Source organism: Armigeres subalbatus, chromosome 1 (genome assembly GCF_024139115.2).
Source record: "Armigeres subalbatus isolate Guangzhou_Male chromosome 1, GZ_Asu_2, whole genome shotgun sequence".
Classification (NCBI taxonomy): Eukaryota; Metazoa; Arthropoda; class Insecta; order Diptera; family Culicidae; genus Armigeres; species Armigeres subalbatus.
In genome coordinates, this window is record NC_085139.1 from 302,975,045 (window position 1) to 303,046,031 (window position 70,987).

The following is a 70,987-nucleotide window of genomic DNA, read 5'->3' on the forward strand; positions in this document are numbered from 1 at the left end:
GTATCCAAAAGGTGAGAGGTTTTACTGGCTCGTAGCATGTTGTTTCTCGAGGTGGAATGCTTCCATATGAAGATAATAACGAGGCAGGTTAAATTAATTTTCGACAAACGTTTGTGGTGTCTTGTCCACCAGAAGCAGCCGCAGCAGCAGCCTTACAGCCGGTAGTGATGATAGCTTGGTTATTGTTTAGAAAAATCTAATTCAGCGATAGGATCTACGGTATCCAAAACTTGGCAGCATTTTTCGTCTTCATTTCTTCTCGTTCCTCGGAACTCATTTTCATAATTTTGTCATAAGTCACATTGAAGTTTTCTCGCTTTTTGTTTACCTTTCGACTCGAATGTTGTCACGAGAATATAGGCTGACACGCGTTTCGAAATTGGTCTTTTGAATAAATTTGGTGCGGGCAGTAAGGTTGCTGTTGGACCGATAATTGGTTCTCATAAAAGAATACGTTTCCTAATAAGAAAAAGAAGACCCTACTGGACAAATGGTTGATTTATCCCAGGGGATTAAAGAGTAGGCTAATACGCCTACCCACCATTCATTCAATATGGCGTACAATGTTTTTGTTTTAATTTCGTTTAATTCATGAAAACAAAACTTCGGAAGTATCGACAAGCTATTTTTCGACATAAAGAAGCCATACAAACACAAAAGGCTTGAAGTACCACAACTAATTGCAAGTTTTCGCCAGGAGAAGTTAATTGCCGATAATTAGCACTAACTGCGTACGAACCAATCACCCAAAATGAGCGCTGAATTCGGGTATACTACCCAGAAACTGGGTACCAAAACAGAAGTACCAAAAACGATGTTGGGTAGAGTGCCATTGTATACCGCGGATGGCAAGCGTTTCACCCTCCTGATTTCTCGCTTAACTTTTCAGTCCCAAGTAACATTTTTTCATGAATTAATTTGAGTCTTCTTCTTCATTGGCATTACATCCCCCACTGGGACATTGCCGCCTCGCAGCTTAGTGTTCAATCAGCACTTGCACAGTTATTAACTGCGAGGTTTCTAAGCCAAGTTACCATTTCTGCATTCGTATATCATGAGGCTAACACGATGATACGTTTATGCCCAGGGAAGTCGAGACAATCCGAAAATTGTCTAGACCGGCACCGGGAATCGAACCCAGCCACCCTCAGCATGGTCTTGCTTTGTAGCCGCGCATCTTACCGCACGGCTAAGGAGGGCCCGATTAAATTAATTTGAGTACTGCAATCAAAAGCTTTCATGTTGTTCTGTTGATTGCGCTATTCGAATTAATTCACGAAAAAAATGTTACTTAGGTCCTTTCTAAAAGTTAAGCGAGATTTATCCACACACTAATATTTTATCACCAGGACATCAGCAAATTTTAATAACTTTCACCGAGATTCGCACAAAATTATTTTTGCTGCCTACTGACTACTACTGAAATCTGACTATTTTATACGCAGAGTGTAAAATGATCGTATTTTTGGGTAAATTCCACCTCCCTTCACTTGTCAGCTCACTTTCAGACGCATTCATAGTCGGCTCTGGACTGTCAATATTCGATTGAATATAAGTCATTGAATATTTATGCACATTCTACAAATTGATAAATTATCTGAAATCTGAACACATTTTAAATGTGTGAAGTAATTTATCACATAGAACTGAATCCGATTTGCATCCGTGAGGCACTTTCAATGGTAAACATCAATATAAACAATGCTAATTATGTTTTTTTCTGCGCACAGTAAGCACACTCAGTGACAGTCGAATGAATGAGTTCGTGGAGTAGTCGTCTGACTTTTTCATTCTATGTTTTGAATAATCATGCGATGTTTGTCAAAATTCGGACTGAAGTTGTTTCATGAAGATGAATATTTTAGACTCTGGTTATACGTGAAGCAGAATGTGGGTGCAGCATATGGTTTCTCGCTCAACTTTTGAAAAGGACCTAAGTAACATTTTTTTCAGGAATTTATTTGAATAGCACAATCAACAGAACAACATAAAAGCTATTGATTGTAGTATTCAAATTAATGAAAAAAAAAATGTTATTTAGGTCCTTTGAAAAGTTAAGCGAGATGTATTCACTGAAATGCGGGCTCAATACGCTCGACAAGGCTACCGGAAGTTGTTCATGCAAACATCGAACAGGTAGATTGGTGCTATCTTCAATTCAATCGATCTAAGTTGTCATAATGCTTTACCACACATTCAGAGCAGCCCACGAAGAATTAGGCTTGAATGATCAAAGTAGAAAATGTAGATTTTTCGACTGGTCGAGAGAATTTACATTGGAGTATTTAAAACAGTTGATAGTGAAGTGGTGCTTAATGGTGAAAAATTTGGAGTTGTTGAAGAAATTGTGAACCTTGGAACTCTAGTGACGTTCGATAAGGATGCAAGAGGCTCGGAAGCCTCCTTTCAAGTGGCTTGGAAGCCTCCTTACAAGAGGCTTGGAAGTCTACTTTCAAGAGACTCGGAAACCTCCTTTCAAAAGGCTCGGAAGCCTCCTTTCAAAAAGCTCGGAAGCTTCCTTTCAAGAGGCTCGGAAGCCTCCTTTCAAGAGGCTCGGGAGCCTCCTTTTAAAAGATTCGAAAGCCTACTTTTGAAAGACTCGGAAATAAACTTTCAAGAGGCTCGGAAGCCTCCTTTCAAGAGGCTCGGGAGCCTCCTTTCAAGAGGCTGGGGAGCCTCCTTCCAAGAGGATCGGGAGCCTCCTTTCAAGAGGCTCGGGAGCCTCCTTTTTAAGAGGCTCGGGAGCCTTCTTTCAAGAGGCTCGGAAGCCTCATTTCAAGAGGCTCCGAAGCCTCCTTTCAAGCGGCTCGGAAGCCTCCTTTCAAGAAGCTCAGAAGCCTCCTTCAAGAGGCTCGGAAGCCTCCTTTCAAGAGGCTCGGAAGCCTCCTTTCAAATGGCTCAAAAACCTTCTATCAAGAGGCTTGAAAATCTCCTTTCAAGAAGCTAGGAAACCTCCTTTCAAAAGGCTCGAAAATATTCTTTCAAGAGGATCGAAGCTGCCTTTCAAGAGGCTTGGAAGCCTTTTTTCAAGACGCTTGGAAGCCTCCTTCCAAGAGGTTCGGAAGCCTCATTTCAAGAGGCTCGGAAGCCTCCTTTCAAGAGGCTCGTAAGCCTCCTTTCAAGAGACTCCGAATCCTCCTTCAAGAGGCCTGGAAGCCTCCTTTCAAGAGGCTCAGAAGCCTCCTTTCAAGAGGCCTGAAAGCCTCCTTTCACGAGACTCGGAAGCCTCCTTCAAGAGGTTCTGAAGCCTACTTTCAAGAGGCTCGGAAGCCTCCTTTCAAGAGGCTCGGAAGCATTATTTCAAGAGACTCGGAAGACTCCTTTCAAGAAGCTAGGAAGCCTCCTTTCAAGAGGCTCGGAAGCCTCCTTTCAAGAGGCTCGGAAGCCTCCTTTCAAAAGGCTCAGAAGTCCTTTTTCAAGAGGATCGAAGATGCGTTTCAAGAGGCTTGGAAGCCTTTTTTCAAGAGGCTCGGAAGCCTCCTTCCAAAAGGGTTTGAGCCTTCTTTCAAGAAGCTCGGAAGCTTGGAAGCCTCTCTCAAGAGGCTCGAAAGCATTCTTTCAAGAGGCTTGGAAGCCTCCTTTTAAGAGGCTCGGAAGCCTCCTTTTAAGAGGCTCGGAAGCCTCCTTTTAAGAGGCTCGGAAGCCTCCTTTTAAGAGGCTCGGAAGCCTCCTTTCAAGAGGCTCGGAAGCCTCCTTTCAAGAGGCTCGGAAGCCTCCTTTCAAGAGGCCTGGAAGCCTCCCTTCAAGAGGCTCAGAAGCCTCCTTTCAAGAGGCCTGGAAGCCTCCTTTCAAGAGGCCTCAGGCCTCCTTTCAAGAGGCTCAGAAGCCTCCTTTCAAGAGGCCTGGAAGCCTCCTTTCAAGAGGTGCGGAAGCCTCCTTTCAAGAGGCTCAGGAAGCCTCCTTTCAAGAGGCTCAAGCCTCCTTTCAAGAGGCCTCAGAGTCTCCTTTCAAGAGGCCTCAAGCCTCCTTTCAAGAGGCCTCAGAAGCCTCCTTTCAAAAGCTCAAGCCTCCTTTCAAAGGCTTGAAGCCTCCTTTCAAGAGGCTCAGAAGCCTCCTTTCAAAAGGCTTGGGAGCATCCTTTCAAGAGACTCAGAAGCCTCCTTTCAAGAGGCCTGGAAGCCTCCTTTCAAGAGGCTCGGAAGCCTCCTTTCAAGAGGCTCGGAAGCCTCCTTTCAAGAGGCTCGGAAGCCTCCTTTCAAGAGGCTCGGAAGCCTTCTTTCAAGAGGCTCGGAAGCCTCCTTTCAAGAGGCTCGACAGCCTTCTTTCAAGTGGCTCGAAAACCTTCTTTCAAGAGGCTCGGAAGCCTTATTTTAAAATACTCGGAAGCCTCCTTTCAAGAGGCTCGGAAGACTCCTTCCAAGATACTTGGAAGCCTCCTTTCAAGAGGCTCGGAAGCCTCCTTTCAAAAGGCTTGGAAGACTCCTTTCAAGAGGCTCGGAAGCCTCCTTTCAAAAGGCTTGGAAGCATCCTTTCAAGAGACTCGGAAGCCTCCTTTCAAGAGGCTCGAAAGCCTCCTTTCACGAGACTCGGAAGCCTCCTTCAAGAGGTTCGGAAGCCTACTTTCAAGAGGCCTGGAAGCCTCCTTTCAAGAGGCTCGGAAGCTTTCTATATAGAGGCTCGCAAGCCTCCTTTCAAGAAGCTCGGAAGCCTCCTTTCAAGAGGCTCGGAAGCCTCCTTTCAAGAAGCTCGGAAGCCTCCTTAAAAAGTCTTGGAATCCTCCTTTAAAGAGGCTCAAGCCTCCTTTCAAAAGGCTTGGGAGCATCCTTTCAAGAAACTCAGAAGCCTCCTTTCAAAAGGCTTGGGAGCATCCTTTCACGAGACTCAGAAGCCTCCTTCAAGAGGTTCAGGCTTACTTTCAAGAGGCTCGCAAGCCTATTCCCAAGAGGCATGGAAGCATATTTTCAAGAGGCTCGGAAGACTCCTTTCAAGAAGCTAGGAAGCCTCCTTTCAAGAGGCCTGGAAGCCTCCTTTCAAGAGGCTCAGGAAGCCCTCCTTTCAAGAGGCCTGACAGCCTTCTTTCAAGTGGCTCTCAAAACCTTCTTTTAAGAGGCCTGGAAGCCTTATTTTAAAGACTCGGAAGCCTCCTTTCAAGAGGCTCGGAAGCCTCCTTTCAAGCGGCTCTGGAAGGCTCCTTTCAAGAGGCTCAGCCTCCTTTCAAGAGGCTCAGAAGCCTCCTATCAAGAGGCCTGGAAGGCTCCTTTCAAGAGGCTCTCAAGGCTCCTTTCAAGAGGCCTGAAAGCCTCCTTTCAAGAGGCCTGGAAGCCTACTTTAGAGGCCTGGAAGCCTCATTTCAAGAAGCTCGTAAGCATCCTTTCAAGAGGCTCGAAGCCTCCTTTCAAGAGGCCTGGAAGCCTCCTTTCTAGAGGGTCGAAAGCCTCCTTTCAAGAGGCTCGACAGCCTTCTTTCATGTGGCTCGAAAACCTTCTTTCAAGAGGCTCGGAAGCCTTATTTTAAAAGACTTGGAAGCCTCCTTTCAAGAGGCTCGGAAGCCTCCTTCCAAGAGACTCGGAAGCCTCCTTCCAAGAGACTCGGAAGCCTCCTTCCAAGAGACTCGGAAGCCTCCTTTCAAGAGGCTCGGAAGCCTCCTTTCAAGAGGCTCGGAAGCCTCCTTTCAAGAGGCTCGGAAGCCTCCTTTCAAGAGGCTCGGAAGCCTCCTTTCAAGAGGCTCGGAAGCCTCCTTTCAAGAGAGGCGCAAGCCTCCTTTCAAGAGGCTCAGAAGCCCTATTTTCAAGAGGCCTCAAGCCTATTTTCAAGAGGCTCAGCCTATTTCAAGAGGCTCAGAAACCTCCTTTCAAGAGGCTCAGAGCCTCCTTTCAAGAGGCTCAAGCCTCCTTTCAAGAGGCTCAAGCCTCCTTTCAAGAGGCTCAGAAGCCTCCTTTCAAGAGGCCTCAAGCCTCCTTTCAAGAGGCCTGGAAGCCTCCTTTCAAGAGGCCTGAAGCCTCCTTTCAAGAGGCCTGGAAGCCTCCTTTCAAGAGGCTCAGAGCCTCCTTTCAAGAGGCCTGGAAGCCTCCTTTCAAGAGGCTCAGAAGCCTCCTTTCAAGAGGCCTGGAAGCCTCCTTTCAAGAGGCCTGGAAGCCTCCTTTCAAGAGGCTCAAGCCTCCTTTCAAGAGGCCTGGAAGCCTCCTTTCAAGAGGCCTCAAGCCTCCTTTCAAGAGGCTCAGAAGCCTCCTTTCAAGAGGCCTCAAGCCTCCTTTCAAGAGGCTCAGAAGACTCCTTTCAAGAGGCTCAAACCTCCTTTCAAGAGGCCTCAGCCTTCTTTCAAAAGGCTCTGAAACCCCCTTCAAGAGGCTCTCAAGCCTCCTTTGAAGAGGCCTCAAGCCTTCTTTCAATAGACTCAGAAGGCTCCTTTCAAGAGGCCTGAAAGCCTCCTTTCAAGAGGCTCAAGCCTCCTTTCAAGAGGCTCGGAAGCCCTATTTTCAAGAGGCCTGGAAGCCTATTTTCAAGAGGCTCAAGCCTCCTTTCAAGAGGCCTGGAAGCCTCCTTTCAAGAGGCTCAGAAGCCTCCTTTCAAGAGGCTCCAGCCTCCTTTCAAGAGGCTCAGAAGCCTCCTTTCAAGAGGCTCAAGCCTCCTTTCAAGAGGCTCAGAAGCCTCCTTTCAAGAGGCTCAGAAGCCTTCTTTCAAGAGGCTCAGAAGCCTCCTTTCAAGAGGCTCTGGAAGACTCCTTTCAAGAGGCTCTGGAAGACTCCTTCAAGAGGCCTGAAGCCTCCTTTCAAGAGGCCTGGAAACCTCCTTTCAAGAGGCTCTGGAAACCTCCTTTCAAGAGGCTCTGAAACCTCCTTTCAAGAGGCCTGAAAGCCTTCTTTCAAAGCTCAGAAGCCCCTTCAAGGGGCCTCAAGCCCCTTCAAGAGGCTCAAGCCTCCTTTCAAGAGGCCTCGAGCCTCCTTTCAAAAGGCCTCAAGCCTCCTTTCAAAGGCCTCAAGCCTCCTTTCAAGAGGCTCGGAAGCCTCCTTTCAAATGGCTCGGAAACCTCTTTTCAAAATGCTTGGAAGTCTTCTTTCAAGAGGATCGAAACTGCCTTTCAAGATGCTCGGAAGCCTCCTTTCAAGAGGCTCGGAAGCCTCCTTTCAAGAGGCTCGGAAGCCTCCTTTCAAGAGGCTCGGAAGCCTCCTTTCAAGAGGTTCGGAAGCCCCCTTTCAAGAGGCTCGGAATTATCTCTCAACAGGCTCGGAAACCTCTTTTCAAAAGGCTCGAAAGTCTTTTTTCAAGAGGATCGAAGTTACCTTTCTTTCAAGAGGCTTGGAAGTCTCCTTTCAAGAAGCTCGGAGACCTCCTTTCAAAAGGCTTGAAAGTCTTCTTTCAAGAGGATCGAAGCTGCCTTTCAAGAGGCTCGGAAGCCTCCTTTCAAGAGACTCGGAAGCCTCCTTTCAAGAGGCTCGGAAGCCTCCTTTCAAGAGGCTCGGAAACCTCCTTTCAAGAGGCTCGGAAGCCTCCTTTCAAGAGGCTCGGAAGACTCCTTTCAAGAGGCTCGGGAGACTCCTTTCAAGAGGCTCGGAAGCCTCCTTTCAAGAGGCTCGGAAACCTCCTTTCAAGAGGCTCGGAAACCTCCTTTCAAGAGGCTCTGGAAACCTCCTTTCAAGAGGCTCGGAAACTGCCTTTCAAGATGCTCAAAGCCTCCTTTCAAATGGCTCGGAAACCTCTTTTCAAAATGCTTGGAAGTCTTCTTTCAAGAGGATCGAAACTGCCTCTCAAGATGCTCGGAAGCCTCCTTTCAAGAGGCTCGGAAGCCTCCTTTCAAAAGGCTCGGAAGCCTCCTTTCAAAAGGCTCGGAAGCCTCATTTCAAGAGGCTCGGAAGCCTCCTTTCAAAAGGCTCGGAAACCTCATTTCAAAATGCTTGGAAGTCTTCTTTCAAGAGGATCGAAACTGCCTTTCAAGATGCTCGGAAGCCTCCTTTCAAGAGGCTCAGAAGCCTCCTTTCAAGAGGCCTCAGAAGCCTCCTTTCAAAAGGCTCAGCCTCCTTTCAAAAGGCTCAGAAGCCTCATTTCAAGAGGCCTGGAAGCCTCCTTTCAAATGGCTCAAACCTCTTTCAAAATGCTTGGAAGTCTTCTTTCAAGATGATCGAAACTGCCTTTCAAGATGCTCGGAAGCCTCCTTTCAAGAGGCTCATTTCAAGAGGTTCAGAAGCCTCCTTTCAAGAGGCTCGAAGCCTCCTTTCAAGAGGCCTCCAGCCTCCTTTCAAGAGGTTCAGAAGCCCCTTTCAAGAGGCCTGGAATTCTCTCTCAACAGGTTCAAAACCTCTTTTCAAAAGGCCTGAAAGTCTTTTTCAAGAGGATCAGTTACCTTTCGTTCAAGAGGCTTGGAAGTCTCCTTTCAAGAAGCTCAGAGACCTCCTTTCAAAAGGCCTGAAAGTCTTCTTTCAAGAGGATCGAAGCTGCCTTTCAAGAGGCTCAAGCCTCCTTTCAAGAGACCTCAAGCCTCCTTTCAAGCGACTCAGAAGCCTCCTTTCAAGAGGCTCTGGAAGCCTCCTTTCAAGAGGCCTGGAAGCCTCCTTTCAAGAGGCCTGGAAGCCTCCTTTCAAGAGGCTCGAAGCCTCCTTTCAAGAGGCCTGGAAGCCTCCTTTCAAGAGGCCTGGAAGCCTCCTCTCAAGAGGCTCTGGAAGCCTCCTTTCAAGAGGCTCGAAAGCCTTTTTTCAAGAGGCTCGAAAGCCTCCTTTCAAGAGGCTCGAAAGCCTTCTTTCAAGAGGCTCGGGAACCTCCTTTCAAGAGACTCAGAAGCCTCCTTCAAAAGGCTTGGAAGCCTCCTTCAAGAGGCTCGGAAGCCTCCTTTCAAGAGGCTCGGAAGCCTCCTTTCAAGAGGCTCGGAAGCCTCCTTTCAAATGGCTCGGAAACCTCCTTTCAAATGGCTCGGAAGTCTTCTTTCAAGACAATCGAAGCTGCCTTTCAAGAGGCTGGGAAGCCTTTTTTCAAAAGGCTCGGAAGCTTTCTTTCAAGAGGCTCGGAAGCCTCCTTTCAAGAGGCTCGGAAGCCTCCTTTCAAGAGGCTCGGAATTCTCTCTCAACAGGCTCGGAAACCGTCCTTCAAAAGGCTCGAAAGTCTTCTTTCAAGAGGATCGAAGCTGCCTTTCAAGAGGCTCAAGCCTCCTTTCAAGAGGCTGGAAGCCTCCTTTCAAGAGGCTCAGGAAGCCTCCTTTCAAGAGGCTCAAGCCTCCTTTCAAGAGGCCTGGAAGCCTCCTTCAAGAGGCCTGGAAGCCTCCTTTCAAGAGGCCTGGAAGCCTCCTTTCAAGAGGCCTCAAGCCTTCTTCCAAGAGGCCTGGAAGCCTCATTTCAAGAGGCTCGTAAGCCTCCTTTCAAGATGCTCGTAAGCCTCCTCTCAAGAGGCTCGTAAGCTCGTAAGCCTCCTTTCAAGAAGCTCGAAAGCCTCCTTTCAAGAGGCTCGGATTCCTCCTTTCAAGAGGCTTGGAAGCCTCCTTTCATAATGCTCTTAGACCTCCTTTCGAAAGACTCGAAAGCCTCATTTCAAGAGGCACGGAAGCCTGCTTTCAAGAGGCTCAGAAGCATGCTTTCAAGAGGCTTGGAAGCCTGCTTTCAAGAGGCTCGGAAGCCTCCTTTCAAGAGGCCCGGAAGCCTCATTTCAAGAGGCTCGGAAGCCTCATTTCAAGAGACTCAGAAGCCTCCTTTCAAGAGGCTCGTAAGCCTTCTTTCAAGAGGCTCGGAAGCCTCCTTTCAAGAGGCTCGGAAGCCTCCTTTCATCGGGCTCGTAAGCCTGCTTTAAAGAGGCTCGGAAGCCTGCTTTCAACAGGCTCGGAAGCGTCTTTTCAAGATGCACGGAAGCCTTCTTTCAAGAGGCACGGAAACCTCCTTACAAGAGGCGCGGAAGCCTCCTTTCAAGAGGCTCGGAAGCATCCTTTCAAAAGGCTCGGAAACCTCCTCTCAAGAGGCTCGGAAACCTCAAGAGAGGCTTGGATGCCTCTTTTAAAAAGGCTCGGAAGCCTCCTTTCAAGAGGCACGGAAGCCACCTTTCAAGATGCTCGGAAGCCTTCTTTCAAGAAGCTCAGAAGCCTCCTTTCAAGAGGCTGGGAAACCTCCATTCAAGAGGCTCGGAAACCTCTTTTGAAGAAGCTCGGAAACTTCCTTTCAAAAGGTTTGGAAGCCTCCTTTTAAAAGGCTCGGAAGCCTCCTTTCAAAAGGCTCGGAAGGCTCCTTTCAAGAGGTTCGAAAGTATCTTTTCAAGAGGCTCGGAAGCCTGCTTTCAAGAAGCTTGGAAGCCTCCTTTCAAAAGGCTCGGAAACTTCCTTTCAAGAGGCTTGGAAACCTCCTTTCAAAAGGCTCGGAAATCTCCTCTCAAGAGGCTCGGAAACTTCCTTTCAAGGGGCTCGGGAACCTCCTTTCAAGAGGCTTGAAAACCTTCTTTCAAGAGGCTTGAAAACCTTCTTTCAAGAAGCTTGGTAGTCCCTCTTCAAAAGGTTTGGAAGCCTCTTTTCAAGAGGTTCGAAAGCCTCCTTTCAAGAGGCTCGGAAATCTTTTTTTGAGAGGCTCGGAAACTTCCTTTCAAGAAGTTTGTAAGTCTCCTTTAAAGAGGTTCGGCAGCCTCCTTTCAAGAGACTCGTATGTCTCTTTTCAAGAGGCTCGGAAACATCCATTCAAGAGCCTCGGAAACCTCCATTCAAGAGGTTCGGAGGCCTCCTTTCTTCTACGGGGCAGAGAAGCCTGCTTTAAAGAGGTTTGGAAGTCTCCTTTCAAGAGGCTTGAAAGCCTCCTTTCAAAAGGCTCGGGAGCCTCCTTTCAAGAGGCTCGGAAGCCTTCTTTCAAGAGGTTCGGGAGCGACTTCAGTTGAAAATAAATCAAGAAGTTTAATTAAAAAAATATAACGTACCAGTTCATTAACAGCTTTTATTTGAATTTATTAAAATATAAGTTATACAAAAAATATATATTTTCAAAGGAGTTGTCGAGGAGCTTTAAGAATATATCAATTCCAACCTACAAATCACCAGAGAAAATCCCTCGTGCCAAGAAAGGAAAACATAATCCGAAACACCCACTCCCGCTCGATCGAAACATGAGCCATAAAACCATGCACGACGAGGGTGTGAGAGGCGAAACCCAAACATAATAAACGGCACATGCCTTCTCCGGCGTGGGGTGCATCAATTTCAGCCGCCGCCAAAGCGTACAACGAAACACAACCCAACAGCAGCAACGCACACACCGACGAGAAACACCCGCCGGACCCGGTTTCATTCAACGACAGAGGGAGGCGTGGTCTCGACGACGCCTGTGTATGCAAACAAACAAAGTCACCACGCCACACCGTCGCGAAACACGAGTGCGAATGGGAAGCAGCGAGAAGACCGCGCCACAGGCAAGCTACCGTGCGGCGAAGAAGCTGTGGTAGCGAAGAAGAAAGTAGAAGCACACAAGCAAACGGCAGAAAAACATGGTGCTTGCTGCGATGGTGTGCGCTGTGCGTGGTTACCAACGGCAACCGCGTACGGATGGGGAACGGTCACCAACACAATGACACCGGAGGCCGTGCTTTTGCACGATGCGATCGATCAACAAACCGAAGAACTGGGGTGGCCTGCGGCGGCGGATTGAACGTTCTGTGTAGGAACATTTTTCACCCGTCGTTCGAACAGGCGTTCAGTGGCGTACGAGGCGTTGCATCGATCAGTTGGGTGTTATTCGGTCGGGTTCGGCATTTAACCGTGTGTGATTCCGGAATAGTTCCTGGTCCTGTCCAAGTGCAGGGAGAGCGTCGTGCCGCGCGCGGCACCTTAATTAATCTTCTCCGGACTAGCCGAGCCAGGCGCATGTAGTTATTTCGCTCGTCCACTGGAGTTATCTGTGATACAAGAGTCGGGACGGGTGTGTGAAGTAAAAGAAGTCGGTGCAATCGATGTGTAAATAAGCAAAATCAAGAATACGGGGCACGTGTTCGATGTTCGTTCACTCCTCCTGGTTGGCGTTAATGGTTATTGTTGATGTTCCTTGCGGCGATTGATTGAGAAGAAGCTATGGAGATCTAATTAGTGTAAGCAATTAAGCCCACGGCGTAGTGTGATCAAGTGAACGAAGAATCAGCATTCTGCATTCAAGTATCTCAAGAAGAAAATTGTTGAAACCTAAGTGCGAAAACATGCTCGTACCTCCGGAGATGATTGCCGTGCAATCAAAGCTTATTTATCAGATGAACAAGTATTGCGCTGATCGGGTACAGGCCCGGAAATCTCAAATACACAAAACAATTCAAGAAGTGTGTCGAGTCGTTCAGGATGTTCTCAAAGAAGTGGAAGTTCAAGAGCCTCGCTTTATCTCCTCGCTGAACGACTATAACGGACGGTTCGATGGGCTGGAAGTCGTTTCGCCGACGGAGTTCGAAATCATAATCTACCTCAACCAGATGGGAGTCCTGAACTTTGTGGACGACGGCACTCTGCCGGGATGTGCCGTTCTCAAGCTAAGTGACGGTCGAAAACGTTCCATGTCGCTGTGGGTGGAGTTCATCACCGCTTCCGGTTACCTTTCGGCGCGGAAAATACGTTCCCGCTTCCAAACGCTAGTGGCTCAGGCTTGTGATAAATGTGCGTACCGTGATTCCGTGAAGATGATTGCCGACACCACAGAAGTGAAACTGCGAATACGGGAGCGGATTATAGTACAAATTACGCCAGCGTTCAAATGTGCCGGATTGTGGCCGCGGTCGGCGTCCCATTGGCCGCTACCGCAGATACCGTGGCCGCATCCGAACATAGTGTCGGAGGTGAAAACCGAAGGCTTCGATATGCTGTCCAAGGAGTGCATAGCGTTGCAGGGGAAGAACTCGGCGATGGAGGGCGATGCGTGGGTTCTTAGCTTCACCGAGGCGGAGAATAAGTTGTTGCAAGGTGAATAAAAAGTTATTCAATAATGTCAATTGTGATAAGTAATATGCAACTACATGAGTAGATTTTAAAAATTGCAAAGAGAGTTTTATGTGTGCCGACGGCACTCGGTGGTTGATCGGCGCTGGCTTGAATTTGCGAATACGATCTTTGATCTATACGCGATGGTGGTTACTGTTTATTTCGATGAAAATCACGTCAAGCTGTTAGGGTAAAATCAGCAGTGATTCAAATCGTTCGGGGCTGTCAGTCTGAATATGAATCTGAAACATTAATTTTCCCAGCAACTGTTCTAGATTCATTTTTTATACCAGTCAACTGTTAAAAAAAAAAAAACTGGTATAACGCTCAGTTCTATGTTCTGCAGATTTAAACTACGAATGAATCACACGATTCAATTATTTTGGTGTATGAATGCGACATATTATCTACGGATCAATCCACTTTGCAATTGCGGCGCCTGTTTTGACAGCAACATAATGATTTAATTTAATTACAAATTCGAAAAACATGAATGGAACACTTCTGGGGAAACCAGCGAGTTGGTTTATATTTGCTAAAGATTCAAACAAGAATAGTGTTCGAAAATTTGCAATGAAACTGAATCACTACCCGAGCAGGACAAATTGGCTAAATAAAGCCTGTCCACATTATATTTCGGACAGTTCGATAATGCTCAATCGATTTATCGCCATTTCATCAATTTAGACGTGAGCTAAACATGCTGAAAGCAGCACACAAACCGTAGAGATTCAGCTGTCATGTAAATGGATTGTCTCCGTAGTTTGTAAAAATGTTTAAAAATTGCCTTTAAAGATGGGTGTCCGAAATTTAACGTGGACAGGCTTTAATACTTAATTCTGTTATTGATACCTTACTCTGTTATGAACTAGCTCTGCATAAGGTCAAATACCAAAGGAATAACACCAAAAATTAATATGCACAATACTTGAGCCATAACATACTCTGTTATTAAATTATATTTCAATACCAAATGCATAACCAATTATTATTCGTTTGGTATTGAAATATCTAAACATGGTATGCCTCAAGTATTCTGCATATAAGTTTTTGGTATTATTTTTTGGTGTTTTACCTCTTATGCAAGGCTAAATCATACCAATTTCTGTTATCGAGGTCGTCGTTCCTGCTCGGGTACTGATTTCACTCATTGCGAAGTGGTGATTTCGGCGTTTCTATTTGTTGCATTCCAATAATCCCTATAGCATTTATCTCCTGATTTCATTTTTCACGCGATGAAAATATGTTCTTATCATACAAGTTAGCACTTGAGGACAGCCTTCAAATATATCTAGCTGCAGTTTTCCGTGAGCGGTAATGAGAGCCAACATGCCTGTGGGTTCTTTCCGATTTAAAGTTTATGGTGGTCATCCGCACCCACTGTTCCGATTACACTGGATTCTGTTTTTACACGATTTACATTTTCTCAATTTTCCACTCATCCTAAATGTTAAACGTATATTAATTATCATGTGATTTTTCTTTGATTTATTCTGGATTTTTTGAAACATGTTGCGAAGAGTTTGGTGGCAAATTAAAGTCACACGATCAAAAATACGAGCGAAAAAAAATCGTGTAAAAACAAAATCCTGTGTAGACGAATCCAAGTAAAAATAAGAATAAGACAAACGACGGCTTCAACTTTGACAGATCCTACAGCACAGCATAGGAAGATAATTTTAAAATGCTTATAATAAATTCTAGACAAATTGTGATTAACATCTGATTGATGTCCGATACGGAAAAAGTTCTGAATTACATATTTGGAAGCATATCTCATTTTTTGAAAATTTTCCAAAAAATGTATCTATCATACAGTTTGGAACTTTTTCCGTATCATACAACAACCAGATTTTAATTACATTTTGTCTACAATTTATTAATAGTAGTTTGTGCAACAAGTTGCAAAAAGATGATTTTTTCAGCACGACTTGTACGTTTATCCATCGAGGCTTGCCGATAAATTTGTACCAAAATTGTACAGTCTAATTTACTCCACATGGTCATTCTTGCCAATACATTATGTTGCTGCAGAGAACAATCAGATTCCATGTTACCGTGCCACATTGCATAGTTCGATAAGCCGTGAAGCGATAGATGTACTTGCTTTTGGAAATTTTTGATGTCATGTCCATCAAACTATTTCATGTATTACGCGACGCAGAGAATACACTATTTGAACACTTACCCAAGATCATTCAGCAAAATGTAGTCATGTAACTACTGTTCTGATATTGGTTTTTCATTATAGCACCCAAATGAGTGTTATAATGAATATTATGCAACCTATTTGAGTTGCATAATGTTCATTAAAGCACCCAATTAGTTGGTATGGAAAAGTAGGCCGTTTTATCACTCAAAGACGAACTGTAAACCAGATATTATGATCAGGAATTGCAAAAAAGCATTTTAAAATGATCTTCCTATGCTGTGCTGTCAAAGCTAACACCGCACCGTCGTGTGTCTTCTCCTTATTTTTACTTGGATTCGTCTATTCGTCTAACATTGGTCAGAATATGTTTCAAACAAAAAGGTGGTGATGCAATGGATCCACACCTAATTATTTACTACATTAGTCTGATTGTTCGATACAGTGGGAACAGTTGACCTCCAAAAGCGTCAAATCAGAAACTACCCACAGTTAAGTTGGCGGCCATTAATGCTACCTTACACCTCGGGTCACGGCGTCGCGCCGGAAGGACATACATGATAGAATCCACTAATGACAGCAGACAGTTTATTTCGCACCTAGCGTTCTTGTATGCACAAATCTCAATAGATGATCAACATAACTGAAAATGATCACTGGTTGAGCAAGACTGGTACACGAGCTGCTGAAAGAACTTCTGGAGGAAACTAGGTTTTGTTTATGAAATTTCTACAGGAATTACTTGGAAAACTTCATTCCTTGATAAAATCCTATGAGAATTTAGCATTAGCATTAGCATTGAGCGATTCGCACAAATTCAAAGGTGATACAAACATAGCCTTTTATAAGAGAGTAGCATTACTTTCATCCGTTACCACAGATATTGATTTGAGACTAATCACTATCACTTAGATGGAAGCAGGGTTGGGAAAAATCAAATTTTCAAAAAATCGGGTTTGATCAAACTCTCCCGCGATCTTACTTACGATCTTACTTTTGTACTTACTTTAACAAGTGATAAAAACTCGCCAGCGATTAGGAATCGTTTGAATATCGTATCTTAATTTGAAGCACTTACCGTTACATTTTGTACACTTTTTCCTTACAACCATGAAACCATAACGCCAAATAGAAGATATAACTGGACTGTAGACAATTAGCTGATTATATTAAAGATCAGGGAATCAATATTCGAGCAACGCCTAACATTATACCCTTTGTCGTCAACAGAGTTTGTTACTGACCCAACACCAAACCCAAACACAATATGACAAGAATCATTTGGCTTGCATGCTCTGATTTTTTCCGAGAATACGATGCTAATTTTGTAATCATAGTTACATTCTCGAATATTTCCATAAAAGCAGAAACTTCCCAACAAACAATTTAAGTTGAATAAGCTAGTTTTTTAGCTGAAGAAGCCCATTTTCAACGGCTTTATTCAGCTTCCAATGTTTGTTGGGTATGATAGCTTAGAACCAAGATTTGCTGAAGAGATAATGCAAAATAACGGGATGAAAAGTAAGCAACAAAATTGTCTTATTTTTTGTCCGACAAAAACAAAGCTTTGTCGTTAGTTCTCTTTGTCACTTGTTTCACAAGCGCGTCCAAGAAAAAAATGATTCCCTGGTAAAGATTAATATTTGAATGAAAATTCTGTATTTATTATCGTTTGAGTATGTTATTTGAGAAGTTGTCATCGGCGACAACTCGCCTACTGTTTTCACGTGAAAAGTTTTCACATGAAAATTGTAATCATTATAGTCTGATAATGATTCAGCACAACACTGGATGGAAGCAAGGCACTCTATAACAGGTGAGATCTGCCCTGACCACGTCCTTGCGAATGCTGGGGAAGGGAAAAGATTATTAGTTGGACACCTACTGAAAAAAGATGAAGAGAACTCTACTCTCATAGGTAAAGTAAGAAACACAAAAAAAAAACTAAGATAGAAATACAAAATATTAAAAAAAAAATGACAAAATGAAAAGGACGAGCCTGGGATTAAACCCACGATCTCCTGCTTATAAGGCAGAAGCCACTAGACCACCGAACTCGTATTGGTAAAAACCTATGAGAATTTCTGATGAAATTCATATAGGTATTCTTTCGAAAATCCATTCATGTTCTATTTGGGAAATTCCTTTAGTAAATTATACAATATTCCTGCTGGAATTCATTCGGAAATTTTTTAAGGAATGAAATAGTTTCCGATAACCGAAAGGGTTTTTGAAGGCATTTCCTGCAAACTTTTCAAAAGCATTCCTGGAAGAACTTATAGAACCGAAAGAATTCCCGAAGAAAAATCAAAATTTTGAAGAAATCCCTGCTGACATTTTCAAAATAATTTCCGAATACATTTCCAAGGCAATTTGCAAAGGAATTTACGAAAAAAAAACGAAAAAATTCTAAAGGAGTTTTAAATGAATTTATAAAGAGATCCCCGAAAAAAAACAAAAGAAATGGAGAATGTTGTAAAGGAATTCCTGATGGAAATGGCCAAAAAATTTCCACAAGTTGCCAAACACACTAGATAATTTTCTAAAGATTACCCTAAGAGTTTCCCAAGGAATTGCTTGAAGTACTTCTGAAAGAATTCCTGTGGCAATTTCAAGAAAAATTGTCAAGAAATCGCTAGAGAAATTTCTAAGAAATTTCCAAAGTAATTTTTTAAAAATCCGAAGGAATTCCTAAAAAATCTTCCGGAAGAATTCCTAAATTAATTTCCGATAAAATTTCTAAGCAAATTTCTCGTTATCATTCGTTTTGTTGTCACTCAACACATGAAATCCGCCTTTTAGTAGGCATTTAATTTGTCACTTTCAATCACCGTGGGAAGGTGAGAAGTTTTATCTCGTTTTAAACGTACTGGAGCCATGTTTGAAATGAATCAAAATTAAACAATATGTGATAATGCGCAATTTGAAAAGGTTCAGAACGACTTACTTCAAAATACTCATAAAAATGAATACACAATTATTGGAATGAAAGTTAAAATTAGTCCGCTAATTGAATTGACTAAATCCTAATGCCTTACGAATAACTTACTTACTTACTTATGGATCCTGTACACCTCCGGTGGTGCAAAGGGCCGATTTGAAAGTTCTTCATACTGAGCGTTGCCCGGCTATCGCTTTAACCTGTTGCCAGGTTACATTTCGGTCGACTTCTTTTATTTCTTTATTGAGGCTTCGCCGCCATGAGCCTCTGGGTCTGCCTCTGCTGCGATGTCCCGATGGGTTCCAGTCTAATGCTTGTCTACGGATTTCGTTTCCGCCTCCGTAGAGTGTGGCCGACCCAGCCCCACTTCCGATCCCGAATTTCTGTTGCTATCGGCCTCTGGTGACAACGACGATGGAGCTCGTTGTTTGAGATCCAGTTGTGAGGCCACCAGGCCCGAATTATATACCGCAGGCATCTGTTAATGAACACCTGCAGCCGTTGAGTGTTCTACACTGATACACACCATGTTTCGCTAGCGTATAACACTTATCGTGCGTTCACTTATCTGCCTGTTTTTCCAGATATTTCTTAAACACGCAAAGGCAGCCATTGCTTTCTTGATCCGTGCGCCTATGTCGATCTTGATACCGCCGTCTGACGCCATTTGGCTACCAAGATATTGGAAGCTTTCAACATTCTCCACTGGTTGCCCGTCTACTGTGAAACTGGAAGGGGTCGCCGTGTTTACATCCAACGATTTTGTTTTGTTGACGTTGATGACTAAACCTGTCGAGCACTCGGCAAGGTCGTTGAGCTTACTCTGCATATCAGAGCGCCGTTGAGCGAGGAGTGCAACGTCATCAGCCAATTTGAAGTCGTTTAGGTGCTCCATTGTTGTAGGCTGCCATAACAGCCCGCGGTTTGGTCCACGGTCAATCGCACCTACCAGAATCTCATCGATTACGATGACGAACAGTAACGGTGATAGAATACATCCTTGCCTCACACCAGGTACGGCCCGGATAGGGTCGGACAAGACCCCATTGTTCAGCACTCTACACGAGAAGGCCTCGATGAGGCCGATGATTTTCTCAGGAACCCCCTTGCGTCTCAGGGCGCCCCACATATTCTCGTGATTGAGACGGTCGAAAGCTTTTTCGTAGTCAATGAATACCAAGTAAAGGGACTCTTGGAATTCGTTGACCTGCTCCAGAATGATGCGGAGCGTGACAATATGGTCCACACAGGATCTTCCGGCATGGAATCCGGCCTGCTGCCGCCGGAGAGTCGCATCGATCTTCTCCTGAATCCGGGCTAGGATAATTTTGCATAGAACTTTGAGAACGGTACACAGCAACATAATGCCTCGCCAGTTATCGCATACAGTCAGGTCACCCTTTTTGGGCACCTTCACTAAGATACCTTGCATCCAGTCGACCGGGAAAGTTGCGGTGTCCCAGATATTACGAAATAAACGATGCAGTTGAGCGGATGTCATGGGGTCAGCTTTGAGCATCTCGGCTGATATGCGATCGACCCCTGGGGCTTTATTCGATTTCATGCTTTGAATGGCTGTTTGAATCCCTAGCAGTGAGGGAGCTTCGGTATTGACGCATGTTATACGTCGGATCCTAGGCAGATCATGCCGAGGTGGGTGTGGCCTGGCGGGCACTGGAAAAATTGTTTGAAGTGCTTGAACTAGCATTTCAGCAGGTCAGTTGGGTCGGTCAATAACTGACCATTCGCGTCTTTTACAGGGATCGTTGCATTCATCTTCGCCCCGCTTAAGCGTCGTGAGATATCCTAGAGGCGAATGTTCCCGGTTGCTGCGGCTCTCTCCTTCGTCGACCAGAGAGTTCGCCCACGTTCGCTTGTCCCGTTGACATGAGCGTTTCACTTCCTTCTCCAAAGACGGGATCGTTTACGGGCTAAGACTTTGGCTCCTCTGGTTTTTGATCGCTCTATCGTGGCTTTGGCTTCTCTTCGCTCCTCTATATCTCTCCAGGTCTCATCGGTGATCATTTTTTTTTCTCTGGGTGCGCAGTTCGACCAGATTTTTCTCGCTGGTGGCGATGAAGGCATTCTTGATGGCGGTCCATTGGTCTTCCACGCTGCCACCTTCCGGAATATCTGCAGCACGCGTCTCCAGTTCTTCAACGAAGGACCGTTTCACCGTGGCATCTTCCAGTCGGCGTGTGTTGAACCGTCGTCAAACTCTCTCCTCCTGCCGACGAATCCGCGCAATGCGCAGGCGTATTTCGCCGATGAGGAGGTGATGATCAGACGCGATATCGGCACTACGTTTATTCCGTACATCAAGAAGGCTTCGTTTCCATTTTCGGCTGATGCAGATGTGGTCGATTTGATTTTCTGTAAAGCCGTCACGGGAGACCCACGACGAGACGAGACGAGACGAATAACACTTGTGAAAACAGTTTAAATGCAACTGTATGGGAAAAATCTTCCAAAGCAATTTAAAACAGTTTTTTTTGTAATTATCAACTCTAAAGCCTTGAACAATACAACATAAATATAAAAAGCATGCTTTTAAAGGGTAACAGAGCCTAACGAGTGTCTAATATCTTACACCTTTTCTGCCGATTTTCATCCACATTCGTTGTATTTTTTTTCTCTGTAAAAACAAAATGTTGTGTTGTGTGGCCACGCGATTAGTGGCGTCAGTATGTTTTTTTAACGAGAAATATTCTTCACTGGTCTGCTGGGTGTCGTATAAATGTGGTGTCCGTTGGCTAATGTTAGGTGTTGATTATTAGTTTGTGCGATCACTGATCGAAGACGGTGACACGGTGGAGCTCTGGAATCGATGAAAGGAGGGACAAATTGGGGATTTAGTAGATTCCGACGGGACAGTACAATAAGACTTGAAAAACGGTACTGTCCCCTGAAGTACGATACGTATGGCCAGCCTACATGCACTGTTTCGACCCTCATTACAGACATTCCTTTTATGATTTTCACAGTGGAGTAACAGAAAAGTATTTTTGCATACACAGTCTAATATAGAGCAATTCGTTCTTACCCGGCTCTTACCATAAAAATTAAAATGAATATTATCTGCGAAAATTTTATGTCGAAGATGCCGTTAATGTATTCATTTTTTGTTGTCGAACTAACGGAGTACGGGAGAAGTTTATTATCTCACCCCATGATATTCCAGCGTGGACTGACATCCTGACCAAGCCACTTTAGACATGGTTGCCTTAAAGCCTCATCTCTTACCGCTGAGCTATGGAAAATCTTATCAGCGATCGAATCAATGTTCCACGATGTTAGGTTCATTGTTTATTTTATTTTTGCCTTCAATGTACACTAAAGAGCTGAGCAGAATGGATACGTTTGCGTGCGTTTTGGCAGTTTTACCATGGGAAAACTGTCAAAACGTACGCAAACGTATCCATTCTGCTCAGCTCTTAAGTCCGAGTTAAGGCTACAGAGGCGTCGCGTCCGCATGTGCAACCTGTGCACTGCACAGGTAGCAATTTTGTCCCTAACACTTAAACTCACGATAGATTTCTTGTCATTCTAATACAAATATATACTTGGATTATGTGCATTTGTCATATGTTTAGTACAAATTTAACGATTAGGTATAAATACATAATCCTAAAATATGCACGGCGACATGTGATATGAGGCAACTGAAATGCTGCGATGGGGGCGCGCTACATTTTTCTCCACGATACCGAAACGACGCACCGCCACATCACGTGCACTTTCAGCAGAGCACGGTTTGCCATGCATCATACACGCATTATTTTGTATGTGTAGGTCACCCGTTATAACCGCAATCGGGATGTATAGGTAGCCAAGACTATAGAAATAGAGGGAGGGGTCTAGAACCATCTTAAGAACCTTCCTCGATCGCAAAAACCTCTGCACACAAATTTTCACGCCGATCGGTCCAATAGTTTCGGAGTCTATAAGGTTCAGACAGACAGAAATTCATTTTTATGTATATAGATTGAAGATTGATTGATTGGGATTTTGGCCTATGATGAATTTTTCGTCAAATCCAATATCCAAAATATTCAGGAGTTATTCGTATACCATGTGGACAACTTAGGGGGTGGATGGGTAAGAAGAATGTCCATGGTTCAAACATTTTTCCCTGACAAAAGCGAGAAAACAAAATTGGGTCCGGACGATGCTTTTTTATTTCACCCAGCAAGGGCCATAGGACGTCAGTTTTAAAATGTATATTAAAGCGTTAAAACACATTCTAGCCAAAAATAGAATAATTCATAGTTGAGGGACGTTTAGATAATAAACTTCATTGTACAGACCCCATTTTTCTGATATGTATGACATGCTAATAACAAATGTGTATTTTTTATAGCCTATTTAGATTAGGCTATTTATGACTTTGTTAAGTGAGAGGGTATCCAATTATTACGAGGTGTTCAGACTGCAGCAAGATAATATATCTTGACGTTTCCATGTTTCCTCATTTGCACGCTAATACAGGGTTGAATTCAAGGAGAGTTTTAAAATTTAATTTGCGAAATCAAGCATTTGTGTGGCGACAATCGAACATTTTTTTCTGAACAAAGTTTCTTTTAAAAAAACCCAGATTAATCCACCTAGCGGTGATGGCGCCTTTCTCGCGCAAAAAGGTAATAAATGTAGCCTTTACGCTTACACCTCGATAATGTACAAGAAAGGCAAAACAGTTACACCGTCTAATGTTATGATTGAAAATTTACACTAGTAGATGACAGATGGCGCTGACAAAAGTTTCTCGAATTTCCTATGTTCGAATTTTGACTTTCGGACAATTTCATAGTACTATGAAACTGAACGAAGAGCATACTTACGCCTAAATGGGTGCAACACGAGCATCTTTATAGTACGATGAAACTCTTAATGGGAGCAAGCCACGGATAAACTTCAAAAATATTCATAGATGCAAGGCATTTTTCAGAACACATTATTGTTCTATGTGACTATGTCTCATCACTATTTTAATATTATCATTTTTATGCGATTCGCAATTATTATGAAATTCAATAGTGATCAACAGCGTTTTAGTCTCTGTCGGATGCAACTTGTTGCAAGAAAATCGGTTAAGAGTTACTATGTGAAAAATTGGCTAATGTTTTTATAGCATTTTGTGCACACACATACACACACATACACACACACGGACAGACAGACATTTGTTCAGCTCGTCGAGCTGAATCGATTGGTATATAATACTATGGGTCTCCGGAACTCTTATCAAAAGTTCGTTTTCGGAGTGAAATGATAGCCTTTCGGTACAACTTTGTTGTACGAGAAAGGCAAAAAATATAAAAAAAATATGAAAAGGGATTTTCGAAGAATATTTGAAGCTCTCATTAAGGATAATGAGCGAAGCTACATTCATTAGTTGTGCGCCGTTCTTCGGGGAATCAGACTATTCCTCAATTTATTTTTAAGTTTAAAAAGTATTTTGATTCTGTACTATGATCGAACGGAGATTTGATAGAAAAATTTAGATATTTTTTGGGAATTCTCACAAATAAATAAAAAAAGGACGATTGGACCAATTTTCAAGAAATATTATCGAACTAAAATGTATTTCCACCAGTATCTCCATGTATGAAGGGCAACTCAGTAATTTAATTTTTTTCAAAAATAGAAACTGAACCATTGCGTTCTACTCGACAATCAATGATACAGCTTCTAACAAAATCGAATCGTGTGAATGTGATATAATTTAAACTGGATTTTGGATGAATTAATGCATTACTACTTTATATATACATCCCATTCAAATCGTACAGTTGTCCCACGTGAAAAATGTTGAAATCCAAAGTATATTAAGCCATTCAAGGAGCAGAATTGAAACAATTTATGAAATCATGTTTATTCATCAAATATATTCGTTTTACAACCATTCCTACGTTTTAAATTATCTTCCGCATTGGCCCTTGAACTTTGAAAATTTATTCGATTTGTTCTATTAAATCTAGGTTTAAGTTAAATACTTCATGTTAACTCTAGAGAGCATCTGTTTTTTAAACAATTCATGTTGAATAAGTTGAGAATAAATAATTATCATCATTATTTTTCATCATATAAAATGCTTTCCACAAAACCATCACAATCCGAGTTATTCTTCAGCGCTCAGAAGATTTCCATCTAACATGCATTCGACCCTGCTGCGACAGAAAGAGCATGACTGTCAACTACGAAACAAAATGAAAACAGAGAGAATTTTCTCTCTGGCAAAGAGAGCGTGACGCTTGTCAGTTTTGTTTTGTTGAATTTCTCCCTGCATCCCAGTGAGAACGAAAGCTCTCTCGTAATAATTGTTCGTAATAAATTCTTTGTGACTCTTTTTAGCGGGTATCTTTTGACAGCGCAAAATGTATGGAATATTACGTAAATAATGACATCATAAAGCGTATTTACCCTGAAACGCCAATTATTATGTCATTATTGGCGTAATCTGAATAGGCTATTAGCCATCAAATCATTCTTAATATAATTCAATTTTCTGAACACATAACTATTAAGATTTATCTCATTCTACGAAATAACTTGAATTAAAATTAAAAGATACCGTTTCATTGCATAGATGTCTTATATGTCATATTGAAAAACATTATGTTTCCCCAGATTAGTTTGTTTTTCAATTTAACGCGCTGTCACTTTAAGTTTAGTTTGAATTTAATTCGATAAATGGGATGTAGCTTAGATATCTGCTTCTGCGAAACATATGGGATCGTTTATAATGGATATCAGGTTTTTCTCAAAATATTTAACTTTGATACGAGAAGCGCGAACAATCATCAACTCGTCATAATTTTCTTAATTGAATTCTTAACTTTTTTTCTACAACAAATATAATTTTGAAAAAGTATCACCGGCGCGTGCTTACTCGTAATTTTAATGCTGATACATTGACAGCTGCATCAAACAACTGATAACCGAAATACGCCACTCGGTATTGGTCGTGGTAAGAATTGACCACGCGACGCCTCTGGCTCCAAAAAAAAACTTTTTATCGGAGACCCGGAGACCCATTGTGCTGACAACGAATTAAGAAGATGTCTATGTGTGCACAAAACAGTCTTGAGTCTAGCTCAACTAAGACAAGCTACCATTTTTGCATTAATATACAGGGGATGTACAAAATAAATGGGATAGGCAAATTTTTGGTGTAATTAGATGTGCTGTAACTATATCAATTAGGGTCTTCTTGCGAGCAAAGGCGTAGGATTGCCAATCCGGAGATGGCGAATTCTATTCTCGGTCCGTACTAGGATGTTTTCGGGTTGGAAACATTCTCGACACCCTGGGCATAGTGTATCCATTGTACTTGCTATAACTAGAAGCTTCAGCTGGATTTTTGTCCGGCTTCAAAATTGGAACAACTTTAGCCATTTTCCATTTATCTGGGAAGTATGCCAATTGAAAACATGTGTTAAATAAATTAACCAAAAGGGATAAAGAGCTCTCAGGAAGTATGTAGAAAATACCATCATCACCCGGAGCTTTCATATTTTTAAAATTTTCTCTTAATAGTTCTAACTTCATCCAAATTAGTTCCGAAGGGTCAAAAACATTCTCTTGATTGAGAATGTCTTCGAAGCTCCGTGTAACCTGATCCTCAATTTGACTAGTGAGACCTAGACTAAAATTATGGGCACTGTCGAACTGCTGAGCAAGTTTTTGAGCCTTTTCGCCATTTGTTAATAAAATTTTATTTCCCTCGTTAAGCGCTGGAATAGGCTTTTGAGGTTTTTTAAGAATTTTCGTTAATTTCCAAAAGAGTTTCGAACTGGGATCCAACTTCGAGACATTATTCTCAAAGTTGGTATTTCTCAGAATAGCGAAACGTTTTTTAATTTCATTTGGCAAATCTCGCCAAATAACTTTCAACGCGGGATCGCGAGTTCTTTGGTATTGCCTTTGCCTCACATTTTTAAGACGGATCAGTAGCTGAAGACCGTCGTCAATAATAATGGAGTTGAATTTAATTTCACATTTAGGAATTGCAATGCCTCTGGCTTCGACAATTAAATTTGTCATCATCCCATCAAAATTCATATCGATATAAGTTTTATATAAATCCCAATCAGCTCTATGATAATTAAAAGTAGAGCTGATTGGATTATAAATGGCTTCTTGTGAGATTTCAAATGTCACAGGAAGGTGATCAGAGTCAAAGTCCGCATGAGTTACCAATTGGCCACACAGCTGACTTGAATCCGTTAAAACCAAATCAATTGTCGAAGGATTTCGAGTGGATGAAAAACATGTTGGGCCATTGGGATATTGAATAGTATAATATCCCGCAGAACAATCTTCAAATAAAATTTTTCCGTTGGAATTGCTTTGAGCATTATTCCATGAACGGAGTTTGGCATTGAAGTCACCAAATACGAAGAATTTTGATTTGTTGCGAGTCAGAATTTGAAGGTCAGCTTTCAACAAATTCTTTTGGTGCCCATTGCATTGAAAAGGCAAGTACCTAGGCTGCAATGAAGGAAAATTGTTCAAAAATTGTTTCAACAGAAACTCCTATGGTTTCAAAAACTTTGGTTTCGAACGAAGAAAATAATTTATGTTTGATACGTCTATAAATGACAATGGCGACCCCACCACAGGCGCTGTCAACACGATCATTTCTGTAGATAAAATAATTTGGATCTCTTTTAATGGAGAGTCCTGGTTAGAAATACGTTTCAGTTATAATGGCAACATGCACATTATGAACTGAAAGGAAATTGAATAATTAATCTTCCTTACCCTTTAGAGAGCGGGCATTCCAATTTAGAACTTTCACACAATTATTTGGATCCATTAAAACGGAGTCCGATAACAATTTTTTGTATGTACTTTATACCAACCTGAACAGCTTCAGGTATGGTATTTGCTTTGATTATTATTTATTTATTCAGACTAAGGCCGAATTGGCCTGTGCGGTATATAAGAGTCTTCTCCATTCGGCTCGGTCCATGGCTACACGTCGCCAACCCCGCAGTCTACGGAGGGTCCGCAAGTCATCTTCCATCCGATCGATCCACCTTGCCCGCTGCGCACCTCGCTTTCTTGTGCCCGTCGGATCGTTGTCGAAAACCATTTTCACCGGCTTATTGTCCGACATTCTGGCTACGTGCCCGGCCCACCTCAGTCGTCCGATTTTCGCGGTGTGAACGATGGATGGTTCTCCCAACAGCTGATGTAACTCGTGGTTCATTAGCCTCCTCCACGTACCGTCCGCCATCTGCACTCCACCATAGATGGTACGCAGCACTTTCCTTTCGAAAACTCCAAGTGCGCGTTGGTACTCACGAGCATCGTCCAGGTCTCGTGTCCAAAGTATGTACGATTTCCAGCCACTATGCGTCTCCGAATTTCTCGGCTGGTATCATTTTCGGCGGTCACCAGTGAGCCCAAGTACACAAATTCTTCTACCACCTCGATTTCGTCACCACCGATGCCAACTCGCGGTGGGTGGCTCACATTGTCTTCTCTTGAACCTCTTGCTATCATGTACTTTGTCTTCGACGTGTTGATGACTAGTCCGATCCGCTTGGCTTCCCTCTTCAGTCTGATGTAGGCTTCCTCCATCTTCTCAAAGTTACGTGCCATGATATCTATGTCGTCGGCGAAGCCAAATTGCTGGACGGACTTATTGAAAATTGTACCACTCAAGTTAATCCCTGTTCTTCGTATTACCCCTTCCAAAGCGATGTTGAATAGCAGACCATCACCTTGCCGTAACCCTCTGCGGGTTTCGAAAGGACTCGAGAATGCCACTGAAACTCGAACTACACACATCACCCGATCCATCGTCGCTTTGATCAACCGTGTCAGTTTATCCGGAAATCCGTGTTCGTGCATTAGCTGCCATAGCTGGTCTCGATCGGTTGTATCATATGCGGCTTTGAAGTCTTTGAATAGATGATGTGTGGGCACGTTGTATTCGCGGCATTTCTGCAGTACTTGGCGAATGGCGAACACCTGGTCTGTTGTGGAGCGTTCGCCCATAAAACCCGCCTGGTACTGCCCCACGAACTCCCTTGCAATCGGTGCTAGTCGACGGCATAAAATTTGGGAGAGTACCTTGTAGGTGGCATTCAGCATTGTGATTGCGCGGTAGTTGCTACAATCCAGCTTATCGCCCTTTTTGTAGATGGGACACACGACACCTTCCATCCACTCCTGCGGCAAAACTTCCTCCTCCCAAATCTTGGTAATGACCCAGTGCAGCGCTCTAGCCAGTGCCTCACCACCGTGTTTAAATAGCTCTCCTGGTAGGGGCTTTGTTGTTCTTCAGCCGGCCAATCTCCTCCTGGATTTCCTGGAGATCCGGAGCCGGTAAAATTATGTCCTGCGCGCGTTCTCTCAGGTCTATCACCATACCGCCATCTTCGTCTGCCACATCGCCATTCAGGTGCTCTTCGTAGTGCTGCCGCCACCTTTGGATCACCTCACGCTCGTTCGTAAGAAGGTTCCCGTTTAAGTCCTTACACATATCAGGCTGTGGCACGTGGCCCTTACGTGAACGGTTCAACTTCTCATAGAACTTTCGTGTGTTATTAGCGCGGTACAGTTGCTCCGTCTCTTCACGGTCTCGATCTTCCTGCTGACGCTTTTTCCTCTGGAAATCGAGTTTTGTCTGTTCCGTGTTGATATCGTGCCTCGTTCGCCCTCGTGCGGTGTTGCAGCAATGTTGCCCATGCTGCATTCTTCCCCTAGTAGCACACTTGCTTCACACAGGTTACTGCAACTCATATGTGACCAGATCTAGTCATATTCAAGTTGGTTCAACCATTTTTGTCTGACTTGTGCTGCTCGGGTCTCTTCTACTAACTGCTCACATTCGCCGTCATACCAGTCGTTTCTCTGATCCGGGGGTACCGTGCCAAGTGCAGCGGTTGCGGTGCTTCAAATGGCGGATCGAATATCTCTCCAGCCATCTTCAAGAGACGCTGCGCCTAGCTGCTCTTCCGTTGGGAGTGCCACTTCCAGCTGCTGCGCGTATTCTTGGGCTAGTCTACCGTCTTGCAGCCGTCCAATGTTAAGCCGTGGCGTCCGACGTCAACGCGTTTTGTACACCGTCGCGAGTTTTTAGCGCAGGCATACTGCAGCGAGGTAGTGATCGGATTCAATATTCGCACTGCGGTAAGTGCAGACGTACGTGATGTCGGAGAAGAATTTTCCGTCGATTAGAACGTGGTCGATTTGGTTTACCGTTTCTTGGTTAGGTGATCTCCATGTGGCCTTGTGGATATTTTTGCGGGGAAAGAAGGTGCTTCGGACTACCATTCCGCGGGAGGATGCGAAATTTATGCATCGTTGGCCGTTGTCATTCGATACGGTGTGCAGACTATCCGGTCCGATTACCGGTCTATACATTTCCTCCCTTCCTACCTGCGCGTTCATGTCACCGATGACGATTTTGACGTCCCGCAGTGGGCATCCATCGTATGTCTGCTCCAGCTGCACATAGAACGCTTCTTTCTCGTCGTCGGATCTCCCTTCGTGTGGGCAGTGCACGTTGATGATGCTATAGTTGAAGAAACGGCCTTTTATCTTCAGCTTGCACATCCTTGCGTTGATTGGCTGCCACCCAATCACGCGTTGGCGCATCTTACCCAGCACTATGAACCCGGTTCCCAGCTCGTTGGTGGAGCCACAGGTTTGGTAGAAGGTAGCCGCCCGATGCCCGCTTTTCCACACTTTCTGTCCTATCCAGCAAATCTCCTGCAGCGCCACGACGTCTAAGCTGCGGGGATGTAATTCATCGTAGATCATCCTGTCGCAACCTGCGACACCTAGCGACTTGCAATTCCATGTTCCAAGCTTCCAATCGTGATCCTGTATTCGTCGCCTAGGTCTTTGCCGATTATATCGAGTCGCATTATCTCTTATATTGTTCGTAATGATTGGTTTTCTAGGCGGCTTATTCGGCCTGCGCAAACCTCCTGTCTAGTCGGAGGGCCGTCGTGTCAGGGCCAGTGTTGTAAAATGTCATTTGCATTCGTTTGTATAATTTTCCCAGAACTTGTTTCAGAAGGTAGCTATCAATTCATGTTGTATGACGAACTTATAGCGGTTAAATGGGCCTACAACTTTGTCTAACGAGACTTTGCTGTAAATATGTAATCTGGGGCGTGGGAGGCAAAATGTCATTCAAATGACATTATGTCAAATGACACATGACATTTTGGAGAGTTTTCACTCTCCAGCCTTTGATGTTATACTTAGAGCAATGTACCCTTGGACAAAAATATAACCCTACTCAAGCGTTATGAGTACATTCAAAATTATGGAAGAAATTTTGCTTCTAAAGAAAGTTATGAGCAAATTAGTCAAATGACATGCAGATGACATTTTACAAGCCTGGTCAGGGCTGTTTAGCGTCCCACCTAACACCAGGACTTGGGCTTGTGCGCTTTGAGCGGCACACGGTCGCTTTGGCGGAGCCTACTTGCGGATACATGCAGCTTATTATAGAGGTTTAACAGGGCCCACTGTAAAACCCCACCACATCCTAGGCAGGCGCCACAACTCGCAGATGGCCTGGGGAGGGATCGTCAAGCCCTTGGATATAGTGAACATTGGATCAATCATGTGATGCAATTGATCAGTTAAAAAATCAAAATCGGAAGCAGATATGCTACCTGAATAGGCAACATGACCGTTATTTTCCGTTGGGACATGGGTATAAACCTCATTTTGAGAAGAGAAATTTTGTCTACCAGCAGCGATGTTTGCATACGTGGGTACACTCGAAAAATTGGAATTTACGGAAGTGCTTGCTACCCGTTGAGGGGCAGCAAAATTTGTTCGTGAATTGTGGTGGGTATGAATTGCTCGGCCGGTAACTGGTTTCGAATTTTGAGCGTTTGAAAAATTTCTACCCGTCGAATCTGGGATCCGATTGGAATTTCCCGTCATCAATTTTGCGCGGGAATTCAAAACTTTTTTGCGTGAAGGGCATTCCCAGAAATTGGATTTATGATTGCCCCCACAATTTGCGCACTTAAATTTATTGGAATCTTCTCTCACAGGACATGCGTCCTTGGCGTGAGAGGTTCCACCACAAATCAAGCATTTAGCATCCATGTGACAATGTTTGGTTCCATGACCCCACTTTTGCCACTTACGGCACTGGATGGGGTTTTGGAAATTTCCCCCAGGCCTGCGGAAATGTTCCCATGTAACACGGACATGGGACATAATACAGGCCTTTTCCAAACTTTTCATATTATTTAGTTCACTTTTGTTAAAATGAACTAAATAAAATTCTTGAGAAATGCCCCTCTGGGAAGTACCAGAGTGGGATTTTTTTTACATCTTAATTACTTGGACTGGTGAAAATTCAAGTAATTGAGAAATTTCAATTTTAATCTCATCCAGTGATTTATCATCACTGGGGAGACCTTTCAAGACGACGTTTTGTCGTCGTATGTGAAGAATTTATGGCGCTTCTCAGTTAAATACTGAAGAAGACGTTTGCGATCGTCAAAGGATCCCGGCAAACGCGGCAGTCACCCTTCCTAGCAATCTGAAATGAAACCTTGATCCCCTGAAGGTTACTCAAGATTTCATTCCAGCCAGAAAACTCGGCAACAGATACCACAATTGGCGGAATCCGTTGTTTCTTCGCATGAATCGAATCACCTGGGTTAGAGGTAGATTTGATTTCCTCAATTTCGTCATTAATCAAATCGAACTGATTGCTCAGTTCGATAGGAGAAGAATTATTTCCGATATTATATATCTGTCTCCAGCTTCCTTCTATTTTTTCCGCGCTTGGGCAAGACGGTCTTGAAACCTTGTTTCTTTGAAGGAAGTGGAGAATTCAGAGACTCCCCCTTCCTCTTGTTTTTATTAATGCTCATTGCTGAGCGTGGAGACGTGACCTTCTAATAGTTTTTTTCCAGAACGGTGTCCCTGCAGGATTACCACCGCTTGTCGGAATTTTACTTCCGCAAACGGGTCCAACGTAAAACGAAGGCACGGGTCCTTGCAAAGATCGTAACGTGATCAGTGGGTACAAATAGCGCTGAGAAGCACTGTTGATATTAAAATAGCTTCGAGTAGTATTAAAAACTTCCTTCCTAAGGAAAAGAGAAAAAAGAACCGCACAGTACGAAAGCACGATGCGGTCTCAATGGACATAGCTTTATTTCTTCAATCAACGGCGCTTGAATTTGGAAGAAATAAAATGAAAAGTTGCACGATGAATCATGAGTCGCATAAATTTCAAACTCATGCATCGAGACAAAATTCTCCAAACTCCAAGAATGTGTCTTTATAATAATTTTATACAAATAGGAATTCGTAGTTGATTTTATGCATAAATTTTTTTATTCGGTTTTGTTATTGTTCTATTTGATTGGAAAAAATTGTCAACAAGTTTGTTGTGAAAATGTTATTGAATACTTAATTCGAACTTGACTTTAGTCTTGTGAGTGTATTTCGATTACTTTCTTGTAACTGAAAGATGTTGAAAATGTGAACATTTGTGAAAATGTGAACACGTCTATTTTTTACTTTCATACGACAAACCGTGTTACTTGGGACCTTCCCCTATATAAAAATGAATTCCTGAAAATCTCGGAAAATCTGTAGAAAATTACCCATTGGCAGGGTTTGCAACGTCGCAGATTGATTTCTCGCAAGTGCTTTGAAAATCCTCAACTATCTCATCAAGATATCGGAAAACAATTAAGCATTAACGGTAAGTCGTGTGATTGAACATTAAAACGAAACTCTCAACATTGAATAGAAGGAGAAATGCGATCAGAATGGATGTTCTTGTAGTGATCAGAATCACAAGCGTGTCGGGAAAACGTTTAGGCGCAATACCAATGCTTGGATCAGGGATGTGGCCAAAAAGTCGAATCTGTCCAAGCCTTTCGTTCAGAGAGCCAATAATCGAGACAGACTGCATACGTACAAAATGCAGAAGGCTACAAATTGTTACATATGGCAAAATACAGTGGGAAATTCTTCCGAAGCTATTGTTCTTCACCGTCCAGCACAATTTTGATGTTTTGGAGGACGTAAGGTAGCAGAAAATCACAAAGTTTGTTTCTAGGCAATTTTCAACCTAATTTGCCAAGCAATCTGTTTAATGACAAACGGAGTACGTCGTTCGTGACTACCGGGACTCACCCCCTTGGAATAGGTTGCATTTAACAGGATATTTCAAGCACGACGCATCAATTAAAACCATTGTAAATTGCGGTAAAATATATAATTATTTTACAATGTTGTGAAAACTCATATGTGAATATGTACGTTATGTGGAAGATATTGATTTGGAAAATGTATTGAAGGTAACCACTTTCCCTTCGATGGGACTCGAACCCATGACCCTACAGTACGCTAGACTGGTGCTTTAACCAACTAAGCTACGAAAGACCTCCGTCGGCCTTCGTAACCTAGCGGCTGCTGAATGAGCTCGAGATTCCTAAATTGGACACATAGTCAAATCACTCGCAATCCATTTTCTCAAGCCAACACTTTCACATTAAAGGATCGTGAGTATTTAAAATGTCTGGCGACTATACACATTCTTCACCAGCAACTGTACTGATCAAGTGAGGTTGTGTAAGCTATTTGCCAGTCGGTCGTAAAGCTCAGACCCGACCGCATTGCATAGGTAAAAGCACGCAACTCAGGTTCAGTTCCATCAAAGTTTATTGCCTATTTCTGGGAATTAAACCACCCGACTTGGACATTAATTTACAATGTCTTGAAAACTCATATGTGTCGGGTCAAATTTGTTCACTCCAGGACTAGGCTAGTGCGCTTTGAGCGGCACACGGTCGCTTTGATAAGGCCTGCTTGCGCATACACATAGAAGTTCAACAGTGCCCACTATCAAACCCTATCACATCCTAGGCAGACCCCACAGGACGCCCAGTGCCAATACTACACTACCAACTAAGTACGCAACCCTTAGCTGGCTATCAATTGTCTTCGGTAGACCCGTGGATGCGTGAAAATTGAAACTTCAGAGGATCAGAGCTTTGTTAGGCGCTCTAATCCGGATGTCAACTCGCCATTTTGTAGCCCCGTTCAGAAGCAGATGGGTCATAAACGCTACGTACGGGTATATGAGTAAACAGTGTTCCTTCCCAATTACCAAAAAAATTTCAAAAAAAATCATAAAACAATATATTTAGCATAGAATGGATTGTATTCGCTTAAAAAATGTTACCTAGAACATCCAAATTTATACAACTGATCGCTTATAAACAAGTCGATGTTTAAAAAAAATGGCAGAATGACAAATTCCTTTCTTATTAATTACACATAAAATGAATGATATAATAAATTAATAATAACTGTTAAACCATCTTTCTCTCCAATTCCCCAGGTGGCTGCCGGCGGCGGTGTCTCAGCATCCTGAAAACCCTCCGCGATCGACATCTGGACCTGCCGGGCAACCCGGTGACCTCGTACATCATGAAAACCCTGCTCCTGTACGAGTGCGAGAAGCACCCGCGCGAGATGGAGTGGGACGAGAACTGTATGGGCGATCGGATCAACGGCATCTTCCTGCAGCTGATCTCGTGCTTGCAGTGCCGGCGCTGTCCGCACTACTTCCTACCGAATATGGACCTGTTCAAGGGGAAATCGCCGGGGGCGCTGGAGAACGCCTCCAAACAGGTCTGGCGACTGACTAGGATTATGCTCACCAACTCGCGATGTCTGGAGGAGTTGTAATAAGGGTGATTGTGTGGGGTGGGAGATAAAGGGGAAATTGAGAGCGAGTGTTTCGTACTAGTTAATGGCAAAAGTCCTCTAAATTATTCGACTTCAGAAAACTACTCAGTATACTTGTATTATTGTGTATGAATCGTAAAAACTATAATCAGTAAACGAACGCATAAAATTATTAACTTATGTCTAACCAATTGAGAAATCGACGTATACCTACTGTAGCATGTAAGCAACAAATGAAATCAGTTTTAAGTAGAAGACAAATTCACTGAAAAATCAAAATTCTCATGAAAAATACAGCAATTTTAATCTAAACATAGTTTGGCATTTGAATAAATAACATGATAATATTACAGTCAGTTTAATTTATGATATTTGTCAGAATAGTATTGGACAGGCTTCAGCAAACTCCGATTTTTTTTAATCTTTCATCTATTTGAGAGGCACATTACCGTGAAAGTCCTTCTCCGATCACTTTGATCAATTTTCCCATCAACGCCTACTATTGTATCGTCTCAGATAGCCACCAAGTGCAGATTGTCCACAGACCAGCCAGAACCCAATCTAACGAGCGTAAAAATGCAAACTACCCACTCGAAGACACGCCATAAAATCGGCCATAAAACAGACCCATAATGATAATATGGGAAGAGTAAGATGTATATCGTATGTGCCTAGAAATGCAAATTGCCCGACAGGCTTGCGACTCGTCACCGCACCGACGACGCGTCGTCTCATCGTCATCTATAGACCGTGTGGTCGTCACCATACAAACGAAAACCCGTCAGCTGCTCGGTTGTGGCAGTTTAGATAAGGAAAATGCCACCACAATCTAAAATGTAAATTCGTTATTCGCATGTCTGCCTAGTTAGCCGCACACCCGGTATTCACTCGACATCTCATTCGCTGGTCTGGCGGTGACGGTGGCGCTCTAGCGCTATAACTCTGTCTGTGGCCTACCCCACTTTCAGTTTGAAGACTGACAGACTGTCGACAGATATGAATTTTTGAAACTGACGCGGAATGGGGCGATATGCGGTGATTTAAATACTATACTAGTGCCAAAATACGCTATACAAGTTAGTATGTAGTACATGTGTTGGTATTCTTTTTATCTTGGACATTAAAAATGAAGGTAATAATAAATTTGATTCAAGTTTCAGAAACATGCACTGCCTGTAATCACATATCTGTCCCATATTAATAGGAAACCCAGCAAAGATGGGACAAATATGCGATTACAGGCAGTGCAGATGTAAATCAATTTTTTCACCCGACTAGAATGTCGTAATTTTGTATCAACATATTTCATTATTTTACACTAAATTTTTATAACAAAAAATCTTATAAACTAAGTGCAGGATACTTTCTCCCACACAAAGTGTATTGGAAGGCGGCTTTGGGACAGTTCGCCGAATTACATTTCGTCTAATGACGTTTAGTCGAATGACATTTAGACGAAAGGACATTTGATCGAAGGGACATTAAGTCAAATAGACATTTAGTCGAATGTTGAAAGTGTTTAGACGGTAAGAAGTAATTAATTAAATGGATAATTCGTCAATAGATTTGGATAAAAAAAAATCCACAAGATTGTTGACTCACCATAAATGTTGACTCACCATAAAAACCATACGATTATGAAGTTTTGTACTCGGGTTTTCTGTTACTTGATCGTTACTTGACCATCACCGGGAGTTGTCAAAACGTTGAACGATGCTAAATTAAACATGAAGACACACTCAACGTATCTGCAACTTAATTCAAACAAACAAATAAATTTTGAAAGACGCATTGAAGTTACATGGACAATATGCAACTTGATGATTTTGTTTCGTGTTTGCAACATTAAGTGCAGTACTCTTAGGTTGTTTGTTTCCAATTGTCAAACACGTACTGCATTGCAATGTAAATGAAACATTGATCACAACTCGAACGTTTTTGACATCTTGATGCAACTTTTTCGTGCTTTGATGTTTTCCCAATGCCTTTAATGAAACTGAATAGAAACAAGGTGCTTTTTGGAAGATGTTGCGTGTGCTACTTGGGCGTTGACTTTGGCAATGACGAAGCCCTCGTGTGTCGAAGACACCAACTCTTGGACTGGGTATTTCCCCGTTGTCCATATCGCCGCCATTTTAGACCCATCGGTGACCCAATTACCGTTCCTGGCAGGTACCCGGTAAGGATCCGCTATGATGGCGATATCCGTCCCTCATTCAGCAACTGTCTGACACAGCAGTTGCTGGGCTGCATCACAGTGGTTCAGGTTTAGCTGCGTTACCTGCACTGTGATTTTGCAGCACGCTTAAACGCCGGGCACTTCGAACCCCCCATGGGGTGCTTGCTGTTTCCAGGTTTCCAGGCTTGCCGATTCCAGGCACTTGAAGCAAACTTCGGGTTGCTCGTATATGCCCACAGGGCACACCGACCATCCCACCTTGAGGCTCCCTAACTTGACTACCTTGGAGCTGTCCGCTGCAGATAGCCGAACCAATGCTACCTGCGTCCCTGTCGGACCTTTCCGTAGCCGAACGGCTGCGGTGAGCGTCTCCACTTCACACTGTCGCCGCAGTGCCGTGACGAGCTCTTCGACTTCGGTGATCTCGTCCAGGTCTTTAACACTTAGATTTACCTCCGTCGTGAGTGCCCTCACGCCTAGGACTTCCTCCGCCAACTTCTTGTAGGCAGCGCCCTTTTGCGAGACGCCCCGCTTCAGCTCGAGGATCATCTCGCTCTTCCGGGTACGTCTTATTCGACGTACGTCGGCGCAGAGTTCATCGAGCTTGACGTCACTCCTCATCGCCTTCAAGACGTTCGAGTACCTAGCCTCGTCCGTCTTGATGACTAGGGCATCGCCCCTGGAGCGATTGGCGCCTACCCTAGACTTCTTGCTATCCTCATTCGCCTGGGCCTTCTTTTCGGCCCTTGACGTCTTCGGTTTCCTCTTGTTCTTGACCAGGGTCCAGGAGGCGTCATCCCCCTCTATTTCCCTGGTCCCGGTTTTGGAGGTACCTGGCCGGTGTTCAGCTTCCCAACCCCACTACCCTTGTTCGGGGTAGCAACCCTCCGCATTTTGGAGCGGCCCCCAGGGAGCTCATCCCCTGGAGAATGTCTCCCCCGTTTTTGTGTCTGCTCCGTTGGGGCAGTCACCCCCGACGTGCCCGCGAATACTTGAGCCTCAGTCGACTCCACGGATATCACGGGTTTGCACTTGACCGTCCCGACCGCCCTCTCCAGCTTGGCGTCCAACATGGACTTTCGAAGTTTCAGCAAGCTCCCCTTGAGGTCCTTACTGATATTATGCTTCGATGACGCAAAGTCGATTATGGCGTCCAGGTGTTCCGTCGCCACCTCGAAGGCTGAAAGCCCATCGCGTTTGCGGTTCATCGCCCTCACAAGCCATGGGCCGTCCATAACCTCTACCGGCGTAGCCGGGGAGAAGGTTAAGTGACCCACGCTGGCGCTGCGCACCGAGCTGCCGACTATTGCCTCTGGCCTCCTAGGCGAAGACCTGAACAACCCACCTCTTGCAAAGGGGTTGTCGCCTACACTACTACCACTAATTGAAGAAGAATTGACTTGTTTTTCCATTTTGGTCCCACAAGATGCTCGGGAAAAGAGGTCCACCATGCCAGAGTCCTGCATGACGCGGTAAGGGACAATTACTGTGGAGGGTGCCCAGGTACACAGCAGGCTTCGTCAAAGGCCTAGCACATCATTTCTTATGTGTTTTTCTCATTTTTATAATGCGCGAGAAATGCACCAGCAACGCTAGGTGAATTAATCTGGATTCTAACTTTCTCTTTCGGTTTCTGTCCTACATTTGTCCTTATTTTTATTTTTTTGTTTCTTATTTCTTTTTTTTAACTGTCTAAGACGAGTTTAATACTTTCCATTGAATTCCACCTTTTGTTATCTTCGTAGATACGTTTTTTGACTTCAAATTGTGAGGCCATACTTACTCGACATATGTAAAAAGGAAGTCCTAAACTCGTCTTAGAGAGTTGAAGACTTTCCACTAAAAGAGCTTAAATATTTTTTAGCCCAAGTCCTGGTGTTAGGTGGGACGATAAACGCTCTCGACGGCCCTCCGACGAGACAGGAGGTTTGCGCAGGCCCAATAAGCCGCCTAGAAAACCAATCATTACGAACAATATAAGAGATAATGCGACTCGATATAATCGGCAAAGACCTAGGCGACGAATACAGGATCACGATTGGAAGCTTGGAACATGGAATTGCAAGTCGCTAGGTTTCGCAGGTTGCGACAGGATGATCTACGATGAATTACATCCCCGCAACTTCGACGTCGTGGCGCTGAAGGAGCTTTGCTGGACAGGACAGAAAGTGTGGAAAAGCGGGCATCGAGCGGCTACCTTCTACCAAAGCTGTGGCACCACCAACGAGCTGGGAACCGGCTTCATAGTGCTGGGTAAGATGCGCCAACGCGTGATTGGGTGGCAGCCAATCAACGCAAGGATGTGCAAGCTGAGGATTAAAGGCCGTTTCTTCAACTATAGCATCATCAACGTGCACTGCTCACACGAAGGGAGACCCGACGACGAGAAAGAAGCGTTCTACGCACAGCCTGAGCAGACATACGATAGATGCCCACTGCGGGACGTTAAAATCGTCATCGGTGACATGAACGCACAGGTAGGAAGGGAGGAAATGTATAGACCGGTCATCGGACCGGATAGTCTGCACACCGTATCGAATGACAACGGCCAACGATGCATAAACTTTGCAGCCTCCCGCGGAATGGTAGTCCGAAGCACCTTCTTTCCCCGCAAAAATATCCACAAGGCCACATGGAGATCACCTAACCAAGAAACGGAAAACCAAATCGACCACGTTCTAATCGACGGTAAATTCTTCTCCGACATCACGAACGTCCGCACTTACCGCAGTGCGAATATTGAATCCGACCACTACCTCGATGCAGTATGCCTGCGCTCAAAACTCTCGACGGTGTACAACACGCGTCGAAGTCGGACGCCGGTGCTTAACATTGGGCGGCTACAAGACGGTAGACTAGCCCAAGAATACGCGCAGCAGCTGGAAGTCCAACGGAAGAGCAGCTAGGCGCAGCGCACATTGGAACAACTCAGAAAAAAGACGGTCAAAACCTCATTGTGGCGTTTAATACATATTTAGATCTATGATTTGTTCATAGAATGTGTTCAAAAAGCTGCCCAACAAAATCTACACCGTGAAATCCACTATTATGTTTTAATGCGATACCCGAGCAAAAACTTTTTTTTCTTCTACATTTTTTTTTGCTCGGGTTTTTGACAATGTTTTAGAATATTGTGTTTTAAGAAATTTTGCTGAAGATACTGTATGTTTTTCTCCTAATTTTAAGTGTTGAATCGTTGTTTTACGATATTGCAGTCTTAAACTCATATAAAAATCGATTTTCAATATTTCGAAACTAAATATACAACGTTTTGACCCGTTTTGTATCACAAAATATTGATTAGCACTGACATACGCTAATCTGAAAATAATATGGCCTTTTTTATTGACATTTCTATCAAATGGAACACATTTATCGGAAAAATAGGTCAATTTCATGAAAGTATATCACCCTTATTGGCACATTTTGGCAGCTAGATTTACGTTATTCAGAAAGCTAATTTTATATAGAAGAATCCAGTGGCTAAAGCTCAGTTGGGTTTGATGAGGCTCATTGATTTTTGTTCCAATTTTTTAAAGTGTTATTTTCGAAAAAAAAAAAGGTTTTGTTTCATCTGTATCCAGTTTGTACTAAAAATAGTACTAAAAAATGCTGTAGCTCCCGCTCACAAAGAGCATTCTCCTTCCCTGAAGATATGGAAGATAGAAATATGCGCTCAAACATGATAAGTAAGTAAAATATAAGTATACTGATTTTCTTGTTTCAATTAAATTTGCCTTTAATTGATTATTAAGCAGTTATTTCCGCATTATCGATTAACGGTATCTTAACCAATAAGGTATTATACGGGTACAGCAGCGACTTTTGGACATATCTCCATATTCGAGCATTTATTAAAAATATTTTAGAAGTTTTGGCGATGTTTTAGCTCTCATAAAGATACACTTATTATTTAGCCAAATTTACTTCTAAAACCAATCGATTTTGTTTGAAAACAATGTTTTTTCAAAAGTTGGCGAAATTAGGCTCTGAATTATAAGCAAAGGGTACGCTCACCCTACTTATAGAAATAATAAATAGATCCAAATTGGTATATTATGAGAAAGAGAAATATTTATCGAAAACTACACTATAAAAATTGGAACAAAAATCAATGAGCCTCATTAGACCCAACTGAGCTTTAAACAAGCCAGTGTTTATGCAAAATTAGCTTTTAGAATAACGGAAATCTAGCTGCAAAAATGTGCCTATAAGGCTGATATTTAATCAAGAAATTAGCCTATTTTTTTAATAAAACCGTTCTATTTGACTGAAATTCCAATCAGAAAGACCATATTATCTGAAAACAATCGTATAAGTATTAGTGTCATTTTTTATTTTGTGATATAAAACGTGTTGATATGTTGTATATTTATTTAAAAATCGATTTTTATATGAGTTTCAGACAGCAGTATCGAAAAACAACTATTCAACCTTTAAAATTAGGAAGAAAACATATAGTATCTTTAGCAAAATTTCTCAAAACACAATATTCTAAAACATTGTCAAAACCCCGAACAAAAAAAATTGTAGAATTTTTTTTTTGCTCGGGTATCGCATTAAACCATAATAGTGGATTTCACGGTCTATATTTTATCGGGCAGCTTTTAGAACACATTCTATGGAAAAATCATGGATCTAAATCTGTATTAAACGCCACAATGAGGTTTTGACCGTCTTTTTTCTGAGTTGTTCCAATGTGCAGCGTCTCTTGAAGATGGCTGGAGAGATATTCGATCCGCCATTGGTAGCATCGCAACCGCTGCACTTGGCACGGTGCCCCCGGATCAGAGAAACGACTGGTATGACGGCGAATGTGAGCAGTTAGTGGAAGAGAAGAATGCAGCATGGGCGAGATTGCTGCAACACCGCACGAGGGCGAACGAGGCACGATATAAACAGGCGCGGAACAGACAAAACTCGATTTTCCGGAGGAAAAAGCGCCAGCAGGAAGATCGAGACCATGAAGAAACGGAGCAACTGTACCGCGCTAATAACACACGAAAGTTCTATGAGAAGTTAAACCGTTCACGTAAGGGCCACGTGCCACAGCCTGATATGTGTAAGGACATAAACGGGAACCTTCTTACGAACGAGCGTGAGGTGATCCAGAGGTGGCGGCAGCACTACGAAGAGCACCTGAATGGCGATGTGGCAGACGAAGATGGCGGTATGGTGATGGACCTGGGAGAACGCGCGCAGGACATAATTCTACCGGCTCCGGATCTCCAGGAAATCCAGGAGGAGATTGGCCGGCTGAAGAACAACAAAGCCCCTACCAGGAGAGCTACTTAAACACGGCGGTGAGGCACTGGCTAGAGCGCTGCACTGGGTCATTACTAGAGGTGGGCATCCCGCTCGTGAACGGTTCAAAAGAACTAGTTCTTCTACGCGACTGAAAAAGCGCTCGCTCCTTTTTAACGAACGGTAAATCTTTCGCTCTTTCCACACACGCTTGAAACTGCTTACTGCTGGTAGTTTATTCATGAGCGTGGAGCGGGAGCGCAAAAAGAGCTACTTACCCAGCGCAGTCTGGCTGAGCCGAGGAAAGGGTTTTTTGAACGAACGAACGAACCAAAAAAAGAGCGTGGAGCGGGAGCGCGCTTTTTACACAGTGCAGATCTGGCTGTGCTGAAGAAATGGTTCTTTGAATGAACGAACGAACCAACAGAAATAGGTTCACACGAAAAAAGAGAGTGGAGTGCGAGCGTGCAGTCGATGTGTTCCAGTGTTCCAGAATATCGGCGTGGCCCACGCCACGGCGCGTTGGGTGCTTAGCAGTAGCTTGAGCGTATATGTAGTGTAAGCGCGTTTCTGTTTCGTATCGGCAAACAGTTCGAGAGCGGCAACGATGGAAAAGGAAACACATGAACGGGCTGCAAAGTCGAATGGGAAACAGCGAAATGCGCGCAATTCTAGGTCGTCGATTGTAGCAAGCGTGTGCTGTGCGAGTAATGAAAGACTAATGCTATAATTAATTGCATATTATTCGGCAACTCGGCAGTACGAAAACCATTTTTTTTTGTTAAATATCTTGGCTGTGCATATGCACAGCACATGTTTCGAAATGGACAAATTGATATGAAATTTGCGAAAAAGAATCCACGTGTCTTGAGGGACTCGAACCCTCAACCTCCTACTCTCTAGATAGGCGTGATAACCCCTACACAACAAGACCACTTAAAGGTCACGTTTGCGGAAAAGCCATCAGAATCCGAGTACCAACCTCTACCGCGGTTAGCTCTCTTTTTTGCAAATTGAATATCTTTCGGATGCTTGATTTGCCCAATCTCCACATTTGCTTTACTGTTGTATATCCACAGCCAAGCGAGTGCACATTGTTTATTAAACGAGAGGATCGCACTCCATGCCCCCCAGCAACGGACTGGGCGGGACGGTATAGAATGCGAATTCAATCGCACTCTGCTGTGCCAAAGGCTTGCTTGGCTAAAGCATTTGATGAGTTTGATTGCCTTTACGTGAACGGTCGCGTGTACTCAGACGACTAATGACGGTGAAAGACCGACACTTGATTACAATTAATTGCATATTATTCGGCAATTCGGCCGTACGAAAACCATTTTTTTGTTAAATATCTTTCGACTAATGCTATGTTTAGACAAGGCAGTGAAGTGGAGAACAAGTCGCTTGAATTGAACGTCTAAACGCCTTCACTCAACTCACTTGAACGAAAAGAAAGTTGAACAAGTTCAACTTTTGGCAAGTCAATTGAATTCAACTGAATTGTTCAATTGACTTGCCCTGTCAAATCGTAGCATAAATTATTGTGATTTATGACAGCGAATAACAAGAATGAACTTTGTAAGAATAACCTTCTGTCAATGATTATTGCTTGATAAATATGTCCTTCATATTATTTCATTTGTCTAATTTATATAGGGATGAAAGTCAATGGAGACATAAGAAGAGACAGTAAGACAGACAGGCGTTGTTAAAAGGAGTTCTGGTCCACTGCAGCTTATGCGGTAAAATATTATAATTTTATTAGGGTAATTAAAATACATGCGTTGGTACGATAGAAGCGAAGTCTCAACGAAAATAATCTATCTCTTATTGTATTAATACCATAAAGTAAATAACCACTGAACTGAAAAATCTATTATATTTCGCTTTATTAAAAATACTTTATAAAAAAAAATCAATCTATGTATGTATGTTCGCTAACTACTTCTGAACCACTTGGCCGAATTCAACCAAATTTGGTACACACGTTCTCTATCCTCAGGGGAAGTTGACAAAGGGGGTGGGAGTGTCATTTGGAAAAGGGGAGGGGTTTTGTTTAGAAAACGAACAATTATGTGTAACTTGCATCTCCTAGGACCGATTTCAATCAAATTTTGTACACATATTCAATATAAGGAGACAACCATATGAGAGTGTAATCTTTGAAAGGGGAGGGGTCTGGAGGGAGGGTATGGTTCAGAAAACGGGTAATTCAGAGTAAATTCTGAACCCCTGCACCGATTTCAACCAAATTTGATACAAACATTCTCTACCCTAAACAAAAGATAACAAAGCGGGTGGGGCGGTCATTGTAAAAAAGGAGGGTATGGGGGAGGGGTTGTCTTTATAAAACGAGCAATTCAGTGTAACTCCCAACCCCAGTACCCATATCAACCAAATTTTGTACACATATTCACTAAGAGTAGTCGATCATATGGAAGTGTAATTTGGGAAAGAGGGAGGGGCTGGGGGAGGGTATTGTTCAGAAAACAAGCAATTCAGTGTATCTTTTGAACCCCTGGACCGATTTCATCCAAATTTGGTACACACATTCTCTATCCTAAGGAGAAAATAACAAAGGGTGGTATGATCATTGGGAAAAAGGGAGGGTAAGGGGGAAGGGTTGTATTTAGAAAAAGAGCAATTCAGTGTAACACCTAACTCCCAGGACCGATTTCAACCAAAATTGGTGTACACATTTTCTATCCCAAGGAGAAGATAACAAAGGAGGTGGGAGGGTCATTGGGGAAAAAGGAAGTTATGGGGAAGGGTTGTCTTTAAAAAATGAGCAATTCAGTGTAACTCCCAGGATAAATTACAACCAGATTTGGTACACTTATTCTCTATTTTTGGAAGATGTTTATTGAAAAGGTAGAAGGGCCAAACAAATATATAAAAATAGATTGATACAAAGGAACAATTCTATGAGCGGTAGATCTACCTCTGTGGGTTTTGTGCTACAGCATTGGACATTTTAATTGAATAATTTACTTTTCAGTCCCTAGCAAAGCCGAATACATATAGCTATTAGCTATCTATATATCTCGGATACTTATTCAACGTATGTGACGTATGTGATTTTGTAAACAAAAATTTAAACGTTGATTTCTGCAATCTGATAGCACTCCCACGCAAACCATCGCCACATACAGGTAGGGGAGGTTTCGGCTACATGTTCGTTGTGTTGGTTTGCGTAGGAGTGCCATCATATTTGACAAATCGACGTATGCATCTTTGTTTACAAAATCACATACGTCCTTTTGAATAAGTACCCGAGATATATAAAACTCAATGTTTGTATGTTTGTGTGTATGCTCCAGCCTAACTTCTGAACCCATTATTGTATTGTTTAGTTATCGATCAATTTAACCATTTATCGAAATTATGGTTGCCCAGTGACAAGCAATGATTAATGTGTTTCCTTCTGGATGGTGAATGTGATCCCTTCTTTAAAAATAGACGTTTGCCCGGAATAAGGCATCGGTGGATGTTTTTCCTTCTTTAGAAATAAACGTTTGCCCGGAATATGGCGATTATGGGTTTGCTCCCTTCTTCAAAACCAGTCAATGTTTTCAAATGAAATCTGCCTTCTTCTGATCAAATGATGAAGTATCGATAAGAAAACGCAATTATCCTGTTGACCAATTGGTTTATTCATTTTCCGATTGTGAAAAAAACTGCGAATCAAACTGGCAATTCCGAGCAAGGCCGGGTACATAAGGCTAGTACTATTATAAAATGTAGGGAGCGGATGAACCGTTCAGATGAGCTAGTTCTCTTTATTGAGCGGAACGATTCCGGATCGCTCAATAAGGTGAGCCATTTTGCCCATCTCTAGTCATTACCAAGATTTGGGAGGAGGAAGTTTTGCCGCAGGAGTGGATGGAAGGTGTCGTGTGTCCCATCTACAAAAAGGGCGATAAGCTGGATTGTAACAACTACCGCGCAATCACATTGCTGAACGCCGCCTACAAGGTACTCTCCCAAATTTTATGCCGTCGACTAGCACCAACTGCAAGGGAGTTCGTGGGGCAGTACCAGGCGGGTTTTATGGGCGAACGCTCCACCACGGACCAGGTGTTCGCCATTCGCCAAGTACTGCAGAAATGCCGCGAATACAACGTGCCCACACATCATCTATTCATCGACTTCAAAGCCGCATATGATACAATCGATCGGGACCAGCTATGGCAGCTAATGCACGAACACGGTTTTCCGGATAAACTGACACGGTTGATCAAAGCGACGATGGATCGGGTGATGTGCGTAGTTCGAGTTTCAGGGGCATTCTCGAGACCCTTCGAAACCCGCAGAGGGTTACGGCAAGGTGATGGTCTTTCGTGTTTGCTATTCAACATCGCTTTGGAAGGGTAATACGAAGAGCAGGGATTAACACGAGTGGTACAATTTTCAATAAGTCCGTCCAGCTATTTGGTTTCGCCGACGACATAGATATTATGGCACGTAACTTTGAGAAGATGGAGGAAGCCTACATCAGACTGAAGAGGGAAGCTAAGCGGATCGGACTAGTCATCAACACGTCGAAGACGAAGTACATGATGGGAAGAGGTTCAAGAGAAGACAATGTGAGCCACCCACCGCGAGTTTGCATCGGTGGTGACGAAATCGAGGTGGTAGAAGAATTTGTGTACTTGGGCTCACTGGTGACTGCCGAAAATGACACCAGCAGAGAAATTCGGAGACGCATAGTGGCTGGAAATCGTACGTACTTTGGACTCCGCAAGACGCTCCGATCGAATAGAGTTCGCCGCCGTACCAAACTGACAATCTACAAAACGCTAATGAGACCGGTAGTCCTCTACGGACACGAGACCTGGACGATGCTCGTGGAGGACCAACGCGCACTTGGAGTTTTCGAAAGGAAAGTGGTGCGTACCATCTATGGTGGGGTGCAGATGGCGGACGGTACGTGGAGGAGGCGTATGAACCACGAATTGCATCAGCTGTTGGGAGAACCATCCATCGTTCACACCGCGAAAATCGGACGACTGCGGTGGGCCGGGCACGTAGCCAGAATGTCGGACAGTAACCCGGTGAAAATGGTTCTCGACAACGATCCGACGGGCACAAGAAGGCGAGGTGCGCAGCGGGCAAGGTGGATCGATCAGGTGGAAGATGACTTGCGGACCCTCCGCAGACTGCGTGGTTGGCGACATGTAGCCATGGACCGAGCCGAATGGAGAAGACTCTTATATACCGCACAGGCCACTTCGGCCTTAGTCTGAATAAATAATGTGTGTGTGTGTGTGTGTGCGTCATCCTCTACCCCTCACCCAGCTGGGGGTGTTGGTCAAGTAATACTACGAATAATTTGATCATATCTCATGCTCCGTAATGGTGCCCTTTTTGTTAAGAAGACTAGTACTACAAAAGGAATCACTCCTGAAGCAAGAAAGGTTTCAGGGAAGTGCAGGGAACGGGATGTACTAGTTGTTCTTAACAGGTACAGCAAAACTTCACAAGGACGCCCTTATTCGTACTAACTACTCAGGGAATAGAAGGTCAAGAAGAGCCACCGTTGCCGACTAAAGCGTGAACCGGATACCTGGGACTCCCACAATATCCGCGGCAATAGCAGCAAACGATGCCCTGTACGTATGTAGTGTTCAATTTTAAATTTTTGAATTTATGAATCAATGAAAGAGAGAAGGAATAAATTGGAACGTGCTCACCATTTGATTTCATCTTCTATTAAAATAGTTCCAGTTTTGTTTGAGACGCATCAGGAATATCCGAAAAAACGACATAATTGCCATGGCACTTCTTCTTCTGTGTGACCAATTCAACAGCTGCGAAGGCTCTCGTGGGATTCGTAGGTGTTTCGGTAGCTGTTGTTTTTAAGACTGCTGGTATCGGTTCACCTCAGCAAAACTAATTATCCATTCACATTGAGTTTTGCGTTATTGTTCCACCGTTTAGTGAAAATATATCCTCCCGCATAACGCTTTCTACAAGTAAAAAAATGAAGCTTATAAGATATATACCAATCGGAAATCGACGGTTAAAACGGACATGAATAAATTTTTTGACTTTAAAGTTTTATCGTACTGTTCAGATGACATCTATTCCGTTTGTGAAAATTTAAAAATAATTGTCATTAGAAACACAAATTACATCCTCTCTATAGCCAGATTTATGCTATTGAAAAACTGCAGTTCAAATCTTATATTTAATAGAGCTTATTGTTCATGGTTTATGCAAATTAACATCCCTAGTTCTTCAGAACATTTGTTTTGTTTTTAAAAATTCATATTATAGTAAAAACTGTAAGCCCTGACTTTCCCTGACATTCCAAGTCCAAATCAAAACTCCCTATCTTACCAGTTTTACAGGTATTAGACATCTTGACAATTGATACTTTAAACAAGGGATCAGCTGAATCAATTGATTCAATTGCTGGAAATCTATCTTGTCATGATTTTTAATAGTATAGTAGCCCAACGTTGCTTTTATGTGGATGTTTGTAATATTGCAAGATATTTCTATACAGATTTTGATTTACCACAATGAAGGTAATTAAAAATTGTCTCTTTTTTTCCTATTCCTAGAATGTATGATTTGTTTTCGAGATTGAGGATTTCCAAACAATGACCGAAAATCCATACAGTATTGATATTGTTCAAACGAAAGTCAAGACTCCATTTTAGTTCCAGCTGCGAATTTCATAGCAAGTATTGACTAGTAAGCACTTAGTTTGTTTATAGAACTTGACAGTTTGGTCCTTAACGTATGTAAATTTAGTTTATTTGGTTCAATAATTAAAGGAGACGACACATCACCTTGAAGCGAAGTTGTTCTTACCTTCCTGTATTCATTCTAGATACTTACTTTCCATTTACACAACTGACTTACACTCCATTTCGTTAGTATCACACGCTCGGATATCATCTTGTAAGCTTGTATGTATTATGCCTCTACCCTTCTATGTGGAGCTGATATACTAAATTACGGCCTTGGTACCCTCAGAAACAGCATGATTGGTCGACAAACCCAGCTGCAGAAGATGGACAGTGGTTTTTATTTCGCAGACGGCAAAGCAGGAGTCCGGGTAAAACTGCTTCAGCATCGTGTAGATAGTGCAACTTCCGTCGTCCTTTTGGATTTTTCCGGATTTTGACTCGGCTCTTTCACTGGGATTTAGTGCCACTTTGACCTTATAGTTTTAATGATCTCAGCTTACAGCGAGAAACCAGCCGAAAATAGAAATCCAATTATTGGAAGAAAAAATTGACGTGGAAGAAAAATTGACTTTCCGAACGACTGAAAACTTTACTAGTGAGTGAAAATGTGCTGCTGTCTCGGAATTTCAGATAAATCAGCCGAATTTCGGCTGGTAAAACGACTTGCGAAAACGTCACGCGAAAATAAAACCATCCGTTCGGACTCACAGCCTACTTCCAACTCGGCCTTAGTCTGAATAAATAATAAATAATAATTCCCGGTCGTCTTTTAAGCGATTCTCACAATCGTTTCACAATTGTCTTATCCAACTCATCTCCTTGATACCACTCCTTGCATCAAACCGAAATCAACCCAACTTGGGGACTAGTATGGACATGCTGGGTTGATTTCGGTTTGATACCAAGGGCGGTTGACCTGGTAGACTATTCGATCTATACTTTTAATCAATTTGGAGAACCCAGAACATCTGCATTGAACTGAATTTGAACTGCATATATTACGCAAGGGTTCTGGAGACTTGTATGGACATGTTCAGTTGATTTTGGTTTGATACCAAGGGCGGTTGACCCGTAAGAGCAATTTAATTGAACTCCAGAACAATTTGTAGAACCTAGAACATCTGCATTGATCTAATTTATTATTATTGTTTATTTATTTATTTATTTTTATTAGTTATACTCCCGGAATGTATCAAGGATCATCCGCAGGCAAAACATCTGATCCGTCGTTGATCGGCCCTCACGAAACCATGTCTGGGATTCGCCGACGATGGACTCCTCCAGCGGTCTCAATCTGTTAAACAGAATACGCGACAAAATTTGGAACGCCGAGTTCAGAAGGGTGATCCCTCTGTAATTGGAATATATACTCTAGTCTGTGCCCTTTCTTAAAGATTGGGCATATGAGGCAATCCAACCAGCCGATAGGCTGTTCTTCATCCTTCCAAATTTTCTGGATAATCGTCTCTCTACTTTAAGCTTTAGATGTTGTACCCACCGATGCCAATAAACCAATAATGATTGAATAAGTAAATGAAAATCAATATTTTATTACATTGGATATGAGCCGTTGACTCTTCCTAGATCGAATGGCCCAAGAAAACTAAATATCCATCGAGAAACGGCGGTCTACGGTCTACATTCAAAGTCTATCATATTTTCGTGACGCTTTTCAATTTACCTCGGTATAGAAATCATAGACGTAGTCTCATGGCTAAGCCAGATGTTTTAGATTCTCATGTTGAGCAGCACAGCGGCCGAATGGGCCGATATGTCGAACTACCCGGCTCATTATTGTTAGTTTTACCCTAGGTAATTTAAAAAATATTTACAAACAGTTCCTGAACACTTGGACTCGCCAATTCAAAACGATGGCACTTTCAGAGCATAGCTCAAATCTCTGTTGCGTGACAGCTACGCATTACGCCACTCAACAACTTGAGCTTTGACGACAACGATCAACGCAACGTGGAAAATCGTGCTTCTGTGCTAAAGTTAACGAAAACTCAGTAACAAGATAACAACCGACCTCTAAGCTAAACGATTGGATGACAGAAACCAATTTACGGTTATGAGTACCATAATTTCTGTCCCCCCGTGTTGGTAAATACGCGCGATCCGTGCGATGGACTTCTGAAGCCTTGCGTTCGTTTGCAACTTGCACTTGTTTTTTACTTACCCACCGACTTGCGCATTTTTCTTCATTTTGGTTCGACGGACCAGGACGGAGAAGGAAACCCACCCAAACGAATTGCAGCAGTAACTTGGCGATAATTGACCACGTCGTGTTTCATCACACTTGAGCAGCCGAGAGCGTTAATGGCACTGATTTATGCAACAGGGTAATTCTAGCACGGTGGCAACGATCGTCTGACGGGGATCAATTTTCGTCTGTAATCAGTTGAAAATTGGGAACCAGTTCGAAGAAGCAGTCGTGAGGTCGTTCCACTTTGAACTGTATTTTTGGTACAAAAAAATATTAATCCATTAAAAATTGTTTTCCTAGATGTTTCACTTTATCACAGTTGTAATGTTTACTTATTAGGGAGCAAAACAAGTGCAAATAAATTAGCTGTATTCGTCAGAGATCAATTGCCATCAATTTCGCTTCAGTCTGCGAAGTCCTAATAATGGATTCCAATCAAACACTTGCTTGCAAAGCTGAGCAGATTTCTTGATAGATTTAAGTTAAGTTAGTAAGACGATCTTTTGATTTAGTATTATCAGATGCATTGTAATTCAAAATTAGAAGGAATCAACATCGTGCTGATTAAATGTAAATCGATTTGGGTTAATGATTATAAAAGTGATACAAGCATTGAGGAAAACTAACACTTCAAAAAATATCAATTAGTGGTAAGTAAAAACACTTGTAATTAGTGCAATCTGCTCATTTCCTTCGGACCGAATGCTCGTTTCTCTTTAAGGGATGCACAGTTGGAATCGTGCATAATCAGACGGTGCTTCATGAACCGTGGCGGATACTCATTAACGCCACTTATTTATATTTGTATTAATTATGATATCAAATGCCGATGGCGAAGCGTCACCATCAGCGGGAGGTCGTCTCAGTTGACAGGACAGTTAAGGGAAAAAAACAAGAATTAACTTTTTAAATTTTCTCTTATCAAAACGGGGCACGGAACCTAACCAGCATTATAAATTCATAAATTCATTGAGTTGTAAGTAATTAGCATTTTGTTCCGTCTTTTTCCGGCCCAGTCCAATTGAAAAGCTTGAACGACTTGTTGTCCTTTACTTTTTTTACTCGAGGAGAATATCTCTTATAAGCATAAATACGACGATGGTAGATTAACTTGTTAAAGTATGAGCCAACTGGTTTGTTCGCCCCGTTTATCGTTTGTATCAACAGCAGCAGACGCACTCGCATGCATTTCTGATTACGAATTTCAAATGGTGGAATATGATGAACGACCGTCCAGTTTCATTAGAGCTGGTGAATAATGGACGCAATGAACGCGCTTGGATTCCTCCATTTTGGCTTTTGCAGAGAATATGAATATCCGTTCGCTGGTCTCACAGTAGGCGGGCTTCCGTTGCGTTGTGCCAAATAAGTCACCACGTGTTTTGACAGTCGGCTATGCACAAAATTGATTGGAAACAGAACGAACGTGACAGGTGACGGGCAAAATTGCGTCGAGTTTGTTTTAGCGGCGTTCCGTGCCGGCTAAATGTTCCGACGAGCGATCCCTTGAAAGTCATCGGTTGCATGTCTGCGATTTACAGAAGTTTGCCGGTGGCGAAACTTTTCAAGAAAATAAACAGCAATCCATTCGACTCCTGTCTTGAGTAGGCTGTGGGAAAATTTCACTCCGTTCGATCTATTCCGTCATCAGTGCTAACACAATTTCTTGGTTTTATTTAAGATGACATAATTGACGTATGAATTGAGTTTAGGAAAAGTTACTTTAGTGGACTTGTTATGCAGACTAAGTATGATGATAACAACGTGATCCAATTTTTATGTTTGTTACATTGTTCCTTTATCATAGATTTTTAACATCGAATGTATAGTCTTAAAATTTGTAAATAAAAAGTGAAATGTTTACATAAATCGCTTATTATAAAAAATTAACAATCCCCATGAAAAGATTATAATCTGCTTCTTTGAATATCAACGTAAATGCAAACTTTCAGGTATCCTGTCAGACTTCGTGAAACATAACCGACACGGCATGCATGTTGTAAACTTTTTTGATGGAACACGAAATAATTGTGGGCTTTGTTTATTTGCTCTGGCATTCATTTCGAATCAACCAACTGCAATTTGATATGCGTGGAAACGCACTAACCACGCTCCGCTGTTTATAATTTGTTTTTTTTTTTTTCATTCTTTGTAAGGGGTTTTATTTCGCGCCACACAATCCAACTCACCCGCTATAAAGCCGGTTGGAGAGCGGATTTTGATTCGTGTTTTGATCCTGCTGGGCAGGTTATTATCGCGAATAACAACAGGGACATCAATAAATAGTTGAGTTATAAGATACGAGAAAGGCAAAAAAAGAATTTCTCATTTGATTTCTATAAGTAAATCCACGCTTCGAATGACATTTTTTTTAAAGTTCAAATTTAGTCAACGTTTTCGAATGCTGTCATATAAATTATGTAGTTTAGTTAGTTAAATATTACTAGAAAAATAGTTGAGGTTCACCATTTCAACTCCAATTGAAGCGTTGCCATATGGACATTTTTCAACCCACTGGCTGGCTGGTGTCTCATTTTACTGCTACTAGTAATAAACTGAATTGCCGTGTTTTTCATAATGAGAACAAATCCAAACAAGGTTGATACGCGCCCGATGTCGAATGGGAGGTTTTGTCTCGGCTATCAAACTTAATCTCGCCGGGCACGGTATGAACACTGATTCATAAGACGAGAGAAAAGAAATGAAGAGGCGGTAAATTATCGTACGGATCGCATTACTGCTGTGATTTATGGCTCATCAAGACAAGTTTATGAGCACGGGACAGGGATACCTACGCATACATTGAGTGCATGAATTTAAAAAAATGGATTAATTGGTTGAACAAGTTAGAAAGTGATACATTTTTATTGCAAACAAAAAAAAAATTATGCACTTTCTTACCTATATTTTAATTTAAAATTTGTTTTTTTTTAAATGTAGACCAATACCTTGGGAAACAAGTTCAATGATTTGGTTTCCATGATTTTTGTGTTCCACTCGTCAAGCTCGATTGACTTGACCATACGGTCACCATCTTGAATTTTTGTCCACCAACTTCAATGCGTTGGACATCGATTTTTGATTTTTGTCAACAAGTCCATTGAAAGGCACCCATGTTGCATAGTTTTGAAACAAATAATTAATCTATATGGCTGCCATCGAGAACATTGACTCGCCATCTTTCTCTCTGGCCCGGAAGTGATAAAGGTTTCAGGGAATCTCCAGATGTTGATGTTTTGCTCGACCCATCTAATTCGTAATCCAATTTTCGAACCTCGTAACGGTCATATGCAGGGCCGGATGTAGATGTAGGGGCCCCATCAAATCCTATGTACCAAAACCAATATTTTTTGTACATTTTGGGGCCCCCACAAGCTGTCGGCCCCGAGGCCCCCTTCCAGCTAAATCCGGTCCTGGTCATATGGCAAAACTCTCACGGTCTCATAGGGTCTTTTCCCCGACACCAAATTGCATCTCGGTATGGCCGCAATATCGCCAAGCTTATTGTACTTCTGCAACGATTTTCTTCGGAGATTGTAGTTTTTTGTTTCTCTTCCTGGATATGCTGGATATTTTCTAGACCAACATTTGAAAAGGGCGTAACAGCCGAAATTTATTCCTTCTGATTCTTCTTCTACATATAAAGCTATATATGTAGACGAGGAATCAGAAGAAATAAATTTTGGTTGTTACGCCCTTTTCAAATGTTAGTCTAGTTGTGATGAGCTGCAGTATTTCGTGTAACACTTCGCCTTCGTTTTCATCTTTGTACCATTCAGAGTTCAAACGAAGACAATTGAATCGCTCGTTGCCAGCTATTATTTTGACATTTTTGAACACTGGCTACATAATTGAACCATCTTTCTGGTTTTGACAACTTCGTTAACATCGATACATACTATAATACGGTGGAGCTTCTGTCACAATCGTAAGTAAATCAGTGTCTTCGGAACAAAACTTGGTGAATTCTTTCGACATGAATGCTTCTGCATTAAGCCTATTCCACTGATGAAGGGACGGTCCGCACCACGGGATACCACGTTGAGGTCACTTTCACGGGGCTGGTCACTTGTACCCTTTATTTAATTTTCTAAGTACTACTTTTAAACTAATTAATCATTAATTTTATTTTAACCGATTTTAATTTTATTTAACACGTTCGTCTTGCACAGCAGAAAAATTGTGGAATGAATGAAAATACTTGATGGGCTACATTCCACGTCGAACATCCGAGCGAGACGGTTGTAAGTCCGCGTACGGTCTGCTTCTCTTTTGGTTTTTTTCCTGAAGTACAGGTAGAGGTTTTTTACCGAAAGTGTTTTGAACAGGGGTGTGCGAAGCGGCCATGTTTCTGATGCCAGCATCAAAATCATCGATTATTTAATATTAAGGCCTAATCATAGTCACCGAAAACCTTCCATTTAAAATATTTTTTATATCCCGATATTTTGCCGAAGTAGAGCGCTTGGAGCCGATAGAAATATGCAAATGTATTAAAGGCATCACTATTTTTGTTGAAATACACCTCGCATGCATACTTTCGCACAAGCTCTCGAAATATGATGAAAAATAATTACGTCTATTTAAAAAAATCAATACGGAATAGTGGTTTGTTTACAAAATAGAATTGTCAGTGGGAAACCCAATTTCAATTGAACAATGGGAAACTCAAAGATGTTGGCTATTGTCAAACGTAGTGGATAGGATTGGGGGTGCCAGATACCTGGTTTTGAAGCATAGTGCTTGAGTGGAAGTGGTGCTTAGCTGAAGCAGTTAAGTAGCCATTTCGTTGCTTTTGTAAGACAACGCAAAGTTTTGCAGTTTCTTCGGCGTCCAACGCAGGCGCAGGCATCATCGCCCCACGCCGACAGTCATCATCCATCGTGCGTCTCCACCAACACAGACGCTGCCGTCCATCCACCCAGTTGCAGTGTTGTCTGCGGCAAGACCACCAACAACAGCGTGATTCGCTTCGACCGCACCACCGCCCCGGCGATTGTCCATCCAGTCAGTGTGTGCTGCCAGAACCGTTAGCCGGCGACACAGCAGTGTGAACGCAAGTATTTACTTGAGCTCCCTCTCGTTGTTCCCCTTTCTTCTCCATCTTATTGGAATATTTTTTTCCTTTTTCTTTAACTCGTCCTCCCCTCTCATTAATTTGTGTTTGTGTGTGTTTTTTTCTGTCCTTGTGATAAGTGTTTAGTTTTAAAATAGATTGTGCCTCGCTGCAGCGGCGTATTTCGTGTCCGCAATGCGCGAAGGCGAAGTTGGCGGGAGTACTTCGTATTCCATGTCAGATGTTTCGTTGCATTCGGGTGTTCCAAACCAAAATGAAATGGACAACAGCAACGCTAAAATTTCCTCTACGAGCCCCCGTCCCAAGGTCTACCCTCACGACTCTAGTGGGCCGTATGTTGTTTTCTTTCGACCCAAAGGCAAACGTTTGAATATCAGCCAGATCAGTAAAGATCTGGAAAAGCGATTTTCGTCTGTCACGACCATTGACATGGTTGGGTCCAGTAAACTCCGTGTCACGGTCAGTGATCGCAAACAGGCCAACGAGATTGCCACCTTTGAGCTCTTCACTCTAGAATATAAGGTTTATCTTCCATCAGCAGTGTGTGAGATCGGGGGAGTGATCACAGAGGGGTGCATGACATGCGACGATTTGAAACAAGGTTTCGGTCGTTTCAAGAACACTTCTTTGCCTCCTGTTGCGATACTGGATTGCAAACAAATGTATTCGGTGTCACAGGAGGGAGAGAAGCGGATTTATTCCCCGTCCGACTCTTTCTGCGTCACCTTTTCCGGGTCCGCACTGCCTGACTACGTAGTGATTGGCAAACTTCGTCTACCTCTTCGGCTGTATGTCCCGAAGGTAATGAACTGTGTCAATTGCAAGCAGCTGGGCCACAGCGCTCAGTACTGCTGCAATAAACCTCGCTGTGCATCATGCGGAGAGAAGCATGTGGAGGGGGCGTGCAAGACGGCACCGAAATGTGTCTATTGTAACGAAAGCCCTCCACATGCTCTTGAAGCTTGCCCAACGTACATACAGCAGCGAATCCACCAGAGACGATCTCTTCAGCAGCGTTCACGGCGAAGTTACGCCGAAATGTTGAGGAAGGCCGCTTCTCCAGTCGTTTCTGATACCATCTACTCGTCTCTTCCTTTGGACGATCAAGGTAGCTCCGACTCCGAGGTTGGAAATGGGGTTCCCTTTGTTTTCAATGGCTCAACGAGGAAGAGAATAAAACAGAGCCAGCGACCCTCGAAAAAGCCTAGAAAACAGCCTCAAAGTGAGCCCCAATCCAACATGGTCAAATTCAAAGCGGGTGGAAATACTCAAAAACGTTCAACTTTTGTGGTTTCACATCGGGATGATCGAGAGTTTCCACCGCTTCCGGGAACATCTAAAATCCCAGATGCCCCAATTTTTGCGATTTCTCAGCCAGAAAGAGAGCATAGAGAGCGAGCAGAAGAGCCCCCGAGCGCTCCAATGTTCACTCTTTCTGGCATCGTGGAGCTCATCCTCAACTTCTTTGATGCTTCCGACCCCGTGAAGAACATGGTCAAAACTGTTCTTCCTATTCTGACTCCTCTCCTGAAGCAGCTGGCTTCAAAAATGCCCCTCCTCGAGTCATTTGTATCCTTCGATGGCTAACTTAGTCAATAAGGGTAACACGATTTCGATTCTACAGTGGAACTGTCGAAGTATTCTTCGAAGTATTCTTGTCGAAGTATTCTTTGTTCGAGCTCATTATCGTTGGACTGTACTCGGAAGGTGGTCCAAGATCCCCATGGTAGTGATCATTTGCCGATCGAAGTTTCGATTTCCAATGGACTTAAGCAATCTGCTTCCATCGATCTTTCATATGACCTCACGAAGCACATCGATTGGGGCAAATATGCGGACGCCATCAGCGATGGCATACAGTCGATAGAAGCACTTCCCCCGCGGGAAGAGTACAAGTTTCTATCGCAGTTGATTCTTGAAAGCGCTCTTCAGGCACAACGTCGGCCGGTGCCAGGAGCTTCGGTTCGTAGGAAACCCTACAGTCCGTGGTGGGACATCGAGTGTACGCAACTTTATCGCGAGAAATCCGCCGCGTTCAAAGAATTTCGGAAACACGGGGCGATCGTTCTTCACAAACGATACACCGCGCTCGAAATCCAGTTCAAGAAACTGGTCAAAGTGAAGAAGCGCGGATATTGGCGCACTTTTGTTGAAGGTTTATCGCGCGAGACTTCAATGAAAACTCTGTGGACCGTCGGGAGAAGAATGCGCAACGCGTCGTCCGTAAACGAAGATCGTGAAAGCTCGTCGCGGTGGATACTCGACTTCGCAAAGAAAGTTTGTCCGGATTCGGTACCGATGAGGCAAGAGTCACGCGATACTTTTGCTGAAAAGGATGATATGGATCGGCCCTTTTCGATGATTGAAATCTCTCTTGCCCTACTTTCATGTAACTATTCCGCTCCGGGGTTGGATAGAATCAGGTTCAATATGCTTAAAAACCTCCCAGACGTCGCGAAGAGACGCTTATTGAGCTTGTTCAACCAGTTACTGGAGTACAATATTGTCCCAGATGATTGGAGGCAAGTGAGGGTGATAAGTAGCCATCCAGAAGCCCGGAAAACCCGCGTCGGATTATAATTCGTACCGCCCCATCGCGATGCTGTCCTGTCTTCGGAAGTTGCTGGAGAAGATGATTTTCTTCCGGTTAGACAAATGGGTTGAATCGAATTGTTTTTTTGTCAGATACACAATTTGGTTTCCGCAGGGGCAAGGGAACGAACGACTGTCTTGCGTTGCTTTCTTCAGAAATTCAGCTTACTTTCGCTAAAAAAGAGCAAATGGGCTCAGTTTTTTTGGACATTAAGGGGGCTTTTGATTCAGTTTGCGTCGATGTCTTATCCGACAAACTCCACTCGTGTGGACTTTCACAAATTTTAAACAATTATTTGTACAATTTGCTGTCAGAGAGGCGTCTGAGTTTTTCTCATGGTGACTCGGCAGCTTCACGAATTAGCTACATGGGTCACTCCCAGGGCTCATGTTTAGGGCGCCTTCTTTACAATTTTTACGTCAGAGACATCGATGAATGTCTCATGCCTAATTGCTCGTTAAGGCAGCTTGCAGATGATTGTGTTGTATCCGTTTCAGGGCCAACCGCAGCTGATCTGCAAGGACCGTTGCAAGATACTCTGGACAATTTGTCCACTTGGGCTACGAAGCTGGGTATCGAATTCTCTCCGGAGCAAACTGAGATCGTTGTCTTTTCAACAACACCTAAGCCGGCAAAGTTCCCGCTCCAACTGATGGGTAAGACAATCACTCATAGCATGTCTTCTAAATACCTCGGGGTCTGGTTCGACTCGAAATGTACCTTCGGGAAGCACATTGTGTATCTGACACAAAAATGCCAGAAACGGATCAACTTCATGCGATCAATAACCGGAACATGGTGGGGAGCGCATCCCGAAGATCTTATGACGTTGTATAGATCAACCATTTTGTCGGTCCTCGAATACGGTAGTTTCTGCTTCCAGTCCGCGGCTAAAACACACATGCTGAAGCTTCAACGGATTCAGTACCGCTGTCTTCGTATCGCGTTAGGATGTATGAATTCGACACATACGATGAGCTTGGAAGTACTTGCGGGAGTACTACCACTAACAGATCGTTTCGCGGAATTATCGCTCCGGTTCCTCATCCGCTGTGAGGTTCTCAATCCATTGGTCATTGACAACTTCGAGAAGCTGCTCGAACAAAACCCTCAATCTCGATTCATGAGTATTTACCACTGGTACATAACGCTGGAGGTAAGCCCATCTTTGGTTGACACCAATCTTGCTAACTTCTTAGACTCTTACAGTTCCTCTGTTACTTTTGATCTGTCCATGAAGCAGGAGGTTCATGGAATACCAGACTTTCTGTGTGCGGAGGTCATACCTCCATTATTTGCAAGTAAATACGGACACGCCAGTGAGGAGAGAAGCTTTTTTACAGACTGGTCAAAAATGGATGACTCCACTGGTTTCGGTGTTTTCAACGTTTTTCATAGCGCCTATTTTAAGCTCAAAGAGCCTTGTTCCGTGTATACTGCTGAGCTAGCAGCTATACACTATTCACTCGAGCAAATCGCATCCCTACCTCCTGACCACTTTTTCATCTTCACCGACAGTCTAAGTTCCTTGGAGGCTGTTCGGTCAATGAAACCGGTTAAGCACTCAGCGTATCTTCTGAATGGGATACGGACAGCTTTGAGTGCCTTATCACAACGGTCTTACACAATCACCATGGCTTGGGTCCCTTCTCATTGCTCGATCCCGGGAAATGAGAAAGCGGACTCTTTGGCTAAGGTGGGCGCTATGGAAGGTGATATTTACGATCGGAAAATCACCTTCGATGAATTTTTCACATTAGTTCGTCAGGAAACCTTGAACAGCTGGCAACAGAAATGGACAAATGGGGAGTTGGGTAGATGGCTGTATTCAATTCGCCCGCAGGTGTCGAAGCGTCCATGGTTCAAAAATTGAATATGGGACGAGACTTCATTCGAACCATGTGTCGTCTAATGTCCAATCACTACACTCTAAATGCACATCTTTTCAGAGTGGGGCTCTCGGAAGGAAATCTCTGTGTTTGCGGCGAGGATTATCAGGACATCGATCATGTCGTGTGGGCGTGCGAGGAGCATCGTGGCCCCAGATCTGCGCTAACTGAACATCTCCGGGTCCGAGGAAAACAACCAAAGCCTATTAGGGAAGTGTTGTCGGGCCTTGATCTCGAGTACATGTCCCTGGTCCACCAATTTTTGAAAGTTGCTGATGTAAAACTGTAATTATTGTCTGCCCATTCCCTTGCCTGTCGTACCCCATATCGATTGTCTTCTTCTTGTTGTACATTTCCATGTCTGTCGTTAATCCCTTCCGTATGTCCTCCTCTTGTCGTTGTCTCCCGTTGTCTCTTGTCTTGTTTGTCCCGTTACAGATGTAAAAATGCGAGGAATGTCAACTTTGTGAACATCAGCATCGTAATTACTTAAGCACCCTAAAATCCTTTCCTTTGCTACTGTATTATTGTATTCCCTAACCTCGACTAAACCGCGAGTCTTTCGGTTCCCCAAAACTAACACTATGTATAAGAATCAAGAAATGTATTGTTAAACTTGATTTCGGCTCCGTAACGCTTCACAGCAAATGAGCCTTCCAAATAAACGAAAGATTAAAAAAAAAACTTGATGGGCTACAACTCTTCGATGAACCTACGTCGAATGGAGTATCCTTCTCCACTGGACTCGATCCTGGGTCAATCGCTTCCAGTCGCCCTGAACATTGAGCGCCTCTACTAAATATTATCTTCGCTTGACGTTCTTCCAGCGTACGAACAACATGTCCAGCCCACCGTAGTCTACCGTGTTGTATAAGCTTAACACTATCCAGCCCTTTATACACCTGGTACACTCGTGATTCATGCGACGCCGCCAGATACCGTTCTCCTGTTTACCGCCGAGTATTGTCCGCAGCACCTTACGCTCAAGCACTCCGAAAGCTCTCCGATCAGCTTCCTTTAGCATCCATGTTTCATGGCCGTATAAAGCCACCGGAAGAATCAGAGTAGTATACAGCGCGAATTTTGTCTACGTTTGCAGACTACGGAACTTGAGCTGGTTACGAAGTCCTTAATAAGTCCTATTTGCAGCTGCAATAGAGTAGAGTGGGGCAAGAGTACGCACTTAGTTTTTAATCGATCATGTGGCCCTTATGAAGCAAGCTTCTGCATATCAAATCAGTGTCGATGATTCATATACTCTTCCTTTATGTTACCCAGTGGAAAAAATATTGAAAATATTGAGATTCGTTTTAGTAGAACCATTATTGCAAGACAAGTGAAAAACGCACTCTTACCCCACCGGTGGGGTAAAAGTGCGCATCGGGTGGGGTAAGAGTACGCATTTATCCATCATGTGCTTTAAGTATATATTAACACAAATAAGACTTAATAACATTTAATTGATGTTTAATGAGCATATATTAGGGAATATTTAAAGATTACGTAACTCTTAAAGGGGGAGGGGGTCCTAAAAATGTGCACTTTCATACGAAAAACAAAATATATACAAAAAACTACAGAGGTAAAAATATATATCAGGTTTCGCGTGGCGTATACAAAGGCATTTTCCTTAAAGAAAGTCCACCAATCACGTAACGTAAAATTTGGCTATTTCATGACCCCTCCCCCCTATCTTACACTATTTGTATGAATCCTTCAAAAATTATAATGATCGTCATACATCTCGCAACCCCTCCCAGCTAAACGTTGCGTAATTTATGAATGTTTCTTTTGATTAAATGAAATTATCATTTAGATGAAGATGTTTTCGTACTATGTTTAGGTGTATAACAATAAGTCCTAACACAATTTCATTATTTCGCTTCAGTGCTTTGTTCGCTAAGTCCTTTCTAACATCGAATTACTTCAACTTATCCTAAAAACTTGTGATATTTTCGAACTCTGTCCCTTTTTTCTTAGTTGTGGATCTTTACGCTTAGGAAGAAGTCTTATTTCGGCCGGAGATACGGGTTTGACATCATAACTTGAAGATTCATATGCGTACTCTTGCCCCACCGGTTCCTGCGTACTTTTACCCCACAGTCCCAAAAATTATTCAAGTAATGGTTTGACTTCTTGGAAAACCAACCGGATTGGTGTTCTGTACCATAAAGTACGCTATACAATAGGTTATCGAAATGGTATAATGTTCACCTGATTGAACGTATATATGGTAATGAAATACTAGTTGCGGAAATCCAATTATTTTTAGCAAACTGACCAAAAAGTTATCTAACTCCATATCTCCCTTGTTGTTTATTCAAATCGTTTACAGTTACACATGATAATAGTTGGCCAGAATACCTGTCGAACTGATGCAGTGCTGCTGGTTTATCTTTTTTATTACTTCAAAAAACCAAAAACGTACTCTTACCCCACGCGCACACTCGCCCCACTCTACTCTACGCCTTTTCACCTCGCGGGTAACATCATTATCGCACATCACTAATGTTCCAAAATACACAAATTCTTCTACCACTTCAAATTTTTCATTATCCAACAGGGTGAACTGCCTAGGATGTGGTGGGATTTAGCAGTGGGCTCTGCTAAACCCCTCTTAAAATAACCACAAGGGTCCGTAAGCAGACTCTATCAAAGCGACTGTGTGCCGCTTCAAAAGCACATGTCCAGGGAGTGTCATTAGCACATCAGGATTGTGAAGCTCGTGGTGGGTCAGACGAGGTGCCGGTCGATGTTAAAATGGACGGCCCCACTCTGACCAGGGTCATAAAATCGGTGATGACCAACCACGAGGACAGTGGAAGCCAGACCATGGAGGTAATTACGGACGTTTCGGACGTAATTATGTCCATTCTGGACAACTGAGTCAACTACAGTAAGGACATGAAACAGGCCGTACTGACCCTCTGCGCTCTAGTCGTGGAGGCGTAGTCGGAATGGAAGACCTTGCTGGAAGCCAGTAAGAAGGCGGAGCACAAGATTCGCCTTCTTACTGAAGAGAAGGAGTCGGCGGTGAGCCAAGCGGTGAAGACCTCGAAGGAGGCCGAATCTAAGATTCACCTCCTTACAGAGGGGAAGCAGCTGGCGGAGCGCCAGACTGCAGAGCTTCAAAGGCGTATGGCAATCAGCGGAGCAACTCCTAGGCTAACTAAGGAGGCGGACCTGAAAGTAGCTAAAAAAGCCTCGGTTCGGACAGTCGAGAGGATCCGAGGGTATAAGGCCGAGAAAAAAATGGTACCTCCACCAAGGATGATACCAGAGGATCGTCGGGAGGAAGACCTGCCATGGACGGAGGTCGTGAATCCAAGAAAGGCGAAACGGAGTCGTCAGCAGGTTGCAAGGAGTGCGAAAAAAGGAGCGAAGTAGGTCACTGCTAAGAAGGATAGAGCCCGTGTGAAAAAGGGTGCGCCTTCCAATGGCAGTGACAAGCGAAAGGACAGAGGCGAAGCGATTATCGTCAAGGCTGACGATAAAAACTATGCCGATGTCTTAAAGACTATGAGAGGCAACGAGAATCTCTCTAATCTAGGAGGGGATGTCAACTGCATCCGAAGAACGCGGAAAGGCGAGATGATTCTCGTCTTGAAGCGGGATGCTGCTCGGAAGAGTTCCGAGTATAAAAAGTTGACAGAGGAGGTCCTGGGTGATGGGGTTCAAGTTAGAGCCCTGTGCCCAGTTTTGAACATCCAGTGCAAGGGCATGGATGAGATAACCGAAGCCGGAAACCTGGTAGATGCACTGAAGGATCAGTGCAATATCAAGACCCAGGAATCCGCGATTCGGTTACGCAAAGGCTTTGCGGAAATGGAGAGGGTCATCCAGAATAGATTGTCGGCTTATACAGAGTGTGCTGGTGGCTTATCCAGCAACCAGTATGGTTTCCGTAAGGGCCGTTCTACCATCGAAGCAATTCGATCGGTAACGGATACGGCCAAGATAGCGAGAGGTTTAAACAGAAGAGGTATTAGGTACTGCGCATTGATTACACTTGATGTAAAAACGCGTTTAACAATGCTAGCTGGGCAGCTATTGCTGACTTCCTGCACCGATTGAGAGTTCCGGATTACCTGTACAGGATACTGAAAAGTTATTTTCAGTACAGGGTGCTGATATACAACACGGATGCTGGTCAAAAGTCGATCGTAGTGTCTGCGGGTGTTCCACAGAGATCGATCCTCGGACCGGTTCTGTGGAATATTATGTACGATGGAGTATTACGCTTAAGTCTCCCGGCCGGTGTGAAAATTGAAGGCTTCGCGGATGACGTAATGCTAGAGGTAACAGGAGACACTCTCGACGAAGTCAGACTGAAGGCTTCATACGCGATTGGCAGAGTGGAGGAATGGCTCAACTCGAGGCGGTTGTCCATTGCACATCACAAAACGGAAGTGGTGGTGCATAACCGCCATGGGTTACAGCAAGCGAGGATAAGAGTAGGGACCTGCACAGTTAACTCCGTGAGGTCTTTTAAGCATCTGGGCGTGATGATCGACGATAAGCTCAATTTTACGAGCCACGTCGATTATGCATGTCAGCGGGCTTCATTGGCGATAAAATCTTTATCACGAATGATGTCCAACAGATCGGTGGTGCATAGTCAAGTGCGTAGGCTGATAGCTGGCGTAGCATTGCCTATCATCCGATATGGCGGTACCTTGCGTGGACGCGGCGTACACGCAACTTGAAAAAACGCTACGTGGGCATCGGACCTAACACAGGTGTTATCTGAACTTGTTGCTTTAAAAAATTCCTACACAGGTTAGGCTTCGCAGACTCTGCGGAGTGTCCTGAATGTGTAGGTGAGGTAGAGTCGGCAGAGCATGTGATGTTCGCATGCCCGCAATTCGAGATAGAACGCAATGCCATGCTGCTTGTCAGCGGTATGGATACAACCCCGGACAACCTCGTCGAGAGGATGTGCCGGGATGAAGTTATATGGAATGCGGTGAACACAGCATCTCAACAGATTATGTCGAAACTGCAGCGGTGGTGGCGTCTTAAACAAAACCAACGACTGCAGTAAGGGCACCTGTGATGCAGTGAACACTTTGCTCACCCCGACAACCAGTATGTCGCGGGTGCGCTGCGGGGACCTCAGTATGTAGATATAGAGGTCATTGTGGTTCATGCGCGGTGGTTGTTGTCGGGGTGCTCGTCTCCAACCTGAGATTATGATACGGACCACTAGGTTACTATCACAGCTTGCGATCGACGGGTGGTGAGGTTACCACCCTTGAAGTCGATGTTATGTGTATTAGCGTCAAGTACGTTAACATAGGCGTGAGCGTTCTCAATAGTCCCCCCTGATGTATTGCTCAATTGCGGGCCGAGGATACGGACTGGCGAAAGGGTTTTGGATTTAGTGGGTCGGGTAAGAGTTACATAACATACCCATCCCCACACTACCTGAGTACCTCCTCAGGTGTCTGGTTGCAGATTTCCGTTTACCCTTGCTCAAGAAAAAAAAAAACCATCCAGCACCATTCCGCTACCACCACCACACCACTAATGAACCCACGTTGATTGCCAGCGACCATGTACTTCGTTTTGCTGGTATTGATCGTTGTCGAGAACCATTTTCACCGGATTACTGTTCGACATTCTGGCTACGTACCCGGTCCACCGCAATCTTCCGATTTTCGCGGTGTGAACGATGAATGGTTCTCCCAACAGCTGATGCAACTCGTGGTTCATTCGCCTCCTCCACGTACCGTCTGCCATCTGCACCCCACCATAGATGCTACGCAGCACTTTCCTTTCGAAAACTCGCGAAAAACTTTCGAAAAGTGCGCGTTGATCCTCCAGGAGCATCGTCCAGGTCTTGTGTCCGTAGAGGACTACCGGTCTAATGAGCGTTTTGTACATTGTCAGTTTGGTACGGCGGCGAACTCTATTCGGTCTTGCGGAGTCCAAAGTACGTACGATTTCCAGCCACTATACGTTTCCGAATTTCTCAGCTGGTATCATTTACGGCAGTCACCAGTGAGCCCAAGTGCACAAATTCTTCTACCACCTCGATTTCGTCACCATCGATGCAAACTTGAGGTGGGTGGCTCACATTGTCTTCTCTTGAACCTCTTCCTATCATGTACTTCGTCGCTTAATGTACGCTTAATGATATGTATAAGAAAAACTTATACATTGCATTAGCCACATATATTTCAAAACTTATACTTTTTATCAACTTATGAATGTTATTAACTTTTTGGTATGGGATCATGATTCCCCTAATGGCATAATGAAGTGAAATAGCATTTTCGAATAGGTTTTTGCCATAACGTATAAGGTTTGTTCTTTACGTGTATATACCTACTATCAATAATAGCCAGGTATTGTGGTTTTACGGCATTCTCAGATCTTGATAGAAATTGTCATCAAATCAAATATGTGGGAAGTATTTAATTCCAAAATGGCCATTTAATTGTATGATAAGTCTATAAATTTGGAAAATTCAAAAAGCAATCCCGCCAAATCAGCCACATTTGCCTGAAAAATCCACATGAACTCCCCCATTGACTCCAATCAAAACACGTCATAAAAATCCACCAACTATGTAGAACGCGTTCCAACTTTTAGACGCAGCGGGCCTGACCCCCGGGCCGATAATTAATTCATGCTTCGTGTCTATTTCAATATTCATTTTCCCATTGTATGTTTATAATAACATTAAATTTATACTGCCAATAAATTAGAAAATTATCATCTTTGTTTTGGGCCATCAAGCCAAACAAACGGGGGGCTATATTTTGTTGTATCGCGATCAACGCCTGCCCCTCTCCATACCCTCTTTCCGGCGTGATCCGACTTGATTATTGCTTCCACCTTCGTTGGTCTGCTGGTCACACACAGGTCGATATCTTGCCAAGCGATAAGATTTCCACCTCGTCTGCTGCTGGCTTCTTGTCTGGTTGGGATGGCTGCTGCTGCTGCCACAGACAGAGGTTAGGTTTTGTTTCACCTATCACGGGGAACTGGGGGTGAATTGTTATTTTCAAAAGTGGATCAATTTTTTAATCACATGATTCAAACGGACATCTATAATCAAGAAAATGTTTTTTAGCATAAGTCGTTCGTAAATGCTGAGTGTTCAAATAACATTAGAATTACACATCAATATTGTTAAATTGTTTTATGAGTGGATGTGCAGTATTTCGATATGCGTTTCTATATAGAAGCATATTACATACGTTTATTGCTCTTCAAGAAAATAATTTTCACTACTTTGTTTATATCACCCACAATTCCCCGACCTGCTCCCCGTGACTGCCTTCCGAGTCCATCTGATATCATCGTCGTTATTGATTTTATATTCGCTCTGCTCCATTCTCGTGTTTCACATCATTAATTTATATTTATGCGCGACCCGGTGCTCCCCCCGCTGGGATCCGCGTGTCTTCCACCTATACGCGACCTCATCAGCGAGTTCCAATCTGGCCACACCACATAGTAAAATTTCCAAGAATTACCCATCATCATCATCCCGAACCGAAATGGTTGACATTTCTTGCGCCGTCGCGGTCTCCCCTGCCCGTATCTTCGCCCTGTTCGTGGCAGAGAACTTGACAAAATTCAGAATTTATTCGATGAGCTCTCGTGAAAATTAGTTTAAACGACGTGAGATACCTGCGTGTGAGAAATGTAGGAGATCGCCTCGTTCCGCCGTAGACCAAGCGGGATATAGGACCGTCGTCGTCGTCGTCATCAACCCCCACCCGGGCAGGCTCATCTTCCCGTCTGCCTAATAGATGATAAATTTTATGCTTGTTCTGTTTTGTTTCTGCCATCTAATATCTCTCTACGCTGCGACGATACAGTTGGAGAATACAGAGGCTGGGAATCCGTGAGAACCGATGCAAATGGTTTTGTCCCCCAGAGCAGACGTTTGTCCAGTCACACTGTCTAGGTTCGGGAGTTTCCGAGTGTTTCCTCGAGAGGGTTCGGGTGCGGTTTGTGGGGGAAATTTATGACATTTTATTTATTAGCTACGGGGTAAAATATGGATCTCCCGTGGCACATCAGCGAGCACAGTTTCGGATGGAGTAAAGCATAAACAGTAGGCCGTTGGCATAATAGACTGTTGGATCGTCATGGCATACTATGCTCGAAAGCGAAATGGTAATCTTGATTGCATTGCGTTCTGTTGAGTTAAATATTTACCTTCCATTCAGTTGAGATTCGAATCTGTCAAATCTGATCAGTTTCCACGAATTGTTGTGTGCTTTGGACCGTTTCAGATTGCTTTCGTAAAAGAATTTCTATCGTTCAAGTGAGCATTTTTGTTTTTTCTTCATAACACTGTTTGCAAAATTCAGATCGCTTCGCAACAGCAACTGTAGTCTAGCTTAGGAAGTATTCCATAAAGGTAAATGGTTGATATCAATGGTCAAACATCAACCAAATTAACTAACAATTCAGGAGAGTTGTGAAAACTTCAAATATAATCATTTAAGCATACGAGAGTAAAAAAGTCATGTCTAGCGGTATGTTTAGCAGCTGCAGCAGTACACACTTGAAATAATTTTATCAAAAACGAAATTTTATCAAAAACTCAACAGCAGAACCATTTGGTAAATAATTTTGATTTTCGGTGGTTTTGCCAACTGAACAAATGGTTAAAACCAGAAAATCGCAGAAAATCGGTGATATGGTTACCGTACAATTCTGCTGTTGAGATTTCGGTAAATTAGAGCGAAATTAACCGATATCTGTGAGATGATTTAATTGTATACACTTAATTTATTTCTGCTATAACTGTACTCTCCGCTCTTGTGTTCAGCACTTCCTGGATCGGGAGCCCTCCCATCGTATAAATCGCCGCTGATCTGGATCCATCCACTATCCAGTTCCCGGGTGTCCTACGAAAGGCTGAACTCAAAAGGCTGAAAGTATCAGAAGGGTGAAATGTATCGAAAAGCTTAAATTGATGGGATAAAATCAATCCCAACCATACGAGTTGTTGTGCCAATCATAGAATAAAGAATAAAGAATAAAGAATAAAGAATAAAGAATAAAGAATAAAGAATAAAGAATAAAGAATAAAGAATAAAGAATAAAGAATAAAGAATAAAGAATAAAGAATAAAGAATAAAGAATAAAGAATAAAGAATAAAGAATAAAGAATAAAGAATGAAGAATAAAGAATAAAGAATAAAGAATAAAGAATAAAGAATAAAGAATAAAGAATAAAGAATAAAGAATAAAGAATAAAGAATAAAGAATAAAGAATAAAGAATAAAGAATAAAGAATAAAGAATAAAGAATAAAGAATAAAGAATAAAGAATAAAGAATAAAGAATAAAGAATAAAGGATAAAGAATAAAGAATGAAGAATGAAGAATAAAGAATAAAGAATAAAGAATAAAGAATAAAGAATAAATAATAAATAATAGTAAATAATAAATAATAGTAAAGAATAAAGAATAAATAATAAAGAATGAAGAATAAAGAATAAAGAATAAAGAATAAAGAATAAAGAATAAAAAATAAAGAATAAAGAATAAAGAATAAAGAATAAAGAATAAAGAATAAAGAATAAAGAATAAAGAATAAAGAATAAAGAATAAAGAATAAAGAATAAAGAATAAAGAATAAAGAATAAAGAATAAAGAATAAAGAATAAAGAATAAAGAATAAAAGAATAAAGAATAAAGAATAAAGAATAAAGAATAAAGAATAAAGAATAAAGAATAAAGAATAAAGAATAAAGAATAAAGAATAAAGAATAAAGAATAAAGAATAAAGAATAAAGAATAAAGAATAAAGAATAAAGAATAAAAAATAAAGAATAAAGAAAAAAAGAATAAAGAAAAAAGAATAAAGAAAAAAGAATAAAGAATAAAGAATAAAGAATAAAGAATAAAGAATAAAGAATAAAGAATAAAGAATAAAGAATAAAGAATAAAGAATAAAGAATAAAGAATAAAGAATAAAGAATAAAGAATAAAAGAATAAAGAATAAAGAATAAAGAATAAAGAATAAAGAATAAAGAATAAAGAATAAAGAATAAAGAATAAAGAATAAAGAATAAAGAATAAAGAATAAAGAATAAAGAATAAAGAATAAAGAATAAAGAATAAAGAATAAAGAATAAAGAATAAAGAATAAAGAATAAAGAATAAAGAATAAAGAATAAAGAATAAAGAATAAAGAATAAAGAATAAAGAATAAAGAATAAAGAAGAAAGAATAAAGAATAAAGAATAAAGAATAAAGAATAAAGAATAAAGAATAAAGAATAAAGAATAAAGAATAAAGAATAAAGAATAAAGAATAAAGAATAAAGAATAAAGAATAAAGAATAAAGAATAAAGAATAAAGAACAAAGAATAAAGAACAAAGAAAACGAATAAAAAATAGAATAGAAAAAAGAAGTAAAAAGTAAGAAAAAATAGAATAAGGAATAATGAAGGAAGAAGAAACAAGGAAAAGGGAAGGCA

General features: G+C 42.7%; 1 protein-coding gene across 1 annotated transcript; it reads left to right on the forward strand.

Moving 5' to 3' along the window:
• The first annotated feature begins 11,577 nt into the window (after positions 1 to 11,577).
• LOC134216848 (protein mab-21) lies at positions 11,578 to 34,957 on the forward strand. Its single transcript, XM_062695639.1, has 2 exons — positions 11,578 to 12,823; positions 34,292 to 34,957. The coding sequence occupies exons 1-2, from the start codon at positions 12,076 to 12,078 to the stop codon at positions 34,639 to 34,641; spliced, it is 1,098 nt and encodes a 365-aa protein (XP_062551623.1). The 5' UTR covers positions 11,578 to 12,075; the 3' UTR covers positions 34,642 to 34,957.
• The last annotated feature ends 36,030 nt before the right edge of the window (positions 34,958 to 70,987 follow it).

Coding starts and splice junctions, on each gene's coding strand:
- LOC134216848 (XM_062695639.1), top strand. CDS start 12,076: ATGCTCGTACCTCCGGAGATGATTGCCGTGCAATCAAAGCTTATTTAT. Junction 12,824..34,291: donor GGAGAATAAGTTGTTGCAAG/GTGAATAAAAAG, acceptor CCAATTCCCCAG/GTGGCTGCCGGCGGCGGTGT.